This window comes from Rhinolophus ferrumequinum, chromosome 22 (assembly GCF_004115265.2).
Source record: "Rhinolophus ferrumequinum isolate MPI-CBG mRhiFer1 chromosome 22, mRhiFer1_v1.p, whole genome shotgun sequence".
NCBI classification, from domain to species: domain Eukaryota; kingdom Metazoa; phylum Chordata; class Mammalia; order Chiroptera; family Rhinolophidae; genus Rhinolophus; species Rhinolophus ferrumequinum.
Genome location: NC_046305.1, coordinates 35,364,164 through 35,425,111, shown reverse-complemented (window position 1 = coordinate 35,425,111; position 60,948 = coordinate 35,364,164). Strand labels below are relative to the sequence as shown.

The 60,948-nt window shown below is 36.9% G+C and overlaps 1 protein-coding gene across 1 annotated transcript; it reads right to left on the bottom strand.

Moving 5' to 3' along the window:
* Positions 1-2,196: 2,196 nt before the first annotated feature.
* Positions 2,197-59,594, bottom strand: PALMD (palmdelphin). The gene is made up of 8 exons (XM_033093482.1): positions 58,968-59,594; positions 35,206-35,286; positions 29,560-29,684; positions 12,834-12,948; positions 12,661-12,694; positions 12,426-12,539; positions 9,595-10,686; positions 2,197-5,471 (listed from the first exon to the last, which is right to left on the bottom strand). Exons 1-8 carry the CDS (start codon positions 59,010-59,012, stop codon positions 5,428-5,430), a joined length of 1,650 nt encoding a protein of 549 aa, XP_032949373.1. The 5' UTR covers positions 59,013-59,594; the 3' UTR covers positions 2,197-5,427.
* Positions 59,595-60,948: the final 1,354 nt, after the last annotated feature.

The window sequence follows — 60,948 nt, the reverse complement described above, 5'->3', positions numbered from 1 at the left end:
ATACAGATCCTCAAAGAAATGAAGAACACTCAAAATGGTAAATAATTGGTTAATATAAAACTTTTTTCAAAATTTTCTACTTAAATTCGTTTTTCTTTTTTTAAAGATTTTATTGGGGAACGGGAACAGGAGTTTATTGGGGAACAGTGTGTACTTCCAGGACTTTTTTCCAAGTCAAGTTGTTGTCCTTTCAGTCTTAGTTGTGTTGGGTGCCCTTCAGCTTCAAGTTGTTGTCTTTTCAGTCTTAGTTGTGGAGGGCACAGCTCAGCTCCAGGTCCAGTTGCTGTTGCTAGTTGCAGGGGACGGAATCCACCATCCCTCGTAGGAGTCAAGGAATCGAACTGGCAACCTTGCGGTTGAGAGGACGTGCTCCAACCAACTGAGCCATCCGGGAGCTCAGCGGCTGCTCAGCTCAAGGTGCCCTGTTCAATCTTAGTTGGAGGGAGCGGAGCCCACCATCCCTTGCGGGACTCAAGGAGTTGAACCGGCAACCCTGTGGTTGAGAGCCCACTGGCCCATGTGGGAATTGAACCGGCAGCCTTCGGAGTTAGGAGCACGGAGCTCCAACTGGCCCTCTACTTAAATTACTTAAATTCTTAATAAATATGTCTGTTTAAGCCAAAAAAAAAAAAAAAAAAAAAAGATCTACATTGTTTTGTGGGGTTTATATTGTATGTACATGTCATACATATAACAAGTTAGCATTAAGGATGGGAAGGATAATGGGTCTGCATAGTAGCAAGATGCCTGCATTTTATGTTGTAAAGTTATACTATGCTAGTTTTAAGTGACAAGTTTCAAGTTCTAATGTGAAAAGTTAAGGATGTATTTTGTAATGCCTAGAGGGGAAAAAAGCTATATGGAGATATATGTGTGTGTGTGTATATATATATATATATATATATGAACAATTGACATAGAGTTCTAAATTACTTTATTAAAAAAGCAAGAAAGGAAAAATAAAATAAAAAAACAGGGGGACCAAATAAAAAACAAATAATAAAATGGTGGGCCAAAATTCAATTAAGTTAACAAATATATTAAACATTAGTATACTACATACTCCAGTTGAAAGGCAGAGTGTCAGATAGGTAAAAAAGTAAAATCCAAAAATGATTTAAATATAAAGAGGCAGATAGTTTGAAAGTAAGTGAATGGAAAAAGGTATATATGAAATAGTAAACACGAGAAGACTGAAATGTTTGTATTTATACCAGATAAATTTATTTTCAGCTAAAGAGTATTATCAGTAATAAAGAGAGACCTTTCTTAATGATTAAAGCATTAATTAATCAAGAATACATTGTAGTCATAAATATGTATGTGTCTAATAACAGCCATCAAAGCACATGAAAAAATTGAATTGATAGAATTAAAGGGAGGTACCCATTCATGATAAAAACCAATGTGGGCTAGGAGCGGATCTTCTCAAGTGATAAAGGCATCTAGGAGTAGCCTAGCTAATATACTTAATGGTGAACAACTGGACAATTTCCCTTTAGGATAAAAGTGTCTGTTCTCACCACTTTGCATCAACATTGCATTGGAGGTTTTGGCAAGGGCAACTAGGCAAGAAATAGAAATAAAAGACATCCAGATTGTAAAGAAAGAAGTAAAACTATCACTTTTCACAGATGACATAATATATCAAAAATCCTAAGGAATCCAGTAAGTAACTGCTAGAAGTAATAAATGACTTCAGCAAGGTTAAAGGATACAAAAATCAATATATACAAAAATCAGTTGCATTTCCAAACACTAGCAGTGAAAAATCTGAAAGTAAAATTAAGAAAACAATTTCATTCACAATAGCATCAAAGAGAATAAAAAGGAATAGATTTAACCAAGGAGATGCAAGACTTGTACACTGAAAACTACAAAACGTTGAAAAGAACTAAAGAAAATCTAATAAAAAGACATGTCAAAGGTGCATAGGGGCCCACTGAAAGAGCTTTCAATGGCTAAAGATGGAATAATTAAAAAAAAAACCTTTTAATAGTTCTTAAATGGTTTGTGGAATAACTTTTTTTAAAAAAACTTTTAATCGTTCTTAAATGGTTTGAATTTTTTTTTTTTAATTTTTATTGGGGAATGTTGGGGAACAGTGTGTTTTTCCAGGATTCATCAGCTCCGAGTCAAGTCATTGTTTTTAATCTAGTTGCGGAGGGCACAGCTCAGCTCCATGTCAAGTCACTGTTTTTTTTTTTTTTTCCAATCTAGTGTAGAGGGCACAGCCCACTGGCCTATGTGGGAATTGAACTGGCGACCCGGGTGCCATGAGTACTGGGCTCTAATCAACTGAGCCAACTGGCAGCCCACCGGCAGCTCAGTTTGAAGTCAAGCCGTTTGTTTTCACTCTAGTTGTGGAGGGCGCAGCTCACTGGCCCGTGTGGGGACCGAACTGGCCATGTTGCTGTTATGAGCACTGCGCACTAACCAATTGAGCCAGCCGGCTGCCCCAAGATGGAATAATTTGAGCAACAAATTGTATTGGGTAAACTCAAGTGTAGAGTAAACATCCATGAATCCAACTGATTTAAGTGAATGATTGAATAAATAAATGGAGGAGAATAGACAAATCTGTGCAGAGAGAATTCGAAATAATTTATGTGGATACTGTGTGCGTATGGATTATGCATAGTGACTTCCTTCCAAAGCATACAGTATAGAAAGAGGGAAAAAAAATTACAGTGGAGCAACCTGACAAGCACTACGTCAACCAGGTGATCCAGGTCAACATCAACAGTGATAAATCCTGTTGAAAGTATGTACTCTTGATATGTGATGAAAATGGCACTTTACCGCTGTGATCTTCCTCCCTCAAACTCATGTTCCCAGGCTAATCTTGAGAGAAACATCAGACAATTTGCAATAGAAGGACATCCTACAAAATACCTGATGAGTAATTTTCAAAACTGTCAGGGTTTTCAAAATGAGGAAAGTCTGAAAAGCAATCACGAGGAGCCTAAGGAGACACGACAGCTAAATGTAATGTGGTTCTCTGTGTGGGATCCTGGAACAGAAAAAGGACATCAGGTGAAACTAAGGAAATCAGAAAAACTATGAGACTAGTTAGGAATATATCACTCTTGTTTCATTAATTATAACAAATGTACCATACTAATGTAAGATGTTAATAGGAAACTGGGTGTGGGGTATATGGGAATTTTGTATTCTCAGTTTTTTTGTTAATCTAAAACTGTTCTTAAACATAATATTTAATATAATTAGCAGTGACTACAATGACCTTTGGGAGCGTGTGTCCCCTTATTCTGGGGGAGAAAATGGGGTCTATGTATAAACGATAGGTGCATTTTATTAGATGGAAACAGAGTTGCTTTTTAATTGCTTGAGCTTTCAAATGTATATTTGATAAATATGGAGCTGAGTAGAAAAACGGGTGGACTGTGCCATTTTAATGCTTCATCTTTATTTTCATCATTTAATGCTTCATCTTTAAATCCACCCTTGTAATCCTGACCCTGTAAACATCTCTCCTTTGCCAGCTCATGGAACGTTAGGTCTTGTCAATAAAGGGTGCTGGAGGGTTCCTGGAAGGCAGTTGTGGCAACAAGACACCTCACTTTCGTTTTCTGGCTTTCCTTCTTTTTCATTGAGCACAGGAGCCAGTGGGTTTGTGTATGGACAGTCCAGTCTCACCACAGCAGCCCTACCTAACTAGCTGCAGCTCCGCACTCAGGCCCCACTCTGCCTACCTGATAGCTGATTCCACAGCAGTTCCAGCCTCACCCCCAAGCAAAAGACTAGCTCCAGCTTCCCACACCTTCTGGCCATACTGGGCCACTTCTACACATCAGCGCTGTCTGTCCCATGCCCTCTCTCAAGGGGGCTAGATGAACCATTGAGATTCTTGCTCATGCCTGAGGCCAGCTGGTGTTTACACAGTCTCCCCTTGCAGACTATACCTTTTTCCTCTGAACTATTCATTCATTCATTCATTCATTCATTCCTTACTTACTTACTAGGTGCCAGGCATTGTTCTAAGAAACATTTGTGTACAAAAAACAAAACCAAAAATCAATGCATTAATCACAGGGATGGCAGAGGTACAAAAGAATGTGCATTTTGACAAGTCATGCTAAAGTCAGAGGCATGAAAAGCAGTGGGACCCTTGGACTTGGGACTGGCATGTTTGTGTGTAAGTGCCTCTGAAATTTGAATCTCCAGATTTCCCAGAACATTCCAGGCCAGCAAAGGGGCTATTTCCTCCTACAGAACAACTGCCACTTGCAAACAACTCATGTGGGGCTGGTGCCGTGCTGGTTAATGCTTGTCCTCATCAGGACATGTTTCTTTGACCTCTCCTTGCCTCCACAGCAGTGACTGAGACAAGGTCTCACCATAGTCTCACCAGGAAAATTCAGTTTCTGCCCCGAAGACTCGCGGGAACTGGGTAATACGCACTGGCATGATCCAGGGAAGATGTGTGGGAGTAGATTTTGAGGGTGTTGACTGGAGGGCAGTACAATAGGTAGAGTACGAGAGAATTGGCATCAGAGTATTCTTCCAGTTAGGATTTAACATACTGGCATGAATACTTAGGAATGACATGCTACTGTATACTTCTCACTAAGTTTTGACATTAGGATTCTAACGTATTTACCAGAATTGTTTAAACATTAGACCAGGTTTGTGTTCTTTGAGAATGTGGGGAGTCCTCCCTACAACAGCCTTAGGTCATAGTCATCACACCATGGAGTTCACCCTGAACTGAATGAAAGAAAAGATGATATCTCAAGAAGAATGAACATGCCAGTCACCATCTGTAAAGCACGTACGCTACCAAGATAATCCAAATCCAGTCCCAAAATATGAGGATAATTGCATGCACCTTTTGGATGTATGCAAAGAGTTTGAAGTCTCTACCAAATCAAGTGAATTGGCCTTTAGCAGGAGGATGTAGTTGTTTTAAAGCCTTGTTAAAATGAGAAGGCATGTTTACTTGTCAGATTTAAAGATGCATGTTTCTGTGATGAGGTGCAGTCGCTTCCTATGATCTTTTATTTGTATTAGCAAAATTACAATGTCAGTTAATAGGATCTAGTCAGGCTATTTTAAATAACTTTATTCTGAAATTTAACAAGCTCTTATTAGAAATGCTTTGGTATCAATACAATAAAAATATGCTGTCCCAGCCCCCTCCCCCCCCACTGCCACTGAATCATGTTAAGTAACTGGAAAATTTAAATATTTGTTCTCCCCAGCTTTTTTGGAATTTGTTTTACAAATAATGACTACTGCTTTTTCACATGGCTTAATATGGATATAATTATAATTTTTTGGATCCCCAAAAAACAAACAAACAAAAATAACAAACCAAAAAAATCCCCCAAATATCCAGAAGAGAAAGTTGCAAACGTTTCTTAGTTTCTTCTCCAAAGGATGTTTACATAGATGGTACAGCTCTCAGATAACTTTTTTCCCCAGCTTTGCCATTCTCATCCTTAAAGCTGAAAATTAAAGAAAATAATAGAGAGTTATTAAAAAAAGAAAAGCCTGTATTTTCGTTCTAAATGACCATTTCATAGAATGCAGGAAAGTTTGAAACATACCTCAGATGATTTTATCCAACAATGTGAGCATTGTTTTAGTAGCACAAAAAGATAGTAGAAATAATAAGCTATGGTTAACTTAAGGCAGAAGCAGGTTGAGAACTAGAAGGAACCTATTTCTATAAAGATTAGAAAAATTAGTAGAGCAAACAGCACAAATTGCGTAAATACAGGATTAGTGCAAAGTTTCACTATTAGCCATAGATAAATTCCCTCTAGGTCAATAACCGTTTGGTGTGTATTTCTGAGCTATGCACTACTAAAAACAAAAAAAAGCATTGACACACACTCTAATTCATGGTTAGTTTATTTTTTAACTCATCAAAGTTGGTTATACCAAGGGGCTCTATCCTTGGATCTGTATGACAAAAACAAATTTCTTTATAATGAAACAATGTGAACCAGTAATTAAGAGTTGGAGTAATTATAAAATATATTTGTCAGGATGTTATGAGTACTTTCAAATGACAAATACATATTTTTTGAGCATATTCCACTGCTAAAGGTATATTGGATTTAGAAACCGTTTTTAAAAATGTAGATTTAGAATTCATAAGACTCTGATTTTCTGGTATCATGCCCGTAATATTTATGACTTCAGAGTATAGCTGCCTCAGTCATGTTACAAAGTTGAGAGATGCTTTCAAGGCACTGATCATCACAGTCATGTGTAATACAGCCTATGAACCAGTTATTTAACTGATTGCAAAATTTTGTTTAATGAAAAAAATTAAAAAGGGAAGGCATGCCCTCTCATTTCTCAGCCATATATTAGTTGTCTATTAACAAATGAAAAGGTCGTATCTATAAGAAGCTCTTTCTCACAAATATGGGAATGGGTAGGCTATAATAAGTACTGTAACAAGATCATGATCATTTTTATTGTCACTCTATTTATATGAAATGTTTTCATTTAAGTGAAACCAAAGAGCATTATTTCCCTTGGAACCTTAAGGAGAATGATCATTTCTAGTGGCAGGGTCAAGAATAGTCCCATTAGGACCAGCTGAGGGAATTTTATTTTCTCTGTAGCCAGGAGAATGGTCTCTATTGCCTGGTGAAACCTGAGGAGATTTACTTCCACTGAAGGAGGTAAACTGAAGGCAGAAGGCAAGATTTTATAGTTTTTCCTCTTGGATTTATGGACCTCTTTCTTGCCCATATCAAATAAGAGAGCAGGGGCAAAGATCATTTAAGAGACTTTTAAAAGGTCTTTTTAAAGACGGGGTAAAGGCTTCATTCCTACAATTACTTCTCCACTTGAGTTTCAGTAAAGCAGGCACACCCTGTGTGCTGTGGACATTCAATGAAGTTCTTAAAGGATATCCTGGAAGTGCACATCCTCAGGAGTGGGGTAATCCAGTAAGTCACTATCCCATTTCTTAAGGGGGAAAAAGAATTCTAGATTGTCAGTCTGCTAGTCCTTTCTTTAGTACTATGGCAAATAGATGGTGTGAGTTTCAAGTAGATGTGTGGGGCCAGAGTATTTTGGCAACGGGAAGGTGCCTAGGTGTAGCAGCTAATAAACCTGGGCCAGTACCTCTGCTTTTCATTTCTCCTTTCTGTTCTTCTCTGATCTCTACCTCCTCTCCCCTTAGCAATTCAGATGCATAGTTTTGTCTGGTTGAACTTGGTGGAAGAAAGCTTGCCTCTGTACTCTTAGCATCCCTTGGTTCCTAGTGATTGCCACAGTTTGACAATTTTGGCACCAAAAGCATGTGAATCCCCCAGAGCTGAGGTTCCCCACTTCTTCATCCTGAAATGCCACTGACATCTCTAAGAGGGGATAATGGAGCTGAAAGAAGTACAAGAACAGGTTGGTGAGGACTACCACAGAAAGCCAGCTGTCTAGTTGGGGGGATAGTGGTGGAGTTCTAGTAAAAACTTACTGGTGGAAGTGTCTGGCATTGAATTATATCTTAGAACATGACCTTCTTATATTTACATTAGCAGATGCACCTTACTTTGCCTAAATTTTCTTGTCATGTCTTACCCTGTTCAAAGTTTTGACTAAAAAAATTTTGTCTTTAGAGTCTCCAGCCTCCACCTTTTCCCATCTTTCTTCCTCTTTCATGCTCTTTTCCAAGTTAAAAATTGCTCTTAAATGGAGCTTTGAAAACATTTACATTAAAAGAGAAAAGACTGACAATGAACTATTATAACTACCAGAAACATATTTAGTAGGGGACCTATCCCATAAAAAAAGGAATTAACTGAAGTGGTGGATTTTCAACTATCAATAACAAGCATTTTTTTTAGGGTTGGGGAGAAGCTCAACCTACTTGGTGCTTGTGAAATCCAGGTGCATAGGTGGCTATATATTCTATGTCAATATGGTATTTTAAAAACCCATTAAAAAACATCAGCTCTGTAATTCATGTACTGAATTGGAAAACAGCAAAGCAAAACAATATGATGAAAGGCAAGGAATTTGGAGCATTCTGTTTATAAGATGCTTTGATTGATAGTACAGAAATTTGTATTGTTACTTTGTCTGGAAGAAGTCTTCCTGTTTTCATTATTTTATTTCTGTGACATGATTAGTGTTGTCTGGAAACATTAGTCACTTCCTGTCTTTTTCTATGAGGTAAATGTGTTGACATGGGTAGGGGAGAATGAATAAGGTGTTCAGGAGGAGCTGGCTAACATCCAAGGTCAAAATGGGAGGATTTATAGTGGGTAATGTCACCACTCTTGACCATACACTGCGTTCCTCTTTTTTAAGTCATCTGTGTTGTTTTAAAAATGAATTTAAGATGCAAAGTTTGACCAGCAAATAAAGCTCATTCTCAAAATGGAACGGAACTTTTAGTTTTAACAGGTTTTCATTGCGGGGGACACATCATTCAACTCTGATTTAGGAAGAGAATATAAGTGTACAGTTACCAAGAGGTTAGAAATTCTTGAGATAATTAAATTTACAATCGGTAAGCCTAACTACTTAAAAAATGAGAAGAGATCCATTTTCTTGTATTATTGGCAAACCAAATTGGTTTTATTGGTTGCAGAGAAAGAAATCTTCCTGACTAGTGTGGTCCTAGCATAGTTCTATAGAATTATCAGGTTCTGCTTGCTGGATTAGCTGGGATTTAATAATTATTGCTTTTTAATAAGAATTCTTCTATTAGAAGCATTCAAAATTATCCCTTTTGTACCTCCAGTACCTGTATATCTGGGAATTTGACTATGTCTTTAGCCAAGGTCAGTACAGCTATTATAATTGATTTTGTTAGATTCTTATTTATTCTTTATAAATGATGAGTAGATTATAATATTTAAGTGATAATAAGGAATCTAAAGTTGATGAGTTATCACTTTTGTAGAAAAAAGCGTTATTTTCCATTCAATGCTAAGAAAGATAGCTATAAAACTTTATAGAGAATGAGAAATGCAAATGTGTAGAAAATAGAAAAAAATAAATTTGCTAAGTTAGGGAAGACTACAAAATTAAACATTATAGCTAATGTAAGATGAATTGACATTCAATTTTAAAATATAGAAAAGTTAAGGAAATAAAGTTAAAACTATACAAGTATAGAGAAACAGAATATAGCAAAATAACAAAATAACACACTGCAAATAAAATTTTTTTTTTCTTGCAAAATTAAGGCAATTTGTTAACTTATGTAGGAAGTTTAAATCACAGAGAGACACAAAAATGTAGCTGGTGTCAGATTTTGGCTGGAAAAGGTATCATATTAATGATACAACTTATTAGTGATTCAAATACATTCACACACAGTACTACACCAGGACAGAAGACGAATTTCAAGTTATTAGGGTCAATCAATGCAGTATCCAATTAAGGCAACAGTTTTTTGTTTGTTTCATTTTCTTTATCTTTTGAATTGACTGAATCACTTTAATTATGGCGATAAAAGGATCGACATTAATAAAAAACCTTAGTGTGTATTAGTCTATGAGATGGTCAGAAAAGCTGGAAGCAAGAGGGTTTGTTAAAGACACAGAGAAGATTTTCACATGACTAAACAGCAGCGGCAAGCCTTGCCATTTTTATTACCTGTTAGGGATGGGTCCTCAGTTCCATCTCCAGCTGTCTGAACACCAAGTGGAGAACGGTGGACAGGGCTGTCTAAGCTTTCTTCTTGCTCTTTCAGGGATATGGAATTTTTGTGGGGAGATCTATGGTTTGCATTTTCATGGGGATTAACTTCTGATCTCTTCCTAGGAAGTGGTGTTGGCTTAGCAGGCTGGTAAACCTGACTGTAGGGCGCTATGGGATGGTAGGATGGTTTCTCAGCTTCTCCTTCACCCCCCTCCTCCTCATCAATCACAACCAGCTCTGCATGGATGATCCCGTCATACCCTGTCAGAAGCTTCTTTTCGTCATCATCATCTTCTGCCTGCTGGTATCCCATGAAAATCATCGTCACGGGTTCTCTCTCATCCATGTCAGTAGGCAGTGAATGAACGATGTTGTATCTCACATCTTCCTCATCCTCTTGGCAAGTAGAAGAAGCCTGACATTCTGATCTCCCAACGAGCGCTTCGCTGGGACTGAGTCTTGCCTTTGGAGAGGGCGCATACTTGTCCTGCATCACCATCGATTCTTCCCAAGGCGTCATCAGCCTCTCTTGCAGGGCGTGGGGTGTCTCCTCTGCTTGTTGAGTCAGCGATCGGGGATGAGGTATTGGCCGAACAGGACGGACATGATCGAAGCTGTTGCCCTTCTCCTCTGAAAGTCCGTTGTCCATATGGTGTATGGATTCATTCATATCATTACCTAGTCCATTAGCTTTAATCTTTATCTTTTCTTGAAAGTTTGGTCCAGGGGTTACCTTCTCTCGCTGTGGAGTTGTAGGCCTGAAAAACGGATTGGCATATACAGGCTCATGATACTCTGTCGGGGATTTAGAGTTTCTCTCGGAAGCTTGTCTTAAGAGTTCCTCTACCTCAACTGGTGCCAGGCCGTCGGTGCCGTTGAGTTTTGCACTGTGATTAGAGCTTACTGCATATACTGACTTTTGCCCGTCATCATACACTTTTATTCCTGTACCTGTAAAGTCATCGGATGGGAGAGGTATTGAAGACAGGACCGTACTTTCTCCAGTCTTCAAGTCTTTTTCAACTTTGATTTCCATGGCATACAAAGCTGTCGAGAGACAAATTTGATCTTAGATTTAGTTAACTTTTTCGTTTGTCAACTAGTCTGCTTTCACAGTGTTTATTTTTATATTAAGCATACCCTCTGATTTTTTAAATGGGAGATGTCTATTTTTTTAATTTCTGATTTTATCCATTAACTACATAATGACCAATACTGTAATTACATGAGTTTTAATGTAACGGTGTATGAAATTAGTGAAAAATGGGAAGGATTGAAGAAGAGGAGCTGATTGGAGAAGAGAAGCTGATGGTTTCAAATAGTAAGGATCTTAAATGGGGACCTTTCTTTCTAAATAATATTCATCAATTTACACTCTTTTACATCATTCAATGGGAGGAATCAGGTCTTTTCTTTAGTTAGGAAGAATATATCGCACTATGCATTACTGTAGGTAAAAGGCCTAACACAATATATATATTTTGTTAAGTTCCATCCTTGCTATACAGGCCAGCAGTGTGTTGAAATGATAGAGGAGTATTGTGAAGTTTTCACCACAGAGAGGTTGTTTCCATATAGAACTGGTACTAAACAGGAAGGAGAAGGCTACAATCACATGCTTCTCCTTTTGCCTTATGTTTCTTTTCATTTTCACTCTCATTTTCATGTACAGGAAGGGCTAAAAATAGAGCATTATCAGCTGTCCTGAAACAACTGGACTGGAGAGTACTAGTTGATTTGGGGGAAGCTGAGATCTCCTTCATGGTCCAGGCAAGATTCTTATGGCTGGAATTTTAATTGACATAATAAAGCTAATAGGATTGTGGGCAAAAGTACAATGAGGCAATGCTTGCTTTTGTTTGTTCTCTCACCTTCCTTCTGAACCCATCTTACATTTCTTATCCTTGATTGCCTGATGGTTCTGGCAGTTGGTTACCTGACTGAAATTGCAATGCCCTCATCCATACTCTTCCCATCTCCCTTCTCTGCTTCATTCTTTAGCATTTTCGCTCCTTAACATGATATGTTTTATTTACTTACCTAATTTTTTTGGTCTGTTTTATCCCTTTGAATGTCAGCTCCACAAGGGCAGAGGTCTTTGCTGTTTTATTCACTACTGTATTTTTAGTGCGAGAACTGAGCTTGGCATATAGTACATGTTCAATAAACATTTGTTGAATGAATGAATGAATGGCTGCTATCTGTGGATAGAGTGTAGCTTCCCTTTCTAGTCTTAAATTCAAAGGTTTCCTCTTCACCTCCATACAAACCTTCAGGCTTTGGAATATTAATTTTATAAAAATCATTCCCACATGGGGGTAAATAATTCCTAATGTTCCCAAGGGGAATATTTTTATTTTCATAAAGGATCTTAGTAACCCAAGAGAGTGTTCACTAGGTAGAATATGTTGGGAGTGATATATATATATATATTTTAATTAGTTTCAGGTGCACAAGACAAAGTAATACTTAGACGTTCATCATTTATATCCCTCACACGGGAGTGATATTTTTAAGCAGGGAAGCTTTGCTTTTTAGAGCTTCTCGTCTCCTTTAGGACTTTGTCTTCTCTGAGTATATCTAGTGTGCTAGGGAATAAAATACATAGAATCAATACCATAACCCGCTTATCCCTACCTATGCAGGTGACTCACATACCTCCTGGAACTTTGTAAAATTAACCACTTCTCAACCTGGAAGCACAGGATGTCATAGCAAATTGCTAATATTTGACACTACAAAATCTGAATTTGAGAACCTGCCTTAGACATAGATTTCTCTTATACCTTTTCTATTTTGTTCATCATCTTCTATTCCATCATTTCTTTCCTTCCTTAATCTGGAAGGTACATAGGATTTTGGAAGGTCGGGGATATTAGCATAGATGTCTTCAATTGACTCTGTAAAATTAATATTAATTCAAAATACATTTAGAATATATTTACAATAATGGGAAAAATTTCAGTGGGCTTATCAAAAAATATATTAATTAGACATAGAATAGACTGCTCAAAAACATACCTCCTGATGTTTCTTCCTTTTCCTCCTTCACAGACTATAAGAAAAAAGAATTCTCCGTGATTAATACAGTTTGAAAAATAAATTCTAAATGTGGATGTACTTTGAAGAATTATATACTGTTTGTGGACTCACTTTGAGAGGAAATCATAGTTCTAATATTAGTTAATACTCACCCTTATTATGTCTTCTGTTGTCCTCTCAATTGATTTTAGTTTCTTTAAAATTACCTCTTCATTAGTTGAGATTTGCAGTTCAGCCTTTTCGAGATCTTGGATCTCTTTCTCAAGTCTGATGACAAAAAGATATACTTTTTAGTGCTTAAGACAATACAAATGCAGAGTTCTCAAATATATGTTCTCTATATATAAACTTTCCTTGGAATATTGCATGCAAGTATTCAGATACCTTCAAGAATATAGCATCACACCAAACATCACATTTAGTACATAGAAGGTACCTAACACCTGACTTTATTTAACATTTTTCAAGTTTTTAATTATTTTTTTTCACAGAAGGAATTTTTACGTAAGTATTTGACCCTTGCCCCATTTTCTTCTTTGCAATTACTAATGTTACTTCTAAATGAAACACAGAAATTTCTTTTGTAAAGAGACTTAAGTTTAAAACTGAGCCAAAGGGAATGGTGCATCTGTAGTTACTATGTAGTTCACTAATTTTTCTTACCCAAGTCTCCATGTAAATTATTTGGAAAAAAACATTAGAATTATTTTCTTCTAGCCAATCTTCACTTTATACATTTTAATTATTAAACTTGATTTAATAATCAGCTTTTTTAACACTTAAAAACTCCGCATATCCTAAGACTGAGCATTACACTTTTGTTTTAGTTTCACAGTTTCCTAAGAGTTGGGTAAAAAGATGAGAAATGGACAAAATCTCATGTAGTGGCCTCAGCTGTTGCTGCTTATAAAGACTATATTTTCTGAGGGAAAAAAAAAAAGTATGCACACATAGCCTGACAAAATGTAAGGGAACTTACAGGGACAAAGAGACAGACATTTGAAATTAGACTGTTGCAAACATTCTGAGCTGGTGTCTTGACCAGCATACAGCTGCATGTCAGATTCAAGTTAACTCCAGGGTGTGGCATCATGACCTCTATCCTGTACAAAAACAACAGTCACTGACATTTATGCCGTTAGCAAGGCTGGCCCTTGGCAGCCATGAAACACCCACAGTTTCTCAGCCAAAAACTCTAAGCTCTAAAGTCAGCTGCCTCAGAGGATGGCTGATTAGATACAGCAGCTAGTCCAGGAGATGACAGCTGTGGGTATTAGTGTCAGCTAAGATATTTGTCAGTTTTCTTGGCTTCCTTCTCTAAGATGGTCACGGATCTGGCAGCTTGAAAATCCTGTGTGATTGTCACATCAATAAAAGCCCAAGATATGGTTTTCCTGACCATTCCCTTCTCATTGCTTCAGTTTCAAAGCTCTAACTTTGCTGCTGCCTGTAGCCATTGGTAGTTGGCCATTTATGTCTGAGGAGGCTTTCTTGCATGTCGTAGACCTCCAAGTAAAATTCAGTACCTCTGGTTTCATAGAATTCCTGAGCTGTGACTGCCATTCTATTAAAATCCCTCCACACCCACAGTAGCACATCAGTAGAGTTGTGGGAACGTGGGTTGGTTGGTAGAGTGGGAAGCTCTATACTGAAAGTCATAAATCTGAACTATTCTGTTTCTGCTACTCACTGTTTGTGAGAGTTGATTCCCTTAACCTCCCTGATACTCAGTTTTGTAATGTGTATAATGAGAATATAATACCTGCCTTACTTTATACAGAAATTTGGTGAAGCTAAGAAGAGATGACGTATATGAAAGCACACAGAATATGGTTGACATCAGATGTAATTGTTGTTATGGTATAAGCATTAAAGATTTTCTGCAGTACACTGTGTCTGTCTTTCCATACCTTGTCCTACAGGACCCTTTACTTGAAAGCATATTAGAGACGGTCTAATGGGGAGCCTTTGGGTAGAAAACAAGGAGGTTCAAATCATTGCTGCAAGCATCTCCTCGACTTCAGGATCCATCTGTGGTGAATTAGGTGAACCTGGATTTGAATCCCAGTTCATCTGTCAACTTCCTGTGGACCCTAGACAAGTCACCAGACATCACTGAGCCTCATTGTCTTCATTCCTTCATCCATTTATAAATATTTAATATCTAATTTGTCCCAGGCACTATCCTATGTGCTAGGGATATGACAATGAACAAAACAAAGTCCCTGCCCTCAAGGAGTTTCCATCTAATCGGAGGACACAAAGAGTGCACTAAGATGGGGCTGTCAATCTTTTCTGTAAATGGCCAGATAAGTAAATATTTTAGGTTTTGCAGGCCACATTCAGTTTCTGTTGTATATTCATCTTTTTTTTTTTTTAAATCTCTTTTACAATCCTTTAATAATATAAAAACAATTCCTAGCTCACGGCTATTCAAAAGTAGACCAGGGCTAGATTTGGTCCTGGACCATAGTTTGCCAACTCCTGCAAATATGTGTATGTGTATGTATATATTAAAATGTACATATAAAATGTATGTGTAATATAATACATATTTACATGTACACATATACATATATACACAATAAACAAATGTATATATATACGTACACACATTTATGAAGAAAAATATTTCCATGAAACAAGTAGAATAAGGGGTATAAACAGAAGATTAAGTGGGATAGAGAGCACCTGGGGAGGGAGCACTAACTTACATTGTGTGGTCAGGGAGAGTCTCTCTGATAAAGTGTCATTTGAGCAGAGACATGAAGAAAATGAGGGAGAGACTCATTAGGGTGTCAAGGGGTTTGCTTGAGAGAGAGGGAAGAGTAATTACAAAGCTTGAAGTAAGAGCAGAGAGAGTAAGGAGGTGAGTGGTGAGAAATGAAATCAGACAGGTGGCTAGCAGCCAAATCATATAGGACCTTGTGCATAGTACGGCCTTTGGGCGGTCACTGGGAGTTCTGAGCAGAGGAGAAACATGCTATGACTTGAAATTTAAAGTTACATTGTTTGCTGTCTTAAGAATAGACCAGAAGCGCAAACATGGTGGTCAGTTGTAATAATCCAGATGAAGATGGCTGAATCCAAGGTGGTTGCCAGTAAAAGGGTGAAATGTGATGGATTCTGGAAATATTTCAAAGCAAGAGATACCAGGATTTGTTGACAGGTTACATGTGAGGTGTGAGACAAAGAGAGATGTCAAGGGTGATTCCAGTGTTTGTGACCAGAATAATTGGAAGAATGTGACTGCAATTGACTGAACAGAAATCTGGGAGAGAGAAGAAAGGAGATTGGTGGGGGATGTTAAATTTGAGACAGTCAAGTGGTGATATGGAGAAGACAGCTAGATATATAAAAGTTGGGGCTCAGAGAAGTTTGGGTTTGAAGATAGAAATTTGGGAATTGGTATTTATAACTATAGGACTGGATAAGATTTCCTAGAAAGGATTCCAAGGACTGAATCCTGGGGCAATTAAACATTTAGCAGTCTGGGTAATGTTAACTACTTCATAGGGTTTAATAAAGAATAAAAGATATAGTGAGCATCCAGCAAATGCTAGTTTCCTCCTGTCTCTGCCCCTTTCTATTCCTGAGTCACAGAGATAGAGCTGTTGGTTGGCCTGGCTAATGACAGGGAATTTATGAAATGCACTGGGATTTGTAGTGGTTTTCCTCTGTAGAGAGGCCCATGGGTAATGGAATGTCATATTGTTCTCATGAATGTCTTTAGACTAATGTGCTTGTGTGTGTATATATATATATATATATATATATATATATATATATATATATGCATATCTACACATGTATGTATTATATATGTATGTGTATATGCACACACTTGTATGTGTATATATCCATATTTACACATATACATATATGTGTGAAAATTTAAAAAGTTTTTGTTTTACATATATATGTACATACGTAAAACTAATTTTGTTTCCATGGAAAGTTTTTGGGGAAGTGGTGTCTGGGGGATAACTCTCTAACCTTCACCTGCTTATCTCTCAGCTGATGGGTTAGAATTTCCATAAGTGCTGCCATGCCCATCTTTAGAAGGTATTACCTTTCAGAATGGGAATTGAGCTCCTAGAAATGCTGATTCAGTTTGGTGGAAAACAGGCAGTAGAGAAAGAGAAATATTCTTTTTGTTGCCTCCAGGACTGTTAGGGGGGCCTGATGGATGGGTTAGTACCTCTTCTAATTTCTGAGAGATGGTGGGCAAGGCATCATGTGCCAATTTAGATAAGCAGAGTACATGAAAAAGGATTTGTAATGCTATCCATTATTGGAATCTCTCTTGTTCGTGCCCATTTGCTAGGGAAAAAGAGGGTTATTTTCAGAAGTTCCCTGGGTGAAAGCAGGTAGCTTTCATTTCATACACTGGTCTAGTAATAACCTCCCTTAATCACCACAAGATAATGTCCCCAATCCAATTCCAAATGTGAGTGTTTGTCTTAGGAAAAAGAAAGCACATAAAGGCTGGTTGTGTCAGGAAAGAGTTATTGCAGAAAGCAGTTTTTCTGCTGCTAAAGGTTCATTTATCTCTTTCAGTTTTGGGTGGCGTTAACAAGGACGAACAAGCTGATGGAGTTTGCCAGTACCCTGTTTCCCCGAAAATAAGACCTAACAGGACAATCAGCTCTAATGCGTCTTTTGGAGCAAAAATTAATATAAGACCCGGTCTTATTTTACTGTAATATAAGACTGGGTCTCATAATGTAATATAATATAATATAATATAATATAATATAATATAATATAATATAATATAATATAATATAATATAATATAATAAAATATGATATAATTATTATAATATAATATAATAATATTATAATATAATATAATATAATAATATAATACTGGGTCTTATATTAATTTTTGCTCCAAAAGACGCATTAAAGCTGATTGTCCAGCTAGGTCTTATTTTCGGGGAAACACGGTAAGGGCAAACAGACTGGAATACAAGAGAAAAAAAATTCAAAAGTTTACAGCACTTCACTTGTTAGCAATTATAACAACATTTAACACGTATTGAGTATTTACACTGTACCAGGCACTGGCCTTACTAGTTCTCACAATAAGCCCCATGAGTGTGGTTAATTGTTCCTTTTGACAGATGGGCGAGCTGGGCACCTAGAACGGTGACTGGCCTGGGGGCTTGTAGGCCTGTGGCAGGATGGAATTTGAAATCAAGTCTCTGCCAATGGAGCCTGAGAGCTTAACTCCTTTCTAATTAGCCACTGTGGGAACAAAACTTTAAAAAAATGGATTCTTATGAACTTAGACACAACATTATTTTTGCTCAGCAGTATAAAAGGATTTCTTACTTTCTATGATAATAAAGTAAAGATTGAAATGCTATCTGGGTCTCATCCACATGAGGACTCATTACATATAAAGGTAATATTTCTGTCCTGATCTTCATTAGGGTGATTTTGTTTGACTGGGAATTTCTCTGTTTTGTAGACCAGTCAGTCAGACCAGGATTTAAGTCCAGGCTTTGTCAGTTTTTTCTTTGGCTGTTGAGTGTGGTTTTTGGTAGGAGTTCTTAGAGCAGTCTTTTTCTAAGAGGCTGGAGTTTTCTAATCTAGAGCCATTTTATAGCAAGACTTTCTTTGCTTGGACACATGACTGTCGTTCAAAGTAATGGAAGCTTTAGGAATTAAATATAAAACTGGCTAATGCAATTTAATTATAATACTGCTGTTTGAATGTAATTACCAATGCTATGTTTGAAATTAATTGGATGACTGGTTTAGCTGTTATACTCTGAAAGGACTGATGAAGTATTTGCGTCTTGGGTGCCCAGGCTCCCTTATTAAAAGCCAGGACTACACCCAAAGAAGGCCCAATGATTGTTTCTCTGGGATGGCCTGAATCAGCAGGTGTTAGACCCAGGCTGTGCCACTACTGAGGTGGCTCTGAGACCAGCTGATGGAAGTGCTAGGATGACAGTCCCCACCACCTCTACACATACCCGAAGGTAGACAAAGAAAGATTCAGTTTCTTTGGGACTTACAGACTCTCAGAATGTGTTTGCTTCCAGCAGGTGTTGAATTTGACTTGGAGTGGTGAATCTGACTCTTTCCATGGTTTAGGGTCTCTTTCCTTTCTTTCCCATTGACTCTTGGGAGAACAGGAAGTGACTGGTGGTTTACCTATATATATATATTGTGTGAGCTTTTGTGTGAAGATTCACTTTTCTTTTTCAAGCTCTTCCCATGGAAACAGTGAGCCAGCCCATATCAAAGCTAACACACTTGGCTTAATTATTGAACACCTCCAAGCTTCAGTTTTCTCATTTGGAGAATAATAATAGTATTCAAAAAGGGTTTTCTTGGGGAGGTAAATTAGATAATGTTTGTAAGCCTCTAGCATAGGATATGCTGAAAAGGTGTTCCTCAAAAATGATCAGTTATCCCTTCTCTTCCTAGTCTGCTAAGGAGAGGTGGGCCATCTCTGACAGCTCCACAAAAGAGAAAACCTACCAGGTTGATTTGGGGATTTGATCTTCAACTTTAATATCAATGATTTCAGAGCCAGCAGGGTGCTAAGATAGCTTCAGGGACACAATGTCTTTGAAAATACTGTTTTAGACAGAAAACCAAAACAGAGCTCCAGCGTTATCAGAATTTTCATAATATTTATGGGGACGGTGTCTATTTAATAAATGAAATGACAACCTGCTGATACCACTCCTCCCATCCATTTCTCCTGTTCATTTTAGTAATAGAATTCCTTGAGATTTATGTGTCTTCCTGACTACCCTGCTACAGACTGCATTTTCCAGTCTACTTTACATTAACATGGTGCCATGTGACTAAATTCTGGCCAATAGGATATTAGCAGAAGTGACCTTTGCATTTTCAGGTCATATCCTTAAAATAAGGCTGTCTGTCCTTCATTTATCTTCCACTTCCTATTCTAGAACGCAGAGGTGGTAATGAGCTGTCTTTGACCATCCAACTAAGGGCATCCCTTAGGAAGTAGCAAAGTAACAGAACAGGAAGAAGCTGGGTGTCTCGATCATCTCTTGTGAGTTTGCTGTTCTCTTCCCCTTAACGTCTCCCAGCTAGGATTTCTATATGTATAAGAGAAGTGAATCTTTCTAATCTTTTTTAAGCCACTGCTATCCTGGAGTCTTTTAAAGCATCAAAACCAATATGCTAACTAATACATAACCTTACGGGGATGAATCTCAGTGTGACCAATTTTATGACTTTTTTCATAATTTTTTTCATTGGTTTTCAGAATTACTCACTAATATCTTGCATTTGGGGTAGTTAGTAAAAGTAGAAAAATTAATCAGTCTTTGCTCCTAGTGCTTAAAGAATTTACAAGTTTCTAAATGATCTATCAAATCCAGCATGCTTTGTTTTGACATTAGCTAGTTGATATTGAATGGCTAAGGCATGCAATGAAAAAAGAAAGGTGTGCAATAAAAATTTTTCATTTTTAAATCACAAGGTATCTCAATTAATAGCTCTGGAATTGCAATGAATGCTATTGAGTGCACATAGTTGATGACTTTAATCAGGTAATCTTAATTGAAGTGTGTTGGTCATCTGTTATAGGCAAATAAATTGTTACAAATGGGTGAAAAGGGAAACATATTTTATCTTTATAGGTAATTTGGCCTAGGGTAATGTCAAACATACTTTCTCAATAAAATTGAGAGAATGCAGTCTAGTAGAATGGGCTGTTTTGTTTGTTTTATTTTCTAAAAACTAGGGTCTGATAAATTTCATCAAACATTTAATAAAGTTAAGCACTTACTACATCAGGCACATTTTATTCACAAACTGATATAAAAGTGTATCAAAAAAGACAACAAATACTTATATACACAAACGTAGGACAAGAATTGTCTTACAATCACCATTTGCCAAAACGCATGTGTATGATAAGGAAGATCTAACCCACCAATGCAGTCACATGCCATGTGTAAGCAGGCCAGAGAATTAAAGTGCATTTGGCATATGGCAAACACTGTTTGCCCTGAGCCAGATCTATTGTGTCTAATCCTGAGTATTTACAAACCAAACAGCAATACAACATGTTAGTGTGGACGGAAAAGGGGCCACATGTAAAACCTGACAAGCTCAGGAGCCTGAAAATAACCACGTAGGATGAAAATAACCACGTGATTATAAAAATTCCTAACTAAGGTGGGCCATGGCAGGAAGTCACATCCTTGGCTGGTAGCTTCCTTGACAAAGGTCAATCTTTACCTAAAGTGAGCCTATCTTTTGTCTTTTTGCATCTAAGATAACATACCCTTGAAAAGTCAGAGTAATCTCTTTTTCTGGACCCCTCAGGGGACCCAATCTACCACACCAGAGCAGGAAACCACAAAACCCCTCATTGTTACCTTGTTCCCCAAATACCATCTCTATGTACTGTAAAATGCTTTTAACTATCCTGTACCCACCAATGTAAAACAAGTGTGTGTCTCTCCACTTTATTTTTTATTCAATCACAGAAATTTCCTCGCTTTGCTTTTTCCCACCCTCTTAATCTACAACCAATGGATTTCTTGTAACCTTCCTCCTTTGATTCTAATGTATAAAATAAGTTGCAAAACCGCCATTTTCCAGAGCATTTTCTCAATCTCTTGAGACTTTGCTTCCCACCGATTGTCATCAGTTTGGCTCAAATAAACTCTTAAAAGCTTTCTTTTAGGCTGGATGTTTTTTCGTCAACAGTAGCTTCAAGGTAACTAGAAGCAGAGAACTAACCTACCTAACAATGACATTGAAACAAGTGTCATTCTGCTCTAATAATTGGGAACAGAGCAGATGTTTAGAAAAGCTGAATAATTTATAGTTACATGTAAGCAGCTTTTGCATGGCTGAATCTCATCTCCTGATATAACTCCGTGAACATTAATAGTTATGGCCAGATGATACTATCATGATTTGAAACTGCCATGTAGGCAGGGAATGTCAGAGGAGAATGATTTGTAGAAAAGGAAACCATCTTAATCAAAATAATATTTTGTAAATTAAGGGTTTCATTTGCCATGAAAATTGAGAAACCAAACTGGTTTTCAGGGAGTCAGCCACTGTCACGTGTAAGTTCCAAATGTCATTTTCTAATGAATGCAAATAAGTGAACACCCTGGAGGTCGGTGTGGTATGGTGAATTGGTTAGTTATGAGCAGCTTCGCAAATGCTTTGGCAGGACAGAGGCCCAGTGGGAGGTTTTTGTTTAGGCACTGCAGAGAACCTTGCAGTACATGCCAAACATTTAATAGCTAAATAATTATAATAATAATTCAAATTGACCTCTACACAGGTGACATGAGTTTCCCAAGTGACCTTCAAATACTGTTGTAGCTAGGATGTGGCAAGCTAACTGCAGATGTGCTTATGCATGAATTTGGGAAGCTATTTTTTTTTTTAAATAAGTTGTAGGGGAAAAATATTTTTAGTGAATAAACTACTTATAACCATATAATGAAATGACAAAACATATTCAATGATTCATATAACCATTGACTCTCTCTACTAGACATAATTACTGGCTTTGTGCCTTGTAACCCTTAACATTTTTCTCTAACAGTATTATAGAGCAGCCACTGTATTTTCTACTTTCTATCCACTTAATTTTTGCTTTGCTTCTAGTGTTAATTGTTCACATTTGATACCAAGAACAGCACTCCATTATTTGAAGACCAATAAATATAAATGCCAACCTTAACGTAACATGGAATAACCAACAAGGACTAGTAAGCCTTGGGTGATCTAAGATGGACTGAGTGATATTTGCCTTATGGTAGACAACATGCCTTGCAAGGGGTGGTGTGGAAATTTTCTGAGCTGGTAAAATTAGCCACGGACTCTTCTGGGGAATGAAGTCTCAGTGCCATGTCAGCAAAGACCCTCAATGAATGTCTGCCCTTGAACATTCTTTCTTTGTGACCATCACCTAGAAGATGGATCACTGAAACAAACTCCTTTCTCACTTTCTGGGTTGTCCAGTTGTTCCTTTGTTTACTCTTTACTGATGTCAAGACAGCCAGAAATCTATGTCATCCCTGCTAATGGTCTTACATTTCTGTCTCCAAGTTACTGCTTTGAATGAGATAATTAATGTAAAAGCACTTTGAAAAGTAAAAGGGTCTGAAGAGATAAACACAAATAAAACACAAATAAAAATTTGTTTTGAGAAGCTTATGATTCTCGAATCTCCTCTAGAAGACTAAAGACTTACATGTGGCAGGTTCTCAATAAATGTTTATTGAAATGAATCAAGAATAAACTGGATGAGGCATGGGGGAGAGGGTCTGAAGTCAGAAAAATCTATGTGTGACTCAAGGATTCACTGTTACTAGATTTATAGCTTTCTGTGCTTTAATGTCCTTATATGTAAAATGAGGCTAATTAGACTTCCTCAGAGAATTGTTATTCTCAGAATAATGCTTAGTGTATAATATGTGCTCCACAAAGTGTAGCTGTTGTTATTGAATTGAAGTGGGGTAGGGGGAAGGACTCTCAGAGGTTATTCTAATCTGTCTTTTAGTCTATTGTGGTGTGTGTGTGAGGTGTTTATTCTGGGTAACCATTTAAACCTTATTTCTACTAACATATAAATGAAATTGGCAGGTATGGGCAAGAGAAATTGCTGGGAGGCGAGGATGAAGAAATAAAAGAGCATATGATGGAGGGCAAAAGGTGAGAAAGTAAAGCGATGGTGAGTAGTTAAAACATGCCATCAACAATTGCTCAAAAACCAGGGGCACCACTGCTACATGACTTTGATCTTGACTCAAGATGCTTAGGTGTTTATTATTATTTTTTATTTTTAAAAGAATTTCAAGGTTTTCCTTTTTAGTTCATTTATATTTAAGTCGTTGTCTAGTCGTCATCTGGTTCCCTTTAATCGATGGTATTTTCAAGTCCATCCATCCATCCTTTTATCCATCCATCATCTATGTTTTTCATTCATTCATTTATTAAGCTATGTATACGCATATTCCTACTATGTGTTAGTCATTGTACTAGGTATTTTTTTTGGGGGGGAGGGTAGATTTCTTCCTATTTTTTTGCTGGAAATTTGGTTTACTTAGCTCCTTTTGTTTAATTAAAAAAGCTCCTAAGTTAAAAATAATCAGATATCTGGAAAATTAAAAACAACAACAGATGAACTATTGCAAATCTGGTAAACCAATTAGTTAAATATGGAGAGTGAAAAACATGCTCGGAATGATTTTGACTCATATAATTGCCTTGGGATAATTTCTTGAGTGTTTCTAGGCAACAGCAAATTTAAGAAGAATAAAAAAATGGTGCATTTTTTTCTCCCTTTTTCCTTTTCCCTTTTCTCATGTTGTCCCAAAAGAGCAGCTTGTGTATCTCCCTGTGATGTAATGTTAGATATGGTTGGTTTGGTCAGAGTAGGAAGGCAGAAACATTTAGAATGTGACATTTTCATGCAGCATGTCTTACTGTGTTTGATGAGACATTAGTTTTATTAAGGTACAATTGGCTTGCACAAGTACTTGAGAACAGTAGGTAGGGATTAAACTTGGATAGAAATAATATCTATATTTTGATAAAGCATAACCAGCAACAAAATCATTTAACCTTTATATTTCTAAATCAATGCTTTGGGGTCCTTTTTGAAATTGAATCTTGCCTGCTATCTTTTGAGTTAACTGAGTAGATTATTGCTTTATATGCTATTGAGCAGAATGCGTTTTCTAGTGCTCCATCTTCATTTGTGGAGGAATTTCCCTTACGTGACGTGGGAGGGCTGTAGCCGCTGTACATGCCCACTCCTCAGCTTTTCTCATGACATCCACTCACATAGAAATCAAAGCTCCATATGCACCTTCCCATTCATATCATATGTGGAGGGCAGTTTCTAATTATTTGGAAACAAATGGAAGTTCATTAAATGAAGGCAGAAGGTCAGAAAGGTACTTTGGAATATTTAAGAAATCCTTACGAAGGAACATTTAATCATGAGTAGATCATCCTTCTCAAAGAGAATGCAGTGTATTTGCATCATTCTTCTTGGCAGTTAACCTTTCACATTTTATGCTTATGACATTTTATGCTTATGACATTTCGCTCTGTGTGCTCCAATCGAAGTCAGAGGTCTTTGGACATAGTTTGAGAAGTAGCAAGTGTCTGGAGGGGAGCCTGATGCAAGACAATTTGGGAGAGGTACTCATGGAAACTGCAGGGCAGCTGGATAAGAAAGAGGAACCTAGAATGTGAACAACATCCTTTGGACACTTCATAAGGTGCTTGGGGGTGTCCTTTTTGGGTGTAGGCTCTTGGATGGGGAAAAGCAACAGAAGTGACAGAACAAGATTTCTAAGCCAGCCTATATATTTGTGCACATGGGTTTTTGGACTGGGAAGTCAGTGCTGGATTTGTACCTGTGCCTACGATCAGAAAGTAAATGGTTCAGTGGTCTCCGTAAGAACAGGGCTCATTTGGGAGGCAAACTGAAACTCTGTTTAAGCAAACTGATTCAAAAGGAGATATTCAATATTGTTTTCCTCTGGCAAAATGTTCACTAACATTGTTCTAAAGCTAAGAATGTGACTCAGAGACAAAACCCATGGAAACCCACTTATTTTCCAAAATGTTGCCTCTGTTTGAAAAAAAAGATAACAGGATAAATAAGAGACATGCTTTACTTAAATGTTATGTGTGAGTCAGGGAAACTTTCAGTTTTTTTAATATGGTAGAGTCCCATGAACGTCTATATAAAATGATGCACAAAAGAGTGAAATCAGCATAGATTAGAAATTTTAAAATGCTATAAACAGGTAGCACTTACAGGATTTAACTTTTGTAAAATTTATCTGCAGTATCTGACATACAATTTATTTTTATGATTAGGATTTTTAATTAGTTGTTAAATCCTGGCTCTTAATTTTTTAGCTGTATGATGGGGCAAGTTAGTTTCTATAAATGTCAGTTTTTCATCTTTAAATGTTACCTAACTCAAGGTGATTGTGAGAATTCAATAAAATAATAATATACATGAAGTGTTTAGCACAGTGTCTGGTCTATAACAAGTGCTCAGTAAAAACTAATTCCTATTATTAGCATTTTAGTCTTCAAGTCGTAAAGAAAACCTATCAATTATTTCCAAATTCTAGTTGGGTGTTAATCTCAATTTGCTAAACGAGATTTTTTTGTACTGGCCTAAAGCAATCAGAGATTCTAGCCTAAAAATAAAAATTCCTCGATAAAGCTCTAGGCAGTGTCCTTTTAATTGTTTTTTATTCCTAAGAAGGAATAGTATCTGATCTATTTTTGAACACCTACCGTGTTTCCCCGAAAATAAGACCTAGCTGAACGATCAGCAATACTGTGTCTTTTGGCGCAAAGATTAATATAAGACCCGGTATTATATCATATCATATCATATTATATTATATTATATTATATTATATTATATTATATTATATTATATTATATTATATTATAATTATATACCTGGTCTTATATTATAGTAAAATAAGACTGGGTCTTACATTAATTTTTGCTCCAAAAGACGTATTATAGCTGATGGTCTGACCAAGTCTTATTTTTTGGGGAAACACGGTACCATGTGTCAGGCACTCTGAAAGTTGCTTCCCTCATAACAGTTCCATGAATTGTCCCATTATCACAGACAAGGAAACTGATGCCCGAAGAGATGAAAGAACATAGCCAGACTGATGCACTATGGTTGGCAGAACAGGGACTTGAAGGCCAAAGATGAATTTTTTCAGCTCAACTCACAAAACCGTGAAAGTAGAAGAAACAAAAACTTGATGGGCAAAGTCTGGCCCTTCTACAGATGCTGAGGTAATAGCAACATTTCTATTTTGATGTTCCTATTAAAATCTTATCCTCTAGCTGAGAGGCCTGGCAGATGGCGAATGTCACCCTTGAATAGGCACGTAAGTCAAGTGATAAATGACATTTAGGGGTTGGGATCCTTTCTCGGCTTAGGGAAGGAGGATGGTTCTGCCTGGTTCAACTTCCTCAGTTGGCTTGCTGGCCATTCAGAGCTAACAGGAACATGTAGCGCTGTATTTAGCTGGCAATAAAAGCTTGGTAAGCACTGTGGGTAGTTGTTTTAGAGAAAGATTGAATTTAAAATCACGCACCTGATTATTTAGCAGCTTTGGAAATATGTGAGAAGAAAATGTTTGGTTGTCAGGTAAAGCTGCTTTGGCAACGGGATTTTTATAATGCTGGGCAGCGGTGGAGGCTGCTTACCACAGACAAGGCACAGACATTTTTTGTCTCTGTATATTGCTTCAGTACATACTGTCCTCTGCACATTTTTAGCGAGATGAACATGCCTTTATGTATCACAATGATGCAAATTATTTACTAACTCTTTGCAAATACATTTCTTAAGGATCATTCCTTGATCAAAGCAGTTTTCTATTAGGTGTTAGGTATTTTATTCTTCCCAGAACATTCACACCTACAGCTCTCTTCTAATTTTGCAGCAGGAGAGCACTGAACCTGGCTCAATTTGAGGCCCAAGTTTACCCTTTACTGGCTCTGTGACCTTAATGAAGTAAGTCCCTTATCCTCTCAGAGCCTATTTCCTCATCTATAAAATGGAGGTGTTAACGCTTTCTTTTTAGGATTGCTGTGAATATTAAATGACTTAATGCTTTGTAAAGTGCTTTGTAAACTGCACAAAGCCACTTAAAAAAAACCATTACTGTTATTATTATTTACATTTGGGGATTAAAATCATTTGATGTTAATAAAGGAGTACTGATGGGTTATTGACATCCTGAAGATCTAAAATAAAGTCAATAGTGAGATGCCAGAAATTGGGTAATGAATCAGACATGTAATTGGTAATTGAGCAAAGATGTTAGAGGGACATGGAAGCAGATCCTGAGTGTGGTAGGAGCGGTAGGAGAAAGGAGAACAAAGGAACAGAACATACTTCAGAGACTTCCTAGAAGAGATTGTGTCACAGAGGTTGTGTGTGCCATCATTGTATAGGCTGCATCGGAGAGTCAAATGAGTTAGTCTCTGATCTGCCACTTCCTAACTGTGTGAATTCTTTAATCTTTGCAAAGAGTGAAGATAATAACACCTGTCTCAAAGGATTATGAAGATTAAATGAGATGATATATGTAAAGTGCCTGGAGGGTAATATAGCTACAAAATATGTTTTTCTTTTCCTTCTTTTCTTCTTCCTCCTCCTTTTTTTTTTTTTTTTTCCCGTCAGGAGCTCTAACTAGGCAAGCCACTATCAACACTGGAAGCTTATGTGCTCTTCAGAGCATTCAGGTAAGGTCTGAAACCAATCAGTAGAGCCCTCGTAAATTCTCTGGGATTACTCAGAATGCTGTCCAAACTTGTTAATGGAGTTTGAGTATATGTAGCCACTTCAATTATCATCAGGTGCAGAGAAGGTTATAGGTGTTCAGTATGTGGAAAGACTCCAAAGAGTGAAGGGGCGAGGGTTTACAAGGATTAAATTCAGGACTTCTTCAGAGATAAGGGTTCGGTATTGAGGGATGAGGAAAGTAATCACTGGCTAAGCCAGACTTTGGTAAGAAGCTCTGGCCTTATGAAGAATCAAGTTTTACAAACTGTTGGGTTGATTTATGGAGTTATTTTAAAAATATTTGCTATCCCCCATTCAGAAGCACTTCATACCTTTGAGCAAACAACTGAGGGATTTATAAATGTAAAAATTTCAATTATAAAACATAACTTTTTAAGAATTGTTAATTTAAAAAAACATAAATAAGAATGAATGGTCAATGATTTTAGCTATTAAATATATAAGTGTATGAAATTAAGCAAGTAAAATGAAAATCAGTTGAAAAGAAGGAAGCTGTTTTTCCATGTTGTCAGTTTTAGGCCTAATGTAGTCTGTTTGTATAGTGTGGTGAGTATGGAAAAAACATGGTCGTAACACAGCTACTGGATATTTTTATTTTCTAGTACTTTTCCTATATTCCTCACTAACGAGAACAAATTTGTAGTAGCTGGAGTTTTGAAAGTTACCTATATCTCAGAGATTTGTAGGCTTTAAATTATTGTTATTATTACACCACAAAAATTTCCATCTTTTTTCCATTTGTGGGTTAGAAAATGATTCTGACATTTCCTATATTTCTTTCTTCCATCCGGTCTGTTTTGTGATAATACTAATAATCCCATCTTATATTTAAGCTTTCCATTTTTTTAAATGTCCATCACTTCATTTTAAGACAACATAATTTAAAAACTTAACTTGTTTTATCAGAAGTTGCTGATTCTCTACAGATTATTACGATGGGCAGGGATGGACATTGAGAAGTGAGGTCAACACCTGTGACCAAATAGTCAGGGAAGTAGAAGAGAGAAAATGTTAGTGAAGTACTCAGCTAGTGTCTTCTTTTTCAAAATATCATGGTTGTGACTGGGGAGGGTCTGGGAGAAGTGTGAAGAATGGACCGTGTAAATACACCTGTAGAACTGTCACCTGTCCTAAGGTGAGAGTGAGGTTTAGGGCTGTGAAGGACTGTTTTTTGATCACCTGCCAGTGCCAGATAGGTGCTACTAGCTTAGCATATATATTTTGAATCTGTTCAACAACTCTAAAAGATAGATATTGTTGCTATCATTTTGTAGATGACAAAATAGGCTCAGAGAGCTATGGGTAAGTCACAAATATATATTTTTAACATAACTCTTGTGTTGCTACACATAAGTGACATTTACAGTAAAATTTCTATTATTGTCTCCTTGTGTGTTTCCTTAGTTTTTATTAGAAATCCAAGTGGAAGATCTGATGTGTCCCTAAAAATGAAACCGACTCTACACATGCAACATGGGATAAAATCAAAAGAAAGGTAGTTGTGGAGCATCTCAGTGAGGGCCATACCTGAGGATACTTTGTTCTAGAACCTGGGTCTGGCGCTGGTCTTGTTGATTTTGCCTCTTCATCTCTTCCTGTTCTTTTCCACTGCTGATTCCATCCAGCAGCCATTTCTCCCTTAAAGCCTTTTTCTGATAACAGGAAACATAAAGATATTTTCTTATGTCAGTAAACAATCCCCAAGTCTATGAATTTCAAATCTATGAATTGTAGTAGTGGGCATATTTAAGAGAAATTATTATCTCTCACTGCCTTGCCTGAATAAATCTGGCCTTTTTATTCTTTGCACCCTTCCTGACCTTCCAAAGCCAGTTTTATGTATTTAAATCCTGTTTATTCTTCAAGTTCTAGTTCGGGTCATTTTTCTCCATGAACATCTGTGTCCTCTCTTGGTAACCACCCCCTCCATCTGATCCTCACCCTCAGAGAACTTTCTTCAGAGTCATGCAAAACTGTGTGCTTACATACACTGTATGTTCATAGCAGCCATATAGGGATCCTATCACGTGGTGCTTTACTATTATTTCTTTGGTTGATGGGCATATATCTTGTGAACTTAAAAATCCTTGAAGGCATTTTGATATTCATCCCAGTGACAGTATACAGTGACTGCTCCAAAAACATCTTTTGAGGGACTAATTGGAATGGTGTGCAAAACAAGGGATTGCTGTTATATCCTAAACTAATTCAATATTAGTCTTAGGCTGTGTGGTTGACAATGATTGTTTTGCCAACCCAGTACACCTTCTTTCTTCTGAGAACCTCTCTGGTCTAGATATCAAAGTTTAGCTCCCTCCTTTTCCCATTAATATGATACACAAAATTCACTGATCTGTCTAAATATTGGTTGAATTTTGGTCAATTTTAACATTCAAAAAAGTTTTCTGTTTCATCATATGGAAATTAAATACCCCTGAATTTGCATAAAAGAATTACATTCCTGAACCTGAGCCTAAGAAGACTTAAAGCAAATGAAAAAGACTTGTGAATTTCAGAGGGGCTTTAACCTGTATCCCGTTCATGTCTCAAGTAGAAACGGTTAGATATTATTTTCAGAGTTTGAGTTTCTCCTTTTTTTCCTGAAGAAAAGTGCTATCACTATCTATCTAATCTACCTTTATAAATTATTTGTTCAATAATTATTCACTGGGAATTCACTGTGTCAAATGGTGGGGTTAGAAGAATGGAAACATTATTTTCTGGGACTTCTTTCTCTTACAATGAGAACACATAGGAATTTTTGTCCCTTTGCAAGGAATGCTAAAATTAATACCACTGGAATATAAATATCTCTGAATTAAAAAAAAAGTTTAAAAGGTTAATTGTGGTAGATAATTACCAAAGAATGGTTATTTTAACATAGGCAATGGTTTTCAAATCATTTAAGAAATACTATACTGATTACAAGTATATATTATGTGGGATTGTAATTTGTAGAATAGATGAAATCTGGTCTGCTCTAGTTGGAGCAGTGACGGGGTTTGGAAGTCTATGGGTGCATGGACACAGTTTGTAAACCACTAGACTGAGGAACAACCTTATCCCAGGTCATCAGGTTTGTGTTGGCCTTTCAGAGTTTCAAGCAAGTACATGTGGGTGACACACTCCGTAAGAGCAGTTTATAGCTAAAGATACTTTCCACCAGTGTTCTCCTAACCCTTAATTATAGATATTTGTAAAATTTTTTTCCCACAGACACAGTAAATATTAGTAAAGTTCATATTTACCTCCTGAGGTCGAAGATGCCAAGAAAATATTAGTATATCACCATTGTAAAAATTTACCTTGATTTTAATTTATTTTTATTGATGAAATATAAGGATAGCTAATGTATAGTAAAGAAGACAATAACACCTATCAAAGGAAATTATAGTCCTTACAAATAACTTAGAAGGATAGTTTCAGTCATTTACATTCATATCACTATAAGAATCATGCAGATGGGATAGTCTGATGATGCTGAGTTATAGAGGGCAGAGAATGAGTCTTGTGATGTGATTATGTTACCTTGGGGCTACATTCTTGGTTCTTAGTCTGGTTAGGAATAAGATTAATTTTCATTTTAGCCTTATAAAACTTTGTTCATAATTCATGAATTGTCATTTATTTCTGGCAGAGAATTCTTTGCATCTAAACATAAAATAAATATATAATTTGGATGTGTAATCAAAACGGTACGGTACAATCACATATTACAGTAATCTAAACACAATTATTTTGCTTTTATGTCGCAATTTAGACTTATGCTTTAGTGTATGAGGTTAAGGAATATAATAAAATCTATTTCATAACAATGACATTCATAATCAAAGACCATATTAACTACATGAACATATAAGTAACATGTGGGTAATAGATCTCTTGGCAGGTTTTTAGGGAAAGGTTTCCGAAAGCACTTCTACATTCTACACAGCAGTTATAGTAGACTTTAGGAATAAATGAGTTTTTCATACCATTAATTCAGTGGACTCCCAAAAAGAAACGTTTTCTAGGTTGAGTGTATTTTGTGTTTCTTGGTGGCCTCAGATGTGACCATGATACAAGGCAAGCAGATTCATACTGCACAAATCTCAGAAATGTTTGAATGTTAAAGTGCTAATAACGTCCCTTTGGAAAACCCCTTTTCCAGCATGTCATTGGTGTGATTGCCAGGATCCAGAGCTAAAGAATATCGGAGTGTGTTACTACAACTATTTTGAAATGTGTGTACTACTGATACAGAAGGAGAACTTTGTAAATGTTTGCATTTGTGTTGTTTAAAGTGGGTAGCTGAAGTGTAATGAGATAGTTTGCAATAAAAAAATTGGTGAGGATTGTCACTGGAATAGGGACAATTGGATGAAAAAGAAAATTAAAAGACTAGAGGGTACTATGCTGAGTGGAGTAAGTCAGACACAGGAAGTCAAATGCCGTATGATTTCACTTACATGTGGAATCTAAAGAACAAAATAAATGAACAAAAAACAGAAACAAACTCATGGATACAGAGAACATTTTGAGGGTTGCTAGATGTGAGGGGGGTTGGGGGATGGGTGAAAAAGGGGAAGGGTTTAAGAAGTACAAATTGGTAGTTACAAAATAGTCACGGGGATGTAAAGTATAGCATAAGGAATATAGTCAACAATATTGTGATAACTATGTATGGTGTCAAATGGGTACTAGATTTATCAGGGTGATCACCTTGTAAGTTATATAAATGTCTAATCACTATGTTGTACACCTGAAACTAATATAATATTGCATGTCAACTGTAATTTAAAAATCTAAACAAAACTGAAAAATACAAAAGAAAAACTGGTAGCTGTAGAGGCCAATAGAGCTTTCATGACTTGGTGAACATATTTTGCAACTGATTTTTAAAATACTTCTACACATTTTTGAACCCTCATTTGGAATTATGCCTACTTAATGTTTGGTATAGCAACATTTTCTTCAAAGCTTGGAAGAATGTGCATTATGGAAGTAGCCATTCTTTCCTCTATGTTCCCTTTGCAGTTTACACCTCGTATATAGTGTTTATCACAGTATAAATGCCACTATAAGTTTATGTGTCAGTTACAATTTTAAGGACACAGACAGGACTTTATTTTATATTTGTAGTGGCCAGCTTAGTACCTTGTACATAATAGGTGCTTAATAAATGTTTATTGATGAAAAGGCCCTATGTGCACCTATATAAATTCTACTTATCATTTAAGAGTCAACTTACATCCTACACCTTTAATGGAAACTTTTTTGACCACCTCAAATTAAAGAATTACTGCTTATACTCATTTAAATTAAAAAGTCATCATTTAACTTGTCCTAATTATTTATTTAATCTTAAATTTCCTGCTAGGTTGCAAGCCGAGGGACTACAGGCTTCTAGGGCCACTGCTCATCACCATAGTATTAATATGCAAATTAGGAAAAGGTACAGTTCCCCACTAGCACCCTTTTGAGTCAGTGCACAGCTTAGGAAGGTGGACAGCACCTTTGTGCATAGAAAAAGAAACTTCACCCTCCAGACAGAAGCAGCCCTCGGCCAGGATGCACAATTCTAAGGGACTGTAGGCAGAATTTCAGCACCCCCTGTCAGGTATCTTTGTGCAGTGCACAACTTGCCCAACTGTGTACAGCAGTCTAAAGTATGATAAATATTTTGATTCGATTGAAGTAAAAGAGGTCTCCTGGGTTCCAGAAAGCAAATCTGTAGGGAAGATCATGTATTATTATTTGGACTGTTTTGGTAATTACTGAAATGAGGTGCCACCTAAGTAATGAACATTTCAGTGTATTAGAGTGTATTAGAGTTTTCCTATGTGACATTTACTTCTTAAAAGAACAGAGGGGATATTTAAACCTTTTCTCCTATTGTGAGCTCTACAGTTGTTTGGCTATCCATTATGCAAGGATACCAATTGCTTAATGCTAGAGAGCTATCAGTTTACTCAGAAGCAGTAATTTGTTCACTGTGAGACCCAAATTGTGTGTAAATTGTGTGTTTGGGGGGTAGGTGGGTATAGCACAAGCACTGATTTTTGGAGTTAGAAATGGCCTATCTCAAAAACTGTTATAGATTTGACTTTGACTTCATTTGAGTTGCACGGAAATAACTTGGTAAAATTTGATTTTATTGTATTGATTTTTCTGTCAGTATACACTACATTTCTTGGCTATGTCTACTAGTCATGTAAATTCAATGTGACATACTGTAAGGATAACAGGCTAACTATGTTTTGAAATGATCCATCAAATGTTGGAAATGTCAGGTGTATAGGAGCAGACATAAACAGAATCCAGAGAACTGAGGCTAATTGGATCTTAAATTACGTTTCTGTTCAGAAGTTGTTCCTTGATCTGCAGAAAGATGAGTTTAGCTGAATTCAGCACAACTTAACTTTAATTTGTGGACCCCATGAGCATGTGGAATTGTTTCATTGAGGGATTCATTACATCTATTGATACTGGCCCTGCCACATAAGTAGTTTCTTGCTTGGGCCTGTTCACAAGGAGCTCCTGTTTGTCACTTGGTTGTATCCTGTAACTAAGCTATGTAATAAAATGTTGAAATTCAATGTGCTTTAATTATAAAATGACCACACCCATGGAAGACGTAAAGTCTGATTTTAAAAATGGAGGTTTATTTTTGGTTATGACCTCATGTTCTGTCAAAACAAAACAAAACAAAACCCCAAATCATACTCAGACAGGATTGGATTCATTGCACTTAGCTTCTAAATGTAAGCATCCTTGACCAGGCCAGACTGTTCTGGCCTGCTGTTCTGCAGCCCCTGGGGAAGGCTGGCCTTTCATTGATGTCAAATGGAACTTCCTAGCTGGATCCACTCCCTAGGGATGTTAAGCAAGAATGTGTTCAGGGCCAAATTATCAAGGCTGAATTCTCAAGGTTATCCAAGAAAATGAGGAAATTCAGTCATAAAAGATAAAAGTAACAATACCACGTTTTCAGCTTTCCATATGTCTGCCAGAAGGTATTCATCTCATGTGCAATTATTACTAGCTTGCTGGCTTCCCCTATGGTTATTAGGATGTTCAGTAGAATTACGTTGAAATATTTTGCTTCCTAAAGCATCTTTACTGTTGAAAGTTGAGTGCCATCAGGATATCTGAATACAAAAGCATTGAAATGAAATTAAAGACATAAGTTACCTTCAAATGCTGGTGCTTTAGTTTTTCTTCCTCTATTTTCAGACGCTTCTGTGAGATTTCTTCCTGTATTTTTCTTTTATCCTAAAATAAAAAAGATTCCAGGATAATCTATTTTTTCAGTTTGCTTAAGTAGGTTTCCTTGGGGTTGTTGTCATTATTGAATAGCTGGCCAGCAATTTGCTCTTGGCATTGGTATGAAGCTGCTATGGAAACTCATTTCAAAGCAAAGGAGAGTAAAGTGAGACATTCAAAGCATTTTGCTGATGGAAAACAAAATAAGGTGCTTTTCCGAAGGAACTTAAAAATACTTTAATACCTTTCCTTCCCCTCTCCCCTTTCCACTCTTCCCCATTAGCCTAGCAAGATTGAGCAAGATTGAGTGATGCAATGGAATAAGTGAATTTTAAGGAGGGAATTTTGAAATAGGCATGAGGAAACCTTGTGAGGAGAGAGACTGTTTCTGGCAAGAGGATGAAGGAAAAAGGTCTGTCATATGGGAAAACAGGATAGGCTCTGGAGCATGAGAATACTAGGAAGCTAGAAAGTGAGACTGTTTCTTCCTTGTATAGCTTGCTATGGGAAGATAGAGAAAAAAGGTATCAGATAATGCTTGTTGACACTGAGAGGGCTTTTTGCTGAGGTTAAAGAAATTCATGAAAAGATATAGTATCTTTCACCAAGTTTAAATTGTATTACCTCAAACAACTCAGGAAGCATAACTATTAATGCACATGGGTTATACTTTTTAGAAAAAATAACATATATACTAAATAGCATGGGTTTGTTTTCTGGGTCCAACATTTACTAGCGCTGTGTCCTTGGACAAAATTCTTAACTTCTCTGTGCCTCAATTACCTCATTGTAAAATGTGGATTATAAAACTATCTCATAAGGTATGAGCATTAAATGAGGTAATATATGTAAAAGTTCATAGGACAGTGCTTGACACATAGTGTCTATAAGTATTTGTTTAATAGAATTAAGTAAGTGAGCACATAACCTGTTAATCATACAGAAAGCAACACACTAATTTTGATAATGCTTCCATTGGCCTGAAATGTTTTAGAGAGTTCCTTTCTGGAATTATTTGAGATATTTTACAAGCTATGCAAAAAGGCCCTTATTTCCTTTTTTTTTTTTTTTAACAATTATGACATTATCTTCCCTCTTATTTATAAGAGTTGGTTTTAAATTGGCTTTCAAAATTGAACTCCCAAAGCATAAAAATTTGTTGCCGATGAAAATATCTAAAAGAATTGGAAGCAGGTTCAGAAGGTAATTTAGAAGGAAGAGTTCCAAAAATATTTGGCAGTATTATTGAAATAAGTGCCTGGCTTCCTGATGTGACTCCTTTGAAGATAAAAACTCTTTTTTGATTCATAAGTTCAGGTACATTTGTTGAAGAAAAAATAACACATTGCTCTCCAACTTTATGTCATGTTTCTTTTTATGTGTAAGAATATATGACTTCATCAGCATTACTTTTTAAATTCCATAAGCAGCTCTTTTGAAAAAAAAAAACACATAGCTAAGCAACAGGCATGAGTCTTCAGAATCACTTCTTTTTTTGTGGATAAAATCTGGTCATTAGAAATAAAAACTCTAAAAAGTCATGAGTCAATCCTGTATTGTATCTAAAGATTACTAATTGAGCAAATATCAGTAATATTTTAAATTTATTTTGCCAGCTTGATAAGTTTTTATAGGTACTGTGGGGACAGAGCAAGGAGTGCAGTTTCCAGGCTCTTGGCCTCACGTGGAAAGGTGCTCACTCAGGTAGTAAATGGCCATCAACTGTGACTGGATGGCCATCAGCTGTGGCTAGTTGGCCGTCAGCTGTAACCAGTGAGTCATTGGCCACTAATATAACTGCTGTGGCTACGTTAGCAGCAAATGGGCGGTTAACAAGAAGACGGTGGCTGAGCTAGCAAGCGCGGATTGCAGTTAGCATGGCGGGTTGCAGATCGTGTGGATCCTGCCTCCAGTGAGGATATAGTGGTATGATTCCCCTACCTATGGCTCTGTGGGTGTTCCTTTTTGGCCTCACCATGTCCTGTGTTCTTATATGGGGAGTAGGACTAGAGACTCTGCATGCCACCCTGCATGACAGGTACTGTTTCACTTAATAGTCATAATAACAAAGATATATTGTACTATTTCAGGTAATAGTCAGTTACAAAGAGATATTGTAATAATTTTTATGTTACAGAAGAGGAAATTCAAGTTTAGGGAATTAACTATTCCAAGCTCTCACAACGAATAAGTGGCAGAACCAGGATTTGAATCCAGGCACTTTGAATTCAGCCTCCACCCTCTTCCCTAATTCACTACACCATTTCCCTGAATGGGAAATTAGTCAGCTTCTCACAACTTCCCTCAATGTCCTCTCCATCATGAAATACTATGGCCTGGAGGCAGCACCAGTACGGACCACAGCAGGAGTCAGGCCTCTCATTAGAAGGGAGCACATTTTTAGCTCCTGCATGCTGGAGTATACCCATCCACCTCTTTCCATGGATAGTCCATAAAGAAGAGCATGGAAGTATGTGTAACAGTGACTACTGAAGCCGGCAATGCTTACCCAACCCTGTCCATAGCCAGTTTGGTCTGGTTTCATCTTGGGGTTGGTAATAAGGTAATGAAAGCTGTGATTGGAGGCAGGGCATCTCAAGTGTTATAGACAGGTATCCCCTAGCAACCTGTCTATAAGACTTGGCAACACAAGTCTTATAGACAGGTTGCTAGGGAATACCAACGTTTTGTCACTCAGAGGTAATGTGTTGCCTCTCCTCTCAGTCTAGGTAGTTAAGAAGGTAATTTTATGTTATAGGCAATTCTATTTTAAGATAGGAGCACTTTTTCCTCATATTTATCAACAGCCAGTTATTATCCTTCTGCCAAATTTTATAAGCATATAAGTACTATTGAAAAATAACATGGCAATAATTCAGTTTCAATGTGGTAGAATAAACCATAAGTCAACCTTAAGTTGTACATCTAGCTCTGTTGTATACTAAGTTGTCACAGCCACCTAATTCCTTCCCAATTCATTATGAAACAAATAGATGTGAAATGCCCTCTGCTTCCCAAAATTTTCCCAGAAGCTCAAGCATCTCTATAGACACCTGTTGTAATCTGGCATGCCAGATATTTATTAATGTTAACCATTATGAATAACTTATATTTCTATTTACTTCTTCAGTGTTTAACTAACAAAGAATTTTTGTCCAATGAACAATTGCCTAGATTTAAATTTTTCTGACTTAGTATATTTTAGCAGTGGACACCCACAAATTCCAATTGTATAAAAAGCCGCTTCTTAATTATTTTGAAAAATAATGTATTTACCTTATACAACTATACATTGTGACCATCTATGATTCAATGATATTACCTCAATCACATACTTGATAAAAGTAAGCTCAATGTGAGTATTTTTGAGATATTATTGATTTTGATATAGCTAATATTATAAAATGCCTGAATCAATCAAGAAGGAAGGATTGATCCTAAATTATTTAATAATTAATTTATCCAATAGTTAGGTACTTATATACATATACTATGTTCAAGGTGATGTTAGGAGTTGTGCAATATTTAAAAATTATTTAGAAGTAGATACTTTCACCAAGGAGCTTACATTCTCATGAAGAAAGCAAATAATTTGTACAAATAACTATAGAACTAAAGTCTAAGAAGTGAAGTGGTAAATGTCATCACAAAAGCACAAGTAAGGTGCTCTGAGAGGTAAGGGGAGACAGGGAGAGGTTGCTTCTAGTTGGTATGGTTAGGAGAGGTTTTGAAGTAGCATTTTGAAGCAATTGGTAGTTGCTTGGGGGCTGGGAAGCGGGGAGAATGGGCATTCAAATCAAGGGCTCAGTGTGAGCAAAAGCCTGGAAGTAGAAAATTGGGACATTAATGGGAACAGCAAGACGGGAAACTAAGTTGCCATACAGAGAGTAGTGAGAAATATAAGAATATAAGTGAGAAATATAAGAATAACAGGATGAGGACAGATCCATAATAGAAAATACTGAGTGGTAGGAATTTACTTATGTATTGAGATAGGGATCAATGAAAGGTTTCCAGAAAGAGAGAGTTAAAGCTATGTTTTAGGCAGTTAAATATACCCCATTGGGTAGTAGATATTGAAGAAGGAGAAATTGAGGGGGAAAATTAGTTAGGCTATAGCTCACACACAAGACCATGAAAGCTTGAGCAAGAGGTAGCAGAGGGTATGGGTATCAGAGGGACTTAAACTGTCAGAACTTGACAACTGATGACATGGACGCAGGAAAGGCAGAGCTCAAAAGGGTTGTACACCTTTTATGCTAAGGCGTATAGGACAGCAGAATCACTAATAGAAATAAGAAATTCAGGAGAAGGAAAAAAGAGTTTGAGAGGGAAAATGGTGGATTCACACTAAGTTGTAGGTGACTTTGGGACAACCAGGTGGTAGGCAGCTGAAATGTTGGATGGAGAGAAGTCAGAAGAGGGGTCAGAGCTAGAGATAAAGACACAGGAGTTTTGGAAGGGATAGCTGAGTCCAGCAGACTATGTTGCGTAACAGGAGACATGTTCATGAAAAGAAAGGAGAGTTAAGGACAAATACTTCCTGAAGCACCTATGTACAAGGGTATAGGAGGAAGGGAACCCACATGGAAGTTTGTTTTGGGGTCAATCAAATATTATTTATAATAGCACTTGGTGAATTGAGCTAATTCAATTAGTCAAATGGTTTCAGATTCGTTCTGCCAGAAGCTGATATTTTATACTTCATGACTAGCTTTATTGACATTCTTATTGTTTGAGGTCTCAAAAGAACAATACTGGAAGCTGCTTATTTGAGTTTAAATACTTTCAATAATGTAGAGCTTCCTGATGATGTGCAAATAATGGTAGCCTTGAAAAACAGGGATATACTAACAGTATTCCTAGAAAAGAATTCCAGGCATAGTTAGAGGTTTACTAGATTTCAGTGAAAGTAGATTTAAAAATTCTTGAAAAAAGATTCTTGAAAAATTATTTTTAAAAAATTGTGAAAAAAGGGCAAATATAACAAGAGGGAAGATAGATCATGAACCATGGGCAATTTACAAATGGAAACATGGATATACAATTACAAATGATCTCAGAGAAGAAGAGAACTACTGTAAACAAAACAAAACCAAATAGTTTAATATCACTGGGAGTGCCCCAATGAGCTCATGAAACCAAGAATGAAGATAAGCAGGTGGTATCTATTTGTAATAATGTAAATAAGGTAAAAACCCAGGGTGATGTGAAGATGTGGAGCATGTGAAACACACTGAAGGTGCAAAAATCATGTGCGTATAAATAGAGGGGCGCCAAAAAAATGTATACACATGACTTGTATTCATCTTTTATTATCGGTATATATTGAATATTACAATTTTACTACAGTTTTTTCCTTTCTTAAAATATGTACACATTTTTTTGGCACCCTCTGTAAGTATGTATATTTAAGTTATGTTGAGAGCAAAAAGATAAAGGCTACTGCTGAGATACATAATATTAATATACCAGAGATTAAACTAGAACTCCTATTTTCTTTCATATTTTTGATTAAGGAGAATAATCTTGATTCTGGAAAGGGTAGAATAAATATACTTAAAGGGAAGTCGAAGCCCAAGAGAAAATAAGAGAGCCAAAGACAGAGCTACTCAGACTCTGATGGGCTTCATTTCAGGAAATAGAAAAATGTTTAGCCACGACAGAAAAATATTGTCAAGTAAGGTTGGAATTTTGGGTGAAGAGGTTATTAAAAGACTGAAAGTGGCAAATTTTTTGAAGAGGGAAAAAGGTGAATTATGAATATTTAATAACTTGTTAATTTTTTGGTTAATCCCTGGCAAAGTTGTAGAATGAATTATTAAATAGTGTTGTATTTACACAGTGAATGTCTAAGAGATAACATTCGATTATTAAAAAGAAAGCATCTAAAACTAACTTTATTTCTTTTGTTTAAATTTTCAAGATCTGCAGATGATGATTATGATGGTTGTAACAATAGCTAACATTTATTGAGAACTTTTTATATTTGTATCAATTTATTTAATCTTCTTAAATCTCTATGAAGTAGGGACTGTGCTTATCCTCATGTAGGTGAAGAAACCGTTTTTAATTTCCTTTATCATCTGAGATACATTATTCATCCACATTTTCTTCCAGTTTTCTAAATATTAAAAAAACTCTTTAATCTGGCTTAATTTATTTTAATTGTGATATATGCCGAAGATCTATTTTTTTCCCCAAATTTTTAACTAATTTGAATTTTATTGAAAAATTCTTTCATATTGATTTACTTTTTTTATTTACTAATTTTATCATTTATTAACTTTTATTATTTACTAATTTTTTTAAATTAAAGTGTATTGGAGTAACAATTGTTAATAAAGTTACATAGATTTCAGGTGTACAATTCTGTAATACATCATCTATATACAGTGGTACCTCGGTTTTCGAATGTAATCCATTCTGCAAAACCGTTCAAGTTCTGAAACGTTTGAAGACAGCCGACAGCTAGCCCTCAGGATCTTGCACTGAGCAGAAGCTGCATGACGTATTTGATTTCCGAGGTGTGTTCGAAAACTGAAGCATTTACTTCCTGGTTTACGGTGTTTGTAAACTGAAATGTTCATCAACAGAGATGTTCAAAAACCGAGGTACTATTGTATATCACCTTGTGTGTTCACCACCCAGAATAGCCAAAGCAATCCTAAGAAAAAAGAACAGTGTTGGAGGTATCATACTGCCTAACTTCAGCTTGTTCGACAGAGCAAAAATAATTAAAACAATATGGTATAGGCAGAAAAATAGACAAACAGACTGATGGAATAGAATTGAGAACCCAGAAATAAACCCACATAAATATGGACAAATAATTTTTGACAAAGAAGCCAAAAACATACAATGGAGAAAAGACAAGATCTTCAATAAATGGTGCTGGGAGAATTGGAAAGCCACGTGCAAAAGAATGAAACTTGACTGCTGTCACCATGTACCAAAATTAATTCAAAATGGACCAAAGACCTAACCATAAGACCTGAAACAATAAACTGCATAGAAGAAAACATAGGTACTAAACTTATGGACCTTGGGTTCAAAGAGCATTTTATGAATTTGACTCCAAAGGCAAGGGAAGTAAAAGCTAAAATAAATGAATGAGACTATATCAAACTAAAAAGCTTCCGCACAGAAAAAGAAACCATTGACAAAATAAAGAGGCAACCAACTGAAAGGGAGAAGAATTATGCAAACAATGCCTCCGATAAGGGGCTAATATCCAAAATACATATGGAACTTGTACAACTCAACAACAAAAAAACAAACAATCCAATTAAAAAATGGGCAGAGGACTTGAAGAGACATTTTGCCAAAGAGGACATAATTTTCAAATGTACATTAGGGTCTGGTTCCAGGTTATCTGTATATTTTCCTTAATTATTGATTTTGGTATTAATACAACATAGTTTAGATTATGTGCCAATGAGGTACATCAACATTTTATTGAGCAAGTTTTCCTCTATTGCTCTTATCTAAAATGTCTTGATTAATAGCAGTAGTTTATTTTTCCAATTGGACTTTGGAATCATTTTGTTGAATTCCAATAGAAACAAAATTAAAAACTCAATCTGTTTCTTATCCGTCCTAACTCCCCACCAAACCAGAAAAACAACTAACCAACCAACCAAGCAACCAAACACACAATCATACACTTTGATGTAATTTTAGAAGTTACTCCTAATAGTAATTATCATTGTCCAGAGGTAATCAGAGATCAATACTGTTATACTGTATATGATTTATATCTATGTGATATAGTGCATATAAAATTATTTTTACATGTTTAGTAATCTGAATTATTCCTTTTACTATATCATGAACATAATGATATGCCATATCATTAAATAGTCTTCTAAATTATTATTATTTTTTTAAATTTATTTTAAATTTATTTTTAATTTATTGGGGTGACAATTGTTAGTAAAATTACATAGATTTCAGGTGTACAATTCTGTATTACATCATTTATAAATCCTATTGTGTGTTCACGACCCAGAGTCAATTCTCCTTCCATCATCATATATTTGATCCCCCTTACCCTCATCTCCCACCCCCCACGCCCCTTACACTCTGGTAACCACTAAGCTATTGTCTGTGTCTATGAGTTTTTGTTTCTCATTTGGTTGTCTTGTTCTTTTGTTGTTTTTGGTTTATATACCACATATCAGTGAAATCATGTGGTTCTCTGCTTTTTCTGTCTGACTTATTTCGCTTAGCATCATACTCTCAAGATCCATCCATGTTGTCACAAATAGTCCTATTTCATCTTTTCTTACCGCTGAATAGTATTCCATTGTGTATATATACCACAACTTCTTTATCTATTCATCTATCAAAGGACATTTTGGTTGTTTCCATGTCTTGGCCACCGTAAACAAAGCTGCAACGAACATTGGAGGACACGTGTCTTTATGTATAAATGTTTTCAGATTTTTTGGGTAGATACCCAGGAGAGGGATTGCTGGGTCATACGGTAATTCTATTCGTAATTTTTTGAGGAACCTCCGCACTGCCTTCCATAGCGGCTGCACCAGTCTGCATTCCCACCAACAGTGTATGAGGGTTCCTTTTTCTTCACAGCCTCTCCAACACTTGTTACTATTTGTCTTGTTGATGATAGCCATTCTGACTTGGGTGAGGTGATATCTCATTGTGGTTTTGATTTGCATTTCTCTGATGATTAGTGATGTTGAGCATTTTTTCATATGTCTATTTGCCATTTGTATGTCCTCTTTGGAGAAATGTCTCTTCAGGTCGTCTGCCCATTTTTCAATTGGGTTGTTTGTTTTTTTGTTGTTGAGTTTCATGAGTTCCTTGTATATTTTGGATATTAGCCCCTTATCAGAGGCACTGTTTGCAAAAATCTTCTCCCCTTCAGTTGGTTGCCTCTTTATTTTGTCAATGGTTTCTTTTGCTGTGCAGAAGCTTTTAAGTTTCATATAATCCCATTCGTTTATTTTAGTTTTTACTTCCCTTGCTTTTGGAGTCAAATTCATAAAATGCTCTTTGAACCCAAGGTCCATAAGTTTAGTACCTATGTTTTCTTCTATGCAGTTTATTGTGTCAGGTCTTATGTTTAAGTCTTTGATCCATTTTGAATTAATTTTGGTACATGGTGACAGATAGCTGTCCAGTTTCATTCTTTTGCACGTGGCTATCCAATTCTCCCAGCACCATTTATTGAACAGGCTGTCTTTCCTCCATTGTATGTTTTCAGCTTCTTTGTCAAACATTATCTGTCCATATTTATGTGGTTTTATTTCTGAGTTCTCAATTCTATTCCATTGGTCTATGTGTCTGTTTTTCTGCCAGTACTGTGCTGTTTTGATTATTGTAGCACTGTAGTACAAGCTAAAGTCAGGGAGTGTGATACCTCCAGTATTGTTCTATTTTCTTAAGATTGCTTTTGCTATTCAGTGTCTTTTGTGGTTCCAAACAAACCTGATGAGTTTTTGTTCTATTTCTTTAAAAAATGCCATTGGGATTTTAATGGGGATTGCATTAAATCAGTATATTGCTTTGGGCAATATGGCTATTTTAACTATGTTGATTCTTCCAATCCATGAGCACGGAATGTCTTTCCATTTCTTTGTGTCTTCTTCAGTTTCTTTCAAAAATGTCTTATTGTTTTCAGCATATAGGTCCTTCACATCCTTGGTTAAGTTTATTCCTAGGTATTTTATTCTTTTTGCTGCAATTGCAAAAGAAATTGTTTTTTGTATTTCTTTTTCCGAGATTTCATTGTTAGTATATAGGAATGCAATGGACTTTTGTACGTTGATTTTGTAGCCAGCAACTTTACTGTATTCGTTGATTGTTTCTAATAGCTTTTTGGTGGAGTCTTTAGGGTTTTCTATATATAGCATTATGTCCACTGCAAAGAGTGATAATTTAACTTCTTCATTCCCAATTTGGATGCCTTTTATTTCTTTCTCTTGCCTGATTGCTCTGGCAAGGACTTCCAACACTATGTTGAAAAGGAGAGGTGATAGGGGACAGCCCTGTCGTGTTCCTGAACGTAGAGCAAAGGGCTTCAGTTTTTCACCATTCATTATGAGATTAGCTGAGGGCTTGTCATATATGGCCTGTATTATGTTAAGGTATTTTCCTTCTATACCTATTTTATTAAGTGTTTTAATCATAAATGGATGTTGTATCTTGTCAAATGCTTTTTCTGCATCAATTGATATAATCATATGATTTTTGTCCTTTATTTTGTTTATGTGATGTATCACATTGATGGATTTGCGGATGTTGAACCATCCTTGTGCCCCGGGGATGAACCCCACTTGGTCGCGATGAATAATCTTTTTAATGCTTTGTTGTATTCGATTTGCTAGAATTTTATTTAGGATTTTTGCATCTGTATTCATCAGAGATATTGGTCTGTAGTTTTCTGTTTTTGTGTTGTCCTTACCAGGTTTTAGTATCAGGGTAATGTTGGCCTCATAAAATGAGTTAGGGAGTACTGTCTCTTCTGCAATTTTTTGAAAGAGTTTGAGCAGGATTGGTATTAGATCCTCTTTGAAGGTTTGGTAGAATTCACTAGTGAAGCCATCTGGTCCAGGACTTTTGCTTTTGGGAAGGTTTTGGATGACTGATTCAATTTCGTTACTGGTGACCGGTCTGTTTAGATTTTCCAGTTCTTCATGGTTCAGCCTTGGAAGGCTATATGTTTCTAAGAACTTGTCCATTTCTTCTAGGTTATTGAATTTGGTGGCATATAGTATTCATAGTATTCTTGGATGATCCTTTGTATTTCTGTGGTGTCCGTGATAATTTCCCCTTTTTCATTTCAGATTTTGTTAATTAGTGTCTTCTCTCTTTTTATCTTAGTGAGTCTAGCCAAGGGTTTGTCAATTTTGTTAATCTTTTCAAAGAACCAGTTCTTTGTCACATTAATTTTTTCTATTGTCTTTTTGTTCTCTATTTCATTTAGCTCTGCCCTGATGTTTGTTATTTCCTTTCTTCTGCTGACTTTGGGTTTCAATTGTTCTTCTTTTTCTAGTTCTTTAAGGTGTAACATGAGGTTATTTATTTGGGCTTTTTCTTGTTTCTTGAGATAGGCCTGTAATGATATAAATTTCCCTCTTAAAACTGCTTTCGCTGCATCCCCAAAATTTTGGTAGGATGTATTTTCATTGTCATTTGTTTCTATGTATCTTTTGATCTCTCCTCTAATTTCTTCTTTGACCCAGTGATTCTTTAAAAGTATGTTGTTTAATCCTCATGTATTTGTGTTTTTTCCTGCTTTCTTTTTGCAGTTGATATCCAATTTCAGAACCTTGTGATCAGAGAATATGCTTGGTATTTCAATCTTCTTAAATTTGCTGAGGCTGATTTTATGTCCCAATATATGGTCTATCCTTGAGAATGTTCCATGTACACTAGAAAAGAATGTATAGTCTGATGTTTTAGGATGAAGTGCTCTATATATGTCAATTATGTCCATTTCATCTAATATGTCATTTAGGGCTGCTATTTTGTTATTTATTTTCTGTTTGGATGATCTATCCATAGCTGTCAAAGATGTATTTAAGTCCCCTAGTATAATTGTGTTTTGGTCAATTTCTCCCTTTATTCTGTTAGTAGTTGCTGGGTATATTTCGGTGTTCCCTGATTGGGGGCATAAATATTGATGACCATTATGTCTTCTTGTTGTATAGTCCCGTTTACCATTATGAAATGTCCATCTTTTTCTCTTGTTATCTTTTTCACCCTGAAGTCTGTTTCATCTGATATCATTATGGCTACACCTGATTTTCTCTGGGTACCATTTGCTTGGAGTGTCTATTTCCACCCTTTCACTTTGAGTCTATGCTTGTCCTTGTAGCTGAGATGCGTCTCTTGGAGACAGCATATGGTTGGGTTTAGTTTTTTGATCCAATCTGCTACTCTGTGCATTTTTATTGGTGATTTCAGTCCATTTACATTTAGGGTGATTATTGATATGTGAGGATTTCCTGTCATTCTATCTTTAGTTTTCGGGTAAGGCTGTGTCTCCATTGTTTCTTTGCCTTTTTGTTGTTGTCTGTTATTTCTGTGTGGTGGTATTCTATGATGTTTCCCTCTGTTTCTTCTTTTATTACAGTATATATTTCAGTTCTGGATTTTTTTGAGTGGTTACCCTTAAGTTTATGTAAAAGAAAGTTTGATATTTAGAGTATTCCATTTTCTTCAGCACGCTTACTTTCTCCATTCCCATATTCCGGTTCAGGCCTTTACTCTCCCCCTTTTTATGTGTTGGTTTCCACAAATTGTCCCTGTTGATGGTGGTCGAATAGCCTCCTTTAGTATTTCTTGTAGTGCAGGTCGTGTATTAGAAAATTCCCTCAGCTTCTGTATGTCTGGAAAGGCCTTTATTCCTCCTTCATATCTAAAGGATATCTTTGCTGGATATATTATGCTTGGCTCATAATTTCTCTCTTTCAATAGTTTGAATATTTGGTTCCACTCCCTCCTGGCTTGTAGAGTTTCTGCTGAAAAATCTGATGATAATCTAATGGGCTTTCCTTTGTAGGTTACCGTCTTCTTTACCCTGGCTGCCTTGAGGATTCTTTCTTTGTCATTGATTTTAGACAGCTTCAATACAATGTGCCTTGGAGAAGGCCTGTTGGGATTGAGGTAATTAGGTGTTGTATTTGCTTTTTGGATTCGAGGATCCAGTTCTGTCCACAAATTTGGGAAGTTCTCATCAACAATTTGTTTGAATATATTCTCTGTTCCCTTCTCTCTTTCTTCTCTTTCTGGTATGCCCATTATTCTTATATTGCTCTTTCTGATGGAGTCAGAAAGCTCTTGTAGAGTTCTTTCATTTCTTTTAAATCTCAAGTCTCTTTCTTCTTCCATCTGTGTAATTTCCAGGTTTCTATCTTCGATGTCACTGATTCTTTCCTCCATCTGGTCAACTCTACTACCTACGCTGGTTATTTCATTCTTAATTTCTTCTATTGAGTTAATCTCCAGAAATTCTATTTGGTTCTTTTTTAAAATTTCAATCTCTTTCGTAAAATGCTCATGTTGTTCTTTGATTGTGTTTCTGAGTTCATTAAACTGCCTTTCTGTGTTTTCTTGCATCTCGTTGAATTTTTTTCAGAACTGCAATCTTGAATTCTCTGTCATTTAAGTCACTTATTTCCATATCTTTAAGTTCCTTTTTTTGAGACTTTTCACTTTCTTTCTGAGCTGTCTTGTTGCCTTGGTTATTCATGGCAATTACTGATTTATTATTTTTCTTCCTAGACATCTACAGGAGTGGCTTCTGCAACAGGTTGATAGGAAGAGGTCTTTCTTTTGTTTTCCAGTACTTGTTGGTAGAATGTTTTATTTTCTCTCCGACTGCAGCCTTTTTTTTTTCTCTCACACAGTAGTGCTATGTTTTTTCTGCACTATTCCAGCTTCTCACATAATGGAGGGATTCCCTGGGCTTCTCCTCTGTTAATAGTTCACCTGGGTCACATGGCGCAGTGTCCGTGTGGGTATGCGGAGAGCTTTTGAAGTTCCAAAGCACCAGATTCAGAGCCCGTTTTTCAGCAGTTCTGTTACTCCTTCAGGGATCTGCCTAGATAGGTGGGGCCAGGGGCGGGGTGAGTTGTGAGAGGTGGCCCAGAACAATGGCGGCAACCACCACCACAGCCAGTCTTGCTTCCACAGCTCCCTCCCCTTTGCCGGAACTAGTTGGGCTGCGAATCTGTGTCTGCGGTCCACAGTTCTCAGAACAGCAAATATTCTGTTCTTTTAATCTGACACTGCTACTGTTCCACTTCTAGCACCGGGCAGGTGGGGGCAGGGCGAGCTCTGGGAGGGTAAAGAGGGGGCGGCTAGTCTCAGTGCCTAAGGCTTCCGTTCTCTGCTCTGCAGTGAGGATTTAAACCACTGTTTTCAGCCTTCTTCCCTCAGTCTTTTCTCCGAGGTCTCTGCTGTGAGCGTTGGGTTCAGTCCTGTTATATGCCACCCCCTCAGCCCTGTGGGCCATAAGCGGAGCCCTAGGAGTCCGAGTTCTTCCGTCTGCCGCATTTGCGGTATTTCCGGGATGCAGCGAGCTCAGAGCACTGAGCTAGGTCTGCGTCCTGGGCCTGCGTGGCTCCGTCTCCGCACTTCTCCTTTCCCTCCTCCCCCGCTTGCGTGATTCACCCTCCTTTAGGTGAATTCAGTAGTGGGCCTCTTCGTCTTGCCTGTCTGCTGTGCAGGGAGTCCTTTGTGGAGTTATTGTTGTTCGATTAGTTGTAAATTCCAGGGGAGATTTACAGAGGCTCACTTCACGCCGCCATTTTGATGACGTCCCTTCTAAATTATTTTTAATGGCTATATATTATTCCATTATACAGAGGGTACCAAAAAAATGTATACACATTTTAAGAAAGAAAAAAAAACGATTAAAATTGTAATACTCTCTGCTTTCCAAACCATCTTCTATAGTGCTACCTGAGTCATCTTTCTAAAGAAATAGCTGGTCATTATTCCCCTACCTAAAGCAAAAGGCAGCCTATTGCTTTCTAGAAGGAAAATACTAACATCATTTAATAAAGTATTGACGACCATCTGGCCTCTTTTCCCATCACTAAAACTCCTGCCACCTTAGTTCCATTACACAGAGTTATTGGAAATGTTTGAATGCTCTGTGTTTGCTTCGACTGCCTAGAATGCTGCCCTTTCCTCTTACCCACCCTCTTTATTTAGCCCCTTTCTTGCACCTTTAAGACAAACTCGGGCATCATTTTTCTCCAAAAAATCAGCTTTGAACAACTTCCTGCATTTCCCCAAATACCTACATTTCTCATTCTATAGCTGAAGAGAGAGAGAGAGAGAGAGAGAGAGAGAGAGAGAGAGAGAGAGAGAGAGAGAGAGAGAGTGTGTGTGTGTGTGTGTGTGTGTGTGTGTGTTTTAGGGCCAGAACTGTAGCTTATTCATCCTTGTTTCACCTATACCAATGCCTGCTTCAGAGTAGACCTGCATAAATGTCTATTATGGTATTTAGATTCTACAGCCGGAAGTTAAGCTGTGGGTTAATGAAGAGTGTAGAACAGTTTGAGTGTGACTGGAATAGAGAGGAGAGGTTGTGGTAGAAAAACAGGAGAAAAATTGGATGGATAAGGAAATATCATACCATGGAGACCATTGGAAGTCAGTTTCTTTATTTATCAGCCATCTCAGTTAAGATACTGTGCTTGGTGATAAGAGTATACAAGAGAACAAGAGATGCTTCAACTCAAGGGCTTTCAATTAAGTAAATAATGTGCAGGGAGAGTCAGTATAGCATATAGTTAATAGTGTAGCTTCTGGAGACAGCCTGCTTAGTTGGACCTTGGTCTCTCTTTATAAGCTAGATGACTTTGGGCAAGTTATTTAACCTCCACTTCGTATACCTACATTTATTCAGCTACAAAATGGGGTGATACCTCCTAGAGTTATGGTAAAGATAAAGAGAATTAATACAGAAAAACACTTTCTAAAGTTCCCAATAAATAATAAGTGCATCATAAATGTTAGCTATTATTATTAGATATCGAAGTGCCCTGAGAAAGGTACAAAAATAAAGGGGAAAAAAAGAAAAAAAGTGTAATACTCAATATATATCAATAACAAAAGATGAATACAAGTCACATTTGACTTCTGCAATTAAAAGTGGTTACAATTACAATTACAAGTGGCTCAAAGTGGTTGCCATCAGTGTCCAGACACTTCTGATTACGGCGAACTTCTGCTTGAGCAATGTTGACCAAAGTGTTCACTTGTATACATTTTTTTGACACCCCTGTATATATGTATATGTACACAAATATATATGCACTATATTTATTCAGATAAGTCCTATTTTTAGATATTGAATTTGCTTCCACTTTTGTACTTTAAAAAATGATTCTTTTATGTTATGAACATCTTAGGAATCCATCTTTGTGTGCATCTCTTGTTTTTCTTTAGTATTAAGTTCCTTGTTAATGAAATTCTAGGTCAAAGATAAAACAGTTTTTTGACTTTTTTTACACCAATTGCCAAATTGTCCTGTTTTAGCAACTTCATGCTGCTACCAGCCCCAAGTAAGAATGCCTCCTTAGAGATTTTGATGGGGATTGAATTAAACTTAAAATAAATTTGGAAATACCTGACAGATTTTTTGTGTTCAACTTTACCCCAAGGAATGGTGTGCCTCTCCAGATATATATTATATTGCTTAGTAAAGTTTCATTGTATAAATCCTGTACATTTCCTTAGTAGGTATAAAAGTATAAAAGTTTCTTCATATAATTCCTGCACATTTCCTTAGTAAGATCATTTTTAGGTTTTATCAGTTTTTTATTTTGTAGCTATTAAGGAATGGAATAGTTTCACATTATATTTTCTGACGAACTTTTTCAGAAAGCAATTTATTTTTGTATATTCATTGTATATCTGACTAGTTTATTAAGCTTTCTAGTTAATTCTTATCTTTAGAGACACTAAAGCTGAGTTTATTTACTTTCCTGAGTCATATGATAGGTTCAGTGTTGGAATTGGTGTTGAACATAATTTTCTATAACTCCAAAGGTAGTGCTTTTTATTACTACACCTTATTGCTTCCCAAATATATCAGTGGAATCACAATGCTCCAAAGAAAGGATATTATAGCACTAGGGGCTCTGTGCTGGTTAGTGTTTTGCTCAACTCTCAGCACCAAATTTTTAGAGTGACACTGACATTTTGGAGAGTGTCTTCAGTGAGCCTGTGATATAAGAAATGGTCAAAATTCAGAAAATGAAGCTGTATGGCTTCAATGGCTAAAGTCATGATGATTCGGTGGAAATGAAAGGAAACCAGGTTCTAGCACATTATGTCAAAACTCTTAACACAGAGAGCTATTGTCAAATGGAATAGGGTGTTTGGGAGGTTTTGATCCACATGATATTGGAAGTGTCTAAGGAGAAGCTGGGTGAGCATCTCTTGAGCATGGTGTAGTGAAGATGCGAAAGTGACAAAAGGAATCTCTTTCTTCTGGTCCTATGCTTATTTCTGCTTTGAAATATCCTAATTTTCAAGTTAACCATGGGAATTGAACATGGTTATCACTACTACATATGGAGTGAGTTAAAAAGCACACATTTTCTACACCTCATTTTATTCAATAATTTTAGTTTTCTTTGCCAACCTTACAATAAATTTGAACAGATCTCTAAATAGAATCCAGTTTGTGTTTTACTCTTTTATTCCTTTGTCAACCCTTTCTTGTTTGTTCTAATGAATAGTGACAAACCCAAACCAAACAAGGATAAGCAACAAACACAAAACATGCCCCTGAATAATCAAGGGGGGATGGTAACTTCGCTGTGATTTAGTAAAATAAATAAATAAATAAATAAATAAATAAATAAATAAATAAATATGTTAGCAGGCCAGATAATCATTAGCTTTCTCCCCCTTTTCAGTTTGATTGTGTTCATTCATTCACTCATTCTTGATGGTTTTCTTTTGTGCTCCAGCTAGTGTTGATCTCAGTGTTGGGAGCTGTGAGAGATGCAAAGATGTCTTTGTCTTAAGAAATCCTGGCTGGAGTGAAGAGACTGTGTAACGGAAGTGGGATGGGGAGAAGGTAACAAGCCTTAGAATATGGGATGCTCTGAAAAGTGACTGGTTCTGTTCCAACTCTGTTAAAACAATAGCAAACGCTTCCAAAATGGTATTGCATTCTTTCCTTTTCCACTTCTACTTGCTGACTGGAGAGGGGGGAAGGAAACTGCAGTGGGTAAAGGACTGGTTTGGGTTAGAAAAGGTAGTTAAGTGAAGCAGAACTTCCTTAGTTCTTCTCTTTGTTCCACGTCAAACTCTGTTCATAAGAGTAAAGAACAGAAATCTGAGGAAGTTCTGGACAGGGTGAGGTTTGTGGTTTTGATGTTTATTACAAGTTATGATGCTGTGGCCAGAAAATGTGACAAGCAGAAGAATGGATTCAAGTTCTACTATGTAACTAATCCCTTAACTTTCCTTGGCCTTAGGTTTTTGGGCTTATACAAGTAAAATAGGAATGGTAATATCTGCTTTCAAAAATACCTACAGGACTGTTTGGCCAAATAAGATAAAGTAAAAGTTTTTATTTTTATTTTTTTTAAAGCCAAAATGCTATATAAGAATAGGTGCTGTTATCATTATTTTTAATATCAGAATTCTTTTTCTTAATGGTGGTCCTTTATATTCTAGATTTGTTAGCATAGATTGATTTTGAATAGCTGTCATAGCTCACTTTCATATGTCATATCATCCTATGTTAATCACCGATTCAGTTACACATTGAAAACGTGGTGCTTGGGACAGGAGCCAGTTTCAATTTCCATTTAGAGTTTCAGAGGATAACCTGGTTTTCTATATCTTAAATGGCTCAACTGAATTCACTCAGTCACTGGAGTTTTATGTAGAAACTTTAAGTCTAGATTGCACTCAAACTGTTAGAAAAGTAGACATCCCCAGGGTTCCCGATGAGGGAACATGAGGCAGTACATTTCCCCCAAATGACCCCACTGTCATTTAAATTAAATATTCTTATTAAATTAAAATAATCTTATCTAATTATTAAAATTTAAATATTGTTATTTTATTTTATGAGAAGCTGAGTCACTTGAAACTGGAGATTGGAAATTTTAGCACTGAACTGTGGTGCACTTGTTTAGATGCTAGTTAGGCTTAGGCACGTAGACTCTGATCTGTTTCAATCAGTTTTCTAAAGAGGCAGCTTTCCCTTTTGATTATCCAGTAACGTTCAGAAAGTTCATGAGGATCCTTTTCGGTAGAGGGCTTTGCGAAGTAGCATTATCATTCGGGAGTACACTGGAAAAACCTTCCCCTGTTATCAAAAAGCAGCTTCCTTAATAAGCTATCAAAATTATTGTACCTCATCACATGCTTTCCTTCGTGGGTGGGCTATTATGTTTGGCAAAGATATGTGGCATAGCACATTTGGTTGAAGAAACTTTTCCTTCTCTGGAAGAAACATGTAATCTCAGTACAGCACTGTGGAAAATTGTGCAGAGGTTTTATTGTTTAATATTCCGGCACAGGACTTCTCTGTTTAGGAGATTCCTACATCTCCATGTACCATCTTTGTGTGAATGTCTTTGGTTGGTCACGACAGATTGGACGTTCTTCCTGGAACTTTGTCTTAACCATGAGGTAAACTGGAACAATGGTGCATTATGCACTCTTTTAGTCATTGTTCCTTTAAGAAGTCTTTAGAGCTCGAAATACTACAATGATGCAAACACCTGTTAATTTATATTAACAGGTATGTATATACCTTTAGTCAAGATCCAGACTGGCATGCTCTTGTTTTCACTTTCTCATTTGTACAGGCAGAATGAAGAGGAGAAAATGTGTATGGCAGGCTTGGGAAATAAAAGTTGGACTGGCTTCTTGGGCACGTGACATGTGAAGTCATACAAGACACCACACTCGGAAGGGCCCAGCACGTAGTTTCATGCTCTGCTGTTACATCTTGAAATTCTGAATCTTTTTGAACAAGACTCCCCACATTTTCATTGTGTCCTGGGCCCTACAAATTATGTCTCAGGTCCTGCTTTGAGGTCATTAACTGTCTTATTAACTGTTAGAAGTTTCTAGATATTGACAGAAAGAAAATGAGATGAGGTGCAGTGTTCAGGGACAGGCAACACATGCTAAAGAAATAACTAGAACCTGTGTGTGTTTATGTTATTGTTTTAATATTGGTCTTTGTGTTGGGTAGATTTCTGTTTTATGTAAAAACGTTCTCCTTTTAAATTCCTGTTTGCAAGTCTAGAAAAAATACTTTGGGAGTGGAAAGAAATAGGGAGTGGATCCGGGGAAATGTGAGAGCGCCTTATTATTTTGCGTCATAAGCAGCTTTGGCTGGCAAATCTGGCTCTGTTGCTCAAATTCCAGTGTCAGGACTTTCTGTGGCTCATTTCCAAATGGAGTCAGTTCTAGGCAGGTGCTTGCTCTTGTGATTATTACAATTGTGTAAGTTTTGACAGAGCTCACCTCCTTCACATCTGTGCTCAAATAGCACTCTTCTACGAGGCCCATCCTGACCACCCTGACTACTGCAAATTGCAACCCACTCCCATCCCACTCCTGATGCTTCTGATTCCCCTTATTTCGCTTCTTTTCATTTCAATGCATAGGGCTTTGCACATAGCAGGTCTTCAGTAACCATTAGTTGGATAAAGAAATGAGAATGAGTTGATAACACACATTCCTACCAGTTAATGGTAAGCCTTGATGAGAATAAAAATGTCAGCTTTATGCTTATCCCTTTTCTCCCCAGCTGGCTCTGTTCTCTGAAAATTGATTTTAGTTCTCAGAATCTCCTGATCTCACTCCCCTTCTCCAAACAGTACTATATTTGTGAGTCTATGATCTCTAGCCAGCTTAAGATCTAGGGGTTTTCCAGTCTGAGTCTCCACATATTATTTAGTATTAGTATTTTCTAATGTCACAGTAGAAATGGAGATAAGACAATGTGTTCCTTGTGCAGGAGGATGTCAAGAGCATGTGGAATATTACTAATGCTTAGGGGATCTTTCTGTTTTTAGGGGAGTTCACCTGCACCTTTTCCCCATTCTTTGGTGTGGGTCATGTTTACTCCCACGTAACTTTGTAGGGATAACTCTGTCAGTCCCTCATCTCACCTTTCCTGAGAATGCTGGAGACATTGGTGTTGTCAGTTCCACTAATATTAAAAGTGAATTTCAAATTACTAGTCTACTAAATAGCTCTCCTTTTGAGTAAAAATCAGCTATCTGTTAAAATATGTACTAACTAGAGAAGAGCCCCAAGATAATTTTAATCAGTATGAAGTAGCCCTGTTTTTGATTTATAGGTGAAAACTGAACTCTTTGGCTAAGTGATACTTTGACCACTGATTTAGTATGAGATGAGTTGGTACATGGATAAAGTAATAATGGAAGAACCTGAGAGTAGGTATGCAAAATAGAATCCATATTTGGTATACCCAAACTGAAATGCCTTCTTATAAATAATCATTTCTGTGTACTTACATAATTTCATCTTCATTCTCTTTGAGAAGACCTCTGACTAACCTAAAATTCAGTTTACTGATATGAGGAATGAATGGCACCATCACAATAATTTAGCTTTAGTTTGAGAGCCTAAGTGCCACATTCCATCTACTTACTGTGTTTAATCCTTTTTTTTTTTTTTTGAGGCACAAGAAGATTGGCACTTGGTCTGTCAAGTTACAGGCATATACATTTGTATTTTCAATTCCTTGCAGTGAAAATAATGACATTTTTGACACTCAAAACCAGGTAGAATAAATTCAACAGTGAAGATTATTTCATTTCACAGCCAGGAATTGGAAGAATAAATTTTAATACAAAACTCCAATTGATTGTAGAATGTAAAAAGTTATTTTTTTCCCTAACAAACTGAAGTCTAAGATTGAACAATTGTCTTACGATTTTGTTCTTGAAGTATGTATATGAAGTTTGTTTCAGTGTAGAGAAATAGAAGGAAAACAGTTAAAATGAGAAGATTGTCCCTGCGTTTTAGTTTAGGTCAGAGATTTAGAAGATTATCAGTACTTCCAAAAATGAAATAATGCCTGCAAACTCTCTGGATACTGTGTGTTTTCATTTTAGAAAGGGGAAGGGGAATAACTGATGTGGTTTCCTGGGTAAGGCAAGGGTGGAGAAAACTGGCATTTCTAGGGTGTCCAGGAGGGAGATGAGTAGATGTGTTGTTTCCATGGAGACACCACTGCTCCAGTTTTCCTCTAGGTGGTGACAAATGTGACTGGACTTAGCCTGGTGACTGGACTTAGCTAGTGGAAATTTGTTCCTATAAACTTCCCAGTTTCTTTTCCCGACAACGTTTACACAAACACTACTTCCAAGATAGAATTACTTTGTGATTTTACTTTGGAGATTTGCTTAATTCTTTCTAAAGGGATATGTTTAGGCTAATGGACTAGTCCAAAAAGTCATATTTGTTAAATCACAAAAGTACATGCCAGTATATTTAAGAACTCACTCTCATGTGTGCTTGTAAGGAATAGTGACTCTTGTTCTAGTATCTCTATTTACATTTGGAACGCTTAGTGAAAATTCTCAGTCTTACTAAAACTGTATTGCAGTCACACCTTTAGAACACGTGCTGCTTCAGTAAGAGTTAGAAGGTGCACTGGAGGTAGCAAGGGCTTAAGTGAGGGTGTGCTCCAATTAAAAAAAAAATGTGGAATGAGGGACTTGTGGATTTTGTTGGATACACTATTAATTTAGTTAATTAGAAGACAGAAGCATCAGAAAAAGCAGAGCTTGTGCCACACAACTCACACAGTCTAATAAAGTAACCTTTAGACAACAGCTGTAATGCAAAAGGCCCACGCCAAAACAATAGAGCCCAGCTGAGTTCCTGTCCCTTAAAGCAGGACAGCTGAACCGGTGGCTGAATTTAACAACAAAAAAGAACAAAACAAAACAAACAACAATCCAAACCAAAGTTTTCTGAAGGAAGGAAAATGTGCTAATTAGAAGTTAGACATTTCAAAAGCATTGTCTTGTGGAAAAGTGCCCCCCTTACCCGTGGACTCCTGGCTCCTTACCACTGGCTGAGAAAATATTTCAATTTACTGAATCCTTTCTGGGTGGAATTGAGAAAATGTATCCATTTAATAAAAATCCTAAATTGGGACTAGCATTGTTACATATGCTCCTGGGAATTTGAAGAGCAAACAAAAATATCCTCCTACCCACCCTGATTTAGCATTAGTTTTTAAAAAGTACTCATTTCTTTCTGACAGCTAATTTCAGCAAGAGAAAATGCTGAGAAATTGGGAGGCTGATTTCCAAAGTTTCTTTTCTTAAAAAAAAAAATTATATCATAAGTGGTAGCTAATGACAAATGATTGTGTCACAGTTTTCCAGGTTCCTGCCAAATAGAGGATTTTATAAAATTAAATTTAAAAAGCTGGATCATTTAAGGAAAGTAATTCATTTCTTGCTTTGATTCTTTCCCAGAACAAACATTAAAAAATGCATTGTTTTCTTTCCCGGTATTAATGAAATATTTTCCAAATCTATTGCAGTGCATGCGTTGCATTCCTTTTTCAGGATCTTATTCAGTTTGTGACTCTGTTGGAAACTGATATCTGAGAATTAATCTGATAAGTGCTTTTACCCACTTTTCTCTTGTTTAATGCTTAGCTTAAGTACAACAACATTCATTTTCATTTTGTTAGGTTTTCTGGAACATACTAACACAGCAGAAATACAAAAGTTTCAAGTCCTTTGTCTTATTTCATTTTTCTCTCCCCATTTTAAAAGATTTTCACTTTTTAGTGTATTAATTGTTTAAAAAGTTTCCAAATTGGGGATCTGTTTTTGATCTAATATTTGTCTATTATAAATTTAAGGAAAAACTGTGTTTCTAAGGTACATAGAAAGTGAACCAAACTGCCTTAAAAGCTTCTGATTGCTGTTTAAAACGTAGGCAGAGTTTTTGCAACAATCAAGAACATTTACTCTGTTCTGAGAGTCAGAAGCCCAAGAGTTACAGAGGTTGACAAGGGTTAAGAGAGCGGCAGAGACGTGTCCATGAAGGATGACAGTTCTGTTTTTCCACTTACAGAGGCTCAGTGGCAGAGGCAGCCAGCAGCGTGTCTGCCGTTCCTGTAAGCAACCACCTCCATGAGTTATAACTGTAGGCAGACTTACTGTGATGGCCTGAAGTCTTTCCTTCACCAGTTCAGCTTCTTCCATTCTAGAAGGCAAGGACAGGCAGGCAGTGAAGGAAGTCCAAAGCTACCATAAAGCTGGAGCCTCCTTGGGGAGCGGAGCAGAGGTAACAGAGGAGAAGCAGGGAAAAATCCACTCTTAGCACCGGTGGAGAAAAGCAGAAATCCCCGACTGGGCAGGAGCGACTCTGAGCAGATGTACAGATCAGGCCAGACAGACACATGTGATGAGGGTGTGCTGGGCAGGCAGACGCTGAGGCTGCTGGCACCAGTTGACTGACAAGTTTGAACGGCAGCGCACAAGCCCTTTTCCTTCAGGAGCTGCCAGCTCTTTGTTGTAATGTGCACAGTTAGCAAGGCACAGTTTCTTATTAACTGTTCCTTACCCAATTCATTATTTTCCAGGAGTGGCACAGTGAGCCCACGCACTGAGTGTTTAACCAGCCTCTGCTCTAGCGGCACACAACCACGTCAGTTGTGGGGGTCTGTGTGTGTTTGTCCAAAGTTATGTTACCTGCACTCTCCTCCAGACTTTGCAAAGACAGAGACTCACCAAGTCACTTGCTTGCCTTCTTCCTCTGATTGGCTCTAGCTAATAATAAAAAGTATAAAGTTACTTTAGAACTTAATATAGTGGTAACTTTACATCAGGCTGTCATCCCCTCTCTCTCCTTCTCCTATTTCAGCTGTTTGTTTCAAGCTTTGGAATCTTTAGGTCATGGAGAAATCAAAGGTGTTAACGTGACTGTTAAGAACTTGGCCCACCAGCAGTGTTTGGTTGGTTCAAACTCAAGTACCACCCTCTGTTATTTCTTGTCTTGGATTTCTATGGAATGCAGTCCTTTCTTGGACTGTGTTCAGAAGTGACACTTGGCTTTCAGGAAGGTGCCCATTTTGACCTCACCAGTTATGCAAGAGAAAGGAGTGAGCCCTTGAAAGTGTGTTGAGACTTTCTGTAACTCATGCAACCCGACACTACGTGGGTATTCCCTTGCTCTTTAGAAAAAGGAAGTCAAGCCCAATGAAACTCTTAGTTCAAAGCAAAGGCAGAGAAGCTTTACAGTGTACTTTGTCTGTATTTTCTCCCCTACCATTTCTTTAATTAAATTTTAATGTTGTAAACCCTAATTATCATCTACCTTATTATTACATGTTTGAATGCTATCAAGCACCTTCATATCAACATTCAGCTGAAGAGGTTAAAAGGACAACCTTAACATTGAACACACAGTTTAATTTCCTTTGAATTGTTGATGTCAATGGTAATAATAATAGCTAATGTTTGTTGAGTACTCTTTGTAGGCAAATGCTTTGCATCCTATTTAGCTTACAGTGTACTGGGACATGGGTGCTATTAGCCCTATTTTAAAAATGAGGGAACAGACTTAGAGAGGTAATTTGCCACCTAGCTAATAAGTCACAAGGCCAGGATTGGCACCCGGACTGTCTGTCTTTATAATAGCTATTCCTCAGGCCTGCCCAAGGAAACAGGGCAAGATGAGACACAGGCTGAAGGTTAAATCAGCCTTTATGAGAAAGAGTTGGACCCCCAGCCTCTTCCTCCCTCTAGCTCCCAGACCACTTACAGCTGGATGCAAACCCTTCAGGCACAACTCGGGGAACCTCCACTGGGTAAACTTAGTGACTCTCCTGAGAAAAGGTTTCTCTGTGTTGTCATTGGGAGCTCCCCAATAAGAGAACCCTAGATGAAACCCACCAGTTTCAAGTCTTAATTCATACTTGAGAGTAATTTGTACTTAATCATGCGTCCTCAAAAGACTTTAAGGGAGACCAGAGCATAGGAGAATTGGTTAGGTGTGGGCCACATTTGATTACTACTGGATGGATACTTAAGCTGAGAAAAAAAACAAAAACTCAAACCTTCAAAACTTTTGATTTTGTTTATCTGCAGATTCTAGCTGAAATAAAAAATAACAGAGCAGTAGTGATAAATATCGCAG

Excerpts from the sequence above, each read along its gene's own strand:
- PALMD (XM_033093482.1), bottom strand. The coding sequence starts at position 59,012 with ATGGAAGAAGCTGAACTGGTGAAGGAAAGACTTCAGGCCATCACA. Across the intron at positions 12,540-12,660 it reads AAAGGAAGAAACATCAGGAG|AGTCAATTGAAGACATCTAT; the intron begins GTATGTTTTTGA and ends TTAATTTTACAG. Across the intron at positions 10,687-12,425 it reads TGATGAACAAAATAGAAAAG|CTTTGTATGCCATGGAAATC; the intron begins GTATAAGAGAAA and ends GTCTCTCGACAG.